Genomic DNA, 72,089 nt, shown 5'->3' with positions numbered 1-72,089 from the left:
AGAGCTTCCATAACAGCACCGAGATTAAAGTTTTCACAGACAAGTGAAACTGAGGAATCCTCGTGCTGCGCTTTAACCATCTGTTTACGGAAGTGATGTCAGCTCTTTTGTTCTTTGTGGGTTATACCCCTGCACAACAATGGATCCAGGTGTGTGTTAAAGTAGTAAGATTAAAAAGTTTAACTCTATAAAAAACGGTTTCACAATGTGTCTTCACATCACATGGAATATGGAGGAATGATCTTCCCCTCGACGGTCGATTTAAAGGGAACAATTGATCAGTGTTGTTCAGCACTGTTCAGCAGCTCGGTGAACTGTGTTTCCCCATGAACAGTTTAACATGTATGTACACTTTATAAGTCAAACTCAGTTTTGAAAATACGTTGAGAGATGAAAAAAAACACACAAAGGAACAATCTAATTTTCCTGCTAGAAAGGTTTTTTCAACTTATTTGGCTGCTCATGGTGATTTTAGAAATGCACAAGATTGCGGGATTGCTGTGGTAGGTCACATTTTTTGTCTTGCAGTTGACTCTCAATATGTGAGATTGGTTGGTGAGATGCGATTTAGGCTCAACTTGGGATGCCATTGCCAGCAAGGACGAAATGTGTGACACGGTGTGTCATGGCTGGTCCCCTCTTTGTGTCTTTGGGGGTTTTTCTACCAAATAAACAATTTAATTTGTTTGTGGTACTAAGGAACTTGAGCCAGATTTACACTGAATCAGCCAAAAACTCAAGAAGTCCAATTCATTTCCTTGGAGAGTCGAAAACTGCATGCAGAAAGCCCTGACACTCTCGGGTCTGGAATGCCTTGAAATTTGACAACCCTTGTGAAAGTTTTGGTTCCGATGCTGCTGCGCCTCAAGCCCAGCGGTGTGCCTTACAAGCTCATTAGGCTTCGATTCAGAGAGCGAGCGTGTGAATCTTTGACTCTCAAACTGAAAATAACTACTGAAGATTAAATTAATGTGGGCAAAAGGTCAAGGCATTTGGCATAATTCATATTGGATGTGACTGATTCACACTTGGCGGTATTCCTGTGAAAATTCCATTCACAACTCAAAGCCAAACCGACTCTTCTGACTCTCATTGGTCGTTCACATCCTCCCTCACTCACTATGCCTTACACAAACTGAATCAAATTAATGAAGTCAAAGAATTGAACAAATAATTTTACCGAGTCACTCTTCAACGAACTAATCCCACAAAAGAGTCAAACTTTTAATCACTAATTTGTACCTGGTGGAAAAGCGGCGCTTTTTCTTTCTTTGACCATTAGACATCTGCAGTGGTTTCTTGTGTCTATCTCTCCAGAGACCTTGTACACACTCACACACACTCTCCTCTTGACCCCACAAATCGATCAGTAGTTTGTCCTGGACAAGCTCAAATTTCCTCTCTTATTACGGAGGATTGATGTTAGCAGTGGAGTTAAAAGAGTGCACGCACACACACACACACACACACACACACACACACACACACACACATCAACACAAATACATTCACACTCACACATAAACACAAATACATTCACACTCAGCATACGCCCAAAACACACACCAAAAATGAAGATGTATCTCACAGCCATACTTAACACACCACTCAGGTGCTCACATTCTCATAGACATGCAGATGTACAACGCCCCCCACCCCCCGACACACACACACATACAGACACACAAGTTGATACACACATACACACACTGAATAAACTCAACAACGTAACACACACGTAAGTTACAAAACACACACCTACACGAAGATGACCAGGACATAACCAGCTCACCTTGACCTCAACTCAAGTAGACAGCCAGAGCTCTGGCCAATCATGATGGCCTGGTAATTGGTTGGATGTGCATGAAGGGGGTGTGCCCTCAATTAACAGCTAGGCCACTTGTTACACGAACACACACACAAGAACCCCAATGTTCAAAAAGCCTTTTGCAAAGGTGGATAATGAAGAGGGTTCATCCACCATGGAACACCGTTTAACCACTGGAGAGGTTAAGGGAGATAGATGGAGAGAGAGATTGGGGTAAGGTGGAGGTGGGGTTGCTTCTCGCCAGAGGTATGTAATTAATTATCAACTCTCACCTGCCCCAGCCAAGAGTGGATGTAACTGGTCAAAACTGTTCCTCAGCTTTCTTGTAAATTATATCCAAGGAAATTCTACTCATACATCGTACTCTGGTTTTCATGATGTGGTGCAATTAACTTCACCACTTTACATCTTTTCACTAACATCTGGCTGCTAGAGAGAACTCTAAGGACCTGTTTGAAGACATTCCAACAATATTTTATGCCAACCTATCCAACAAAAACTTTGACAGTAGTCAGCCAACATGATAACAATGGTTTATCTCTAGATTGTTGTCTGGACAACAAATCCAAAGCCTCCACCTGCTCCCTGGACCCTATGCCAACGGCATTGGCATAGGGTCCAGGGAGCTCTGCCCCTCCATCACAGACATAATCAACTCCTCCCTAGCATCTGGTACAGTTCCCCCCAGTCTCAAAATTGCCTCCATCACTCCCATCCTGAAGAAGCCTGGTCTGGACCCTGACGATCTTAACAACTACCGGCCGATCTTCAACCATCCATTCCTCAGTTAGGGCCTGGAAAGAGCAGTGGCTGCCCAGCTCCATCAACATCTGTCCAACCATGAGCTCTACGAACCCCTGCAGTCAGCCTACAGAACACACCACAGCACAGAGACCGCCCTAATCAAGATTACCCACAACCTCCTCCTCGCTGCAGGCACCAGTAACATCAGTATCCTCATCTTCCTCGACCTTTCCGCTGCTTTTGACATGCTTTCCCACACAATCCTCCTCAAACGCCTATCCGACCTCCTTGGCATCACTGGAACAGCTCTGTCATGGTTTCACTCATATCTATCAAATAGAACTCAGTTTGTCAAGATCAAGGCTTCTCCTCCCCCCATGCCCCAGTCAACCATGGCCTCCCTCAAGGCTCTGTGCTCGGTCCAACCTTCTTCACCATCTATCTGCTCCCCCTCAACTCCCACTGCTACGCTGACGATACACAGCTTTATCTCAGAACCTCACCATCCACTCTGCTCCCCCCACAGTCTCTGGTCAACTGCCTTCATGCCATAAAAACCTGGATGACAACAAACCTACTCCAACTCAACAGCAAAAAGTCAAAGCTCATGGTTGTGGCCCCAAAGCCGCTGCTCCGGAAGGTTGGAGATCTCCTTCTCCTCGTCGGCGGCTGTTCCATCAAAACATCTCCCGAGGTCTGCAACCTGGGTGTTATCCTGGACTCTACCCTCTCCTTTCAGTCACATATCAAATCCATCACCAACTCCGCCTTCTATCACCTCAAAAACATCTCCGTCTCTCCCTCTCAGACCCCGTGGCTGAAATCCTCATCCACGCTTTCATCACCTCCCGGTTGGACTACTGTATTGGAGTCCTGTCCGGGTTTTCCAAAAAAGCCCTGGAAAGGCTCCAGTATGTGCAGAACTCAGCTGCCAGGGTTGACACCCACACCAAGCCCTGGCAGCACATCACCTCCACCCTCATTCACCTTCACTGGCTCCCAGTCAAGTTCCGCATCTCCTACAAACTTCTCCTCCTCAGATGCCAATCCCTTCATGCACTCGGCCCCCAATACCTGTCCGACCTCCTCTACCAACACAATCCATCCCGGAACTTGCGTTCCTCAAACATGGGTCTGCTGTCCATCCCCCGTACCAGATTACAAACTTCCGGGGACAGAGCTTTCAGTGTGGCAGCACCCACCCTATGGAACTCTGTCCCTCCCGTAATCCCTAACGCCCCAACCCTGGACACTTTCAAAACAACCCTCAAGACCCGCCTTTTCACCATGGCCTTTCCCCATTAGTTAGTTGGTTTAGATATTCCTTTGTTTTGTTTTGGTTCCTCTATCCCTTAATCTGCCACCCCCCTTGTCCCTCTCCTGTAAAGCCATCTTGGGTTCTTTAAAAGGTGCTCTACAAATTTAAGTGAAGTTATTATTTTAGATGATCTTATCAGAATGCAGAAAAAGGCAGGTGTGTATGAATACAGTATGTCGATGAAAAGAGGGGCAAAGGACGAGGACGGCCTGTGGAGGGCCCAGGATGGACAGTTTGTGGCTCCTACAGTATTACTAGGAATTCTCATTACTGAGGCACATGGTTTTGATCATTGTGCAAGGGGGGAAGTGGTAAGGAGAAATGAAAAGCAAGGATTTTGGTCTCCATATGATGATATTGGTCTCACGTCTACAATGAATGGTAGACGTGCGTCTGGCTGAATGTGAAGTATGTGCCCAAAATAACATGCAAAAAGGCATCACTACCCCTTAAGACATATTCCAACACCAGAAGGACCTGGATTATGTGGATATGATAAAAAAGGTATGGTAATGGTCAAAGGTATATGCTAGTGATAGCGGACAGATTCATTAGATGGGTGGAAGCTGTTCCATCAGCAGAGTTGGGAGCAGGGACAGTAATAAAGTTCATGACTACCTAGATTTGGTTTTCCAACAGTGATCAGCTCAGATAATGGATAATCATTCTTACAGAAGGCAGTGAAACAAGTGATGCAGCACCTGAGAATAAGCAAAGGCATGTCACATGAATGCATGTCGCAAAGGAAAGGCCTCTGAAAAGCCAGAGGGGTGAGGGGCTCACTTTGAGTGACCTGTGACCTCCCTCAGAGGTAGAGAGGGCTCCTATGTAATTATCTCCATATGGTGGAAAACTTTGAAAAGGAAGAAAATTGGAGGAAGGAGGAGTTAATGCTTTGAAAAGAATATATCACTTTGTGAAGTTAAGGGTTTTCATCGTACTCTGCAGACCTCACTCAGACTGGTTCTCTCTTAATGAAAAGTATTATCCGTGTATCCAACTTACCTCAAGTGCTGCCTATTTGTTTAAAGAACCTAAGACTGGGGTTTTCTCTACTATATGCCATATGCCATATCCTGTTAGGGACAAATGTAACACCAATTAACATGCTGTAATTGTAGGTTACAATGAACCCTGATTTAGCCAAAGCCATGTTTGGCAGCATTTGGATCTGAACCGAGGCATCCGTAGAGACATGAGCCGAAATACAGTGCCTCATGCCTCAATGTGAAGCTGGTGATTCACCTGCATGGTGCTTCTAATGACAGAGGAGACAGGTCATTATTGAGTTGCTGTTTTTCATCATTGTTGATGTAATTTGATCATTTGAGTATGAAGTCTCCTTGGCAGAGCAAAGGTTTGGTCTAGGGTTACAAATTAGGTGCAATTTGTATGAGATTCAACAATTGTTGATGACATCTGAACATGTCACTTGAGTGGCTGATTTTCAAGGTTAGGAGCAGCAGTTGTATGTTCACTGACGAAGAGCTTGTTGGTCTGTGCGTGTGATTCACGCTTTGAGGTGGAGCGGTCCCAGGTTCAAATCACAGATGAGCTCTAAGAGTGAATTTGTATCCTTCCGGGGCATTGTTCATTGTCCAGATGGAATGCACAGAATTTGTTCATGGCCATATACCATATCCTGATAGAGACCAATTTACTTGCTCTTATGGTAGGTTACAATGAACCTTGATTTAACCAAAGCCATGTTTGGCAGCATTTGGATCCTAACCGAGGCATCCGTAGAGACTGGAGCAAAAATACAGTGTCTAATGCCACTCTATCTACATTTAAAGACTTCATATGACAAATGTGAAGCTGGTGCTTCCCTGCATGGTTCTTCTAATAACAGAGGAGACAGACAAGGCAACAGGTCATCATTTGTTACCTGCACTGGCTGCCTTCCTAATCAGCATTGTTAAACTAGGGGTCTAGTGCTTTGTTGGGCTAGACAAATGATTCTCATTTTGGGTGTGAGAGGGCCTGGTTCAAACCCTGGATAGACCCACAAGCTTTGAGAATCTTTGATCAGAGTTCTTCTGTACAGGTTTGTAATGTTTAAACAACCCCCAACAACAGTCACATTTCTCTTGGGAAATACAAGGATTGCCCAAAATACTGTAGCTATAATACTTAGAAAGAGAATTAATGCTATTTTAGTGCTGTTAGAGTACTTGGCAGAGCACAGGTCTGGTCTAGAATTACATAAATGTGGTGTTCAAACTCCACCTAAGTGGAATTGGACCACCACATTTTTGATGACAACTTCCAGTTTGAGAGACCAATATTCTAGGTTAGAGGAAGCTCTTGTACTTTAATCTAGAAGAGCCCAGTCAAGCTTGGCAGTGGTGGGATTTGAACCCACGCCCCCGAAGAGACTGGAGCCTTAATCCAGCGCCTTAGACCACTCGGCCACACTACCACATTTTTCTGTAACCTTTGGGCGGCCGACAAATACGACGTAGGCCTCATAAAAAACTGTCCCACGGTGCACATCAAACGCAAATCCTCTTTCTGCCCGTCACAAAAACATCCATTGCGACAGGAAGCAGTTGATCGCATCACCCCCGTCTTTGAGTCCTTCCTTGACGTGGGAATTATCAGCCCATGTGATGACTCCCCTATCCAAACACCTATATTCCCAGTCAAGAAAATGCGACCTCAAGGGCAGCCCACCGAGTGGCCCTTTGTCCAAGACCTGCAGGCCGTTAATGCGGCCATCGACTCCCCCACTCCGAATGTTCCTAACCCATACACTATCATGAGTTAAATCCCTTCGGGATCCACTTGGTTTTCTGTTATTGACCTCTCCAATGCTTTTTTCTCTGTCCCAGTCCACCCAGACTCCCAGTTTTGGTTCGCCTTCCACTTCGCTGGACCTCAAACCTGGACACGCCTCTACCAGGGCTTAACTTGCAATCCCACCCTCTTCTGTGAGGCTCTCGCCCGCAGCCTCGCCGCATTCGTCCTTTCTGAGGGAAGGGTCCTCCTGCAGTATGTGGACGACCTTCTCGAAGGCCCAGTGTGAACAGTACACCCTCACACTCCTGCGGCCCGTCATATGGTTTCTCTAAGCAAACTTCAGTTTGTGTACCAGAAAGTGGTCTTCCTTGGTCACGTCATCACCCCTCAGGGGAAGACTTTGTCCCCCGCCAGAATCCAGGCCATCATCGATGTCCCCAGACCATATAACAAAAAGCAAATGCTCTCTTTTCCCGGCATGTGTTCTTACTGCCGCCACTTCATCCCCAATTTTTCAGCCCTCGACCGCCCCCTCAGGGAAATTACCCTGTCCCGCAGCCTTACGGCCTCTTCTCCACTAACACGGACCGAGGACGCCTGCACCGCCTTCGAGGCCCTTAAAATGGCCCTCCCGACGTCTCCAACCTTGGCAATTCCAGATCCCCTTTGGCCTTTTGTCCAGTTCATAGATGAACGTCAGGGCAGCATGACCTCTGTCCTATTACCAAAACATGGCGACGCCCTCTGGCCTGTGGGTTTCTTCTCATGTTTATTAGATCCGGTGGCTTGTGGACTTCCTCCTTGCCTACGTGCTGTCACGGCCTGTGAACACGCGACTTTGTGGGTTTTGCGCCACTCAACCTTTTTGTTCCCCATTCCGTCTCCAACATCTTACAGGAACAAAAATCCTCCCATCTCTCGGCGGCACGTTGGCTCCGCTACCACACAGTGCTCCTTGGGCTTCCACATGTCACGGTGCTCGTCGCCCTGACCGAGGCGTGCAAATTAGCCAAAGGCCGTTCAGCGACAATCTACACCGACTCTCGTTACGCTTTTGGCGTCGTGCTTGACTTGGAGCCCTTTGGAAACACACGGTTTTTGAAGTCAGACGGCAAGGCGTTCCTGCACCATCATAAAGTGGCGGCCCTTTTGGAGGCCATCCTCCTCCCCCTCTCCATCGCTGTTTGTAAATGCGCCGCACACACTCCCAACACAGATCCCGTCTTCCTCGGCAACGCCCGCGCGACGCAGCCGCCAAGGCCGCGCCACGCAGCCCCCTCCCTTATTCCTCCTCCCTCTACTCATCCCCCCCTTCCCCCACACCCCCCTCCCTCACTGACCTCCTCTCCCTCTCTTCCCCAGATGAACGCAGACTTTGGTCCAGCTGTGGGGCCACCCTCCGCAACGGCGTTTGGATGAGCCCCGATGACAAACCCTGCCTGCCCAGGCGCCTGTTTCCTTGTTTCGTTAAGTTGTCACATGGTTTGGACCATGTGTCAAAAGGAAGGATGTGCACGGCAGTACAAACACATAGGTTCACAAAAGACTTTTCCACATTTGCAGCCACATATTGCAACAAGTGTGTAACACAACCCTAGCAGGCCAAAGGGCCTCACACACCCCGCAGCACACCCAACCCCAACGCGCCTGTTCCAACATGTTATGATAGACTTCGTCGAACTTACGCCGTGCAGAAACAAAAAATACTGTCTGGTCATGGTTGACATGTTTTCCAAATAGGTGGAAGCTTTCCCCGCCAAACATGCCACGGCGTCAACAGTGGCGAAAGCCGACAATGGCAGCCATTTTTAAACAACCTCCTCACACAGTTGTCGACGCATTTCCAATTTGATTTAAAAACACACTGCAGCTACCACCCATAATCCGGGGGTGCTGTAGAATGCGAAAACGGGTCGCTGAAAAACTAACTGGCTAAATGCTGCAGCAAAACAAACCTCAACTGGGTAGACGCGCTGCCCATCGTGCTGATGTATATGAGAATGCGAGTGCGCCCGCGAAATAACCTTTCCCCATTCAAGGTCCTTTTCGCAGCCCCTTCCAATGTGGGACTGGGACCTCCAGGCCCACTGATGGACACCAACCTCTGCGACGACACGCTGGTAAGATATTGCATTTCCTTAACCAAGTCTCTTTCTGAAATGATGAAAGGTAGGCTCTGCCTTGCCCCAAGCCGCCACTGGGCCCATTGCACAACATTCGACCTGGCGACTTCATGCTGATAAAGAATCACCGCCGGAAGTCCTGGAAACACCAGCGATGGCTGGGCCCATACCAGGTCTTCCTGACAACCCACACGACGATAAAAGTCCAGGAAAGGGCAACGTGGGTGCATGCCAGTCACTGCAAGACCATCAGCCTCCAATTACAGCCCGGAAACACCCAGCAAGGAGGGTCACACACAACCCCTCCCATCCCCTAAAAAACACTGTTACGAACACTGTTAGTTGCAAGGTGACGCGTGCTGGCAACCGTCCACCTTAGGTCATAGACAAACGCACCCATAGGTCATAGACGAACGACACTGACCACCACACACCACACTACATCAAGGAAGCAGAAGCAGACGACACCATGGAGCGCCGTCCACCCTGGCACCTGTTCCGACTCCCCGGCCTCTTCAGTGTGCGCGGCCCTGGGCGGGACGACAATATATATATGTTATACGTGGGTTTCTCACCCTGGAAATGTTCCCCGTCCAGGCAATTGGGGCCCCTGTACAAACTAAGCCCAGGCTGTGTGGAATACAGATCATATCCCCTGGGGTTATACCTTACCCCAAGACCAGTCTGACCTGATCAACCGACAAAAGCTCCAAAAGCTCTCTAATCTTAACGCTATGGTCATGATAACCATGTCCAGACTCCAAGTAAACAACTTTGGTTTCTTCGTCATATGCGCCTACCTTTCAGGCACCGATCCGTGCGGCTATTTTTGGTTGGTAGTTCGACCCCCGCCCGCCGCACCGTCGTCTCATCGCTATATTCGCCAGACATATATATTCCTCCCCTGACACCACCGCCTTTAAATCTGTCCATTATGTGAATCTCTGTCTTATGGAGTATGTCCACCCGTGTCCCCAGATAACAGATAACAAAGACCTAGGAATGAACCTCTGGTGGCGCCTACTGCGCTCCTGGATTGAGTCCGCAGAAGTTAATAACTCCTGCTACGCCTGCACCCTTTTTCTCCATACAGTGACGGGAGCCCTCCCCGTCCGCCCTGTTCCCCTCACCTCCGATGAATTGTATTGCACCTTCCTTTCACTCACCGATCCCGTAGTGGGCCCAAATAGGTGGTGGCTCTCTAGGCCTAATCTACCTTCCCTGTGTTCCCTGTACTCTAATCAGGCTTTACGTGCCCATAGCATTATCACCTTCCACTCCCGAGCTGGCGCGCTCCTTGAGCCGGTTGCTACCGTTCACCCCAACTTCCTTTTGGGTCTCTGTCACGCCCTCTGCGTTTCACAACATCGTACTTATGTATATCTTGGCAACACCACAGGCTGTGCGGTTACCTATGATAACAACTGCGGCCTTCCGCCCATCCATAATGTCTCGTCCTGTCTCTTGTTCGCCAACTCTTCCCACGGCGTCAACTCCTACCATCTCTTCCGTAACGTTTCCGGGAGTGAAAATCTCACCTCTACCATGTTGTTCTGGCCAAACGATTGCGGTGCTGGCAGGGGTCACGACGTCTTGTGGCTTTGCGGCCCTCTCCTACATCAGTTCCTTCCCCAGTCTTGGTTCCGCGTTTGCGCCCTCATTAAACAACGTCCCGCTGTTACCATACTGGATAGATTACTTCATACCACGCATTATTATCCCCATTATCCCGATCCCACCACCAACGGCCACAAAATTCACAGACGAGAACTCACGTCAGGCACCGCAAAATACTTATCCGGAGTCCTCCCTTGGTGGGGTGCAGTCAATAACGGCCACAACATCGACGCTTGACATGCGTTGAGAGAACCTCACTGCACTTGTCACTGACGGCTTCTCCACTCTCACTCCCTTTATGACAGCCACGCATAATATGTTACAACAACACCAAGCCGCCCTCGACATCATCCTAGCTTTCAGTGGCGGCCTCTGTCATGTTATCGCCGATTCGTGCTGCACCTACATTCCAGATGCAGCCGGCAATATCTCCATACGATTAGGCTGACGACGTCCCTCCCCCCTCGGAATGGGACTGGCGGTCCTGGCTCACAGACCTGTGGCTCCTTCGTGCCTGCGCCATCGTTGTGGTCGGCTTGGGCCTCCTTTTGGCTTTATCATGGTGTATTGTTGCCCACGCTCGTTCGGCCATCACTAAACTCGTTTCTTCGGCTTTCGTCCGTTACTCTGCCATTCCTCAGATGGACGCCCCCTGCCCCGACGATCCCTTTTCCCTATCCCTCCCCGACTTCGACACAGACGACGACTTCTCCACAGTTTGCTAGGGACCTCCGTCCCTCTTCCCTTTATGATGGGTTCTCTTAAACCTTGGGGTGTGAGTCCCTAGATGTCCTCGGGTTTGCCGACGGAGGTTTTCTATACCCCAACGGTCTCACACATCTCACCACATATATACACGCCTACTTCCTGTATCCGGCAGGACGGGTGAGCTCGACTACAGGCTGCGTCCTGCGATTCGCTCTCTGCCTCTCCTCTCATTGCAATGACTAACTCTTTTCCTCTAAAATAAATATACACGCAGCAAATTATTTGTTCACGATCCTTTATTACAGAAATAACCACGACAACAGGTTTGTAATGTTCAAACAACAACAGTAACATTTCTCTTGTAAAATACAAGGATCGCCCAATATAACTATAATTGGGTTAAAGGAAATTAAGAGGAGAGACAGGCAGAGCACAGGTTCAGTGTAGGAATTAAAATTAGGTGGAATTTGTATGAGACACAACCATGGTTGATCTTCAGAACTTGTAATTTCCAACCTTGGCAGTGGAGAAATTTGAACCCACGCCCCCGAAGAGACTAGGGCCTTAAGCCAGCGCCTTAGACCACTCGGCCACACTACCACAATTTGTTTGTTTTGGATCACAGATGAGGCATGGGATGGGAGAGCAGCGTTCAATATGTCATGCATAATTATATATCGTTCATTCCAATCTAAAAAGGCTTTAGCAAAATCTTTGTTGGCTCACAAGTACACATTTAAGGCTTCCACTGTTTGTTCGTCCAGCGGAATAATTCTTCCTTTGGGTGCGAGAGGTCCCGGGTCCAAATCCGGATGAGCCCAAAGACTAAAATTGTGAAGCTTGTGAAGCTGTTAATTAAATTCCATGATACTTCTAATAACAGAGGAGACATGTCATCATTGTTAGCTACACTTGCCTCTTAACAATCGCATGAATGATATTTGAGGCTTGTTGGTCTCTGCGTGTGATTCACGCTTTGCGCTGGAACGGTCCCAGGTTCAAATCACAGATGAGCTCGGAGAGTAAATTTGTAGCCTTCCTGGGCAGTGTTCATTGTCCAGATGGAAGTCACAGAATTTGTTCATGGCCATATACCATAACCTGATAGACACAAATCTAACACCAACTTTCCTGCGTTTATGGTAGGTTACAATGAACCTTGATTTAACAAAAGCCATCTTTGGTAGCATTCTGATCTTAACCGAGGCATCCATAGAGACTGGAGCAAAAATACAGCGCCTTATGCCACTCTACCTACATTAAAAGACTTAATATGACAAATGTGAAGCTGTTGCTTGCCTTGCATGGTTCTTTTAATAACAGAGGAGACAGACAAGGTGACAGGTCATGGTTTGTTACCTGCACTGGCTGGCTTGCTAATCAGCATTGTTGAACTAGGGGTTTAGGGCTTTGTTGGGCTAGACATATTATTCTCATTTTGGGTGTGAGAGGGCCTGGTTCAAACCCTGGATAGACCTACAAGCTTTGAAAAACTTTGATCAGAGTTCTTCTGGACCGGCTTGTAATGTTTAAACAACAACAGTAACGTTTCTCTTGTGAAATATATGGACTGCCAATATAGCTATAATTCTTAGAATGGAAATCAACACCACTTCATAGCTGTTTGAGTATGATGTCTCCTTGGCAGAGCACCATTAGAACTTAAGTGGAATTTGTATGAGACACCACCACTACTGCTGCTGCTGCTCTGACCTTGAGAAACCCCTATTCTAGGTTAGAAGCAGCAGTTGTATGTAAACTTACAAACAGCATTATCAACCTTTGCAGTGGTGGGATTCGAACCCATTCCACCAAAGAAACTGGAGCCTAAATCTAGCGCCTTGGCCCACTCGTCCACACTACCACATTTTGCTAACCTTGAACGACAGATGAGGAGTTAAAAATAAGCAAGATGACAAGTCAAAATTTGTAAACTGTCACTGGAGAGCAGAGTTCAATATAACATGTATAATTATAGATCCTTCATAAAAATCTAATGAGTTGTTGCACTTAACTTGGACGTCACTCTCACCCTACTGGTTCCCTGGACTAACCGCCACATTGTACTTTAGCGTTAGATGTTTTTACATGTCACAAAGTTGAATGACTGAAGTCATTGTCAGCAACAACTATAGTCCATTGTAACCTAGCATAACTTGAATTAGACTGAGGAGTCAAGAAGAGCAATGTAGGCATACTTGAGAACCTGCCGATTATTTGAAGTGTTTAAGAAATCCATCAGCAAGGACAAATTTTAGTCTTTGGGCTCATCCGGATTTGGACCCAGGACTTCTCGCACCCAAAGCAAGAATCATTCCGCTGGACGCACGAGCCGTGGAAGCCTTAAATGTGTGCTTGTGATTTCCGACTGAGCAAAGACAGATTTTGCAAACCTAATTAGATTGGTATGAAGTATATATATATATACATATATATACGTATATAACGATAACAATAAAGATATATTTATATCTTTATTGTTATTATAACGGTTTTTATAAGATGTTTGTTTCCCAGTCTAATTCTATTTGAGATATAATTTACATTTACATTTAGTCATTTAGCAGACGCTTTTATCCAAAGCGACTTACAAGGGAGAATAACATTCAAGCTACATTGCGACAGGGATAAGTGTAACAACAACATTAGTGTAACAATAAATACTGCAAGGTGGTGCTAAGTAATTGTAGGTTAGGACAGGAGGTACTCACTGAAGAGCTGGGTCTTCAAGTGCTTCTTAAAGACAGAGAGGGAGGTCCCCGCTCTGGTCATTTTTGGCAGCTCGTTCCACCAACGTGGAACAACAAATGAGAATAGCCTGGATTGCCGTGGCTGTATGGCCGGCAGAGCCAGGCGACGCTCATTTGACGAGCGCAGCATCACCGGGGCAACATGTGCTCTTACAAGAGCATTTAAGTAGGCGGGAGCATTCCCAGCAATCACTCTGTAGGCCAGCATAAGAGACTTGAACTTGATGCGGGCGGCTACAGGTAACCAGTGGAGCTCGATGAGCAGCGGAGTGTCATGTGCCCTCTTTGGCTGGTTGAACACCAGTCGCGCAGCCGCATTCTGTATCATCTGTAGTGGCTTCACCGCACAGGCCGGCAAGCCTGTTAAGAGGGCGTTGCAGTAGTCGAGACGGGACATCACCAAGGTTTGTACCAGCAGTTGAGTGGAATATTGGGTCAGGTACGGCCTGACTTTCGGATGTTGAGTAGTGCGAAGCAGCAGGACTGAGAGACGGCGGCAACATGGTCCGAGAATGTCAGTTGGTCATCAACAATGACACCAAGATTCCTTGCAGCCTTGGTAGGAACAAGAGATAGAGAGTCGATTTTAATATCAATGTTGTGATAAATACCTTGTTTGGCCGGGAAGACCAGCAGTTCCGTTTTCGCCAGATTTAGTTGAAGATGATAATCCTTCATCCATGTGGATATGTCAGCGAGACAATCCGAGATCCGCGTGGAGACAGTAGGGTCGTCGGGCGGGAAGGACAGATAGAGTTGAGTATCATCCGCATAGCAGTGATATGAAAAGCCATGTGAGCGGATGATCGGGCCCAGTGAGGTGGTGTATATGGCAAAGAGGAGGGGTCCTAGCACCGAGCCTCGGGGCACCCCTGTGGTGAGGTTGTGAGGCAAAGACAGCTGGCCTCGCCATGTCACACTGAACGAGCGCCCAGTAAGGTAAGATTCGAACCAGGAAAGTGCACTGCCTGTTATGCCCATACTTGAGAGTATGGACAGGAGTATGCTGTGATTGACAGTGTCAAAAGCAGCTGATAAGTCTAGCAGAATGAGAACCGAGGATTTGGCAGCAGCTCTAGCAGTTTTTAAGGCCTCTGTCACAGACAACATGGCTGTTTCGGTGGAGTGACCACTTTTGAAGCCAGATTGAAGTGTATCAAGAAGGTTGTTTCTTGACAGGTACTCTGTAACCTGTCTAGAGACCGCCCTCTCTAAGGTTTTGGAAAGGAATGGGAGGAGAGAGACCGGCCGATAGTTTTCTACTTGATTGGGATCGAGTGAGGGTTTTTTGAGCAGTGGTGCGACCCGAGCTGCTTTGAAAGCGGAAGGGAAAGTGCCGGAAGTTAGGGAAGAATTAATCATATGTGTGATTGCCGGGGTGATGGTCGGTGATATGGCTTGAAGGAGGTTGGATGGGATCGGATCTAGCGGACAGGTAGTGGGACGGCTACATGTTAGTAGTTTAGATACCTCACTTTCAGCGAGGGGGGTGAAACCAGGGAACGATGAGCCTAGGGCTGGAGAAGACAGGTTGTGAGTAAGTTGTTTAGTGAATTGGCTGCTGATGGCTGCCACTTTGTTATTAAAAAAGGAGGCAAGGCAGTCAGCAGTGAGGTTAGTAGCTGGGGGAGGTGGTGGAGGGTAAAGCAGAGACTTGAAGGTGGCGAATAACTTACGTGTGTCTGTGGCACCGTTGATCCTATCGTCTAAGAAGGCCTTCTTGGCAGCAGTGATGCTGGAAGAGAAGGAGGACAGCAGTGTCTGGTACCTTGCCATTTCCTCTCGGCTGCTCTGAGGTCAGTGCGCGTTGTCCGGAGGATGTCAGTCAGCCAAGGGTGCGACTGGGTTGATCGAGCAGGTCTGGTGGTTAGTGGACACAGGCTATCCAGACATGAGCTCAAGGTGGAGCAGAGGGAGTCAGTGGCATCATTAACCTGCAGAGAGGAGAAAGTGCCGTGGGGTGGAAGAGAAGAGGAGAGCACAGAGGAGAAGTGGGTGGGAGAGACAAGTTGAGATTGCTGCGGATAGTAACCATGGGTGAGGAGGTGGGGGGTTGTTTTGGTAGCTGGACATTGAAGTGGATGAAGAAGTGGTCAGAGAGATGAAGAGGAGTGACCCATAGGTTGTCCGTGGTGCAGCTCCGAGCAAGAATGAGATCAAGCTCTTTGCCAGCCTTGTGAGTCGGTGGAGTCGGGACCTGTCTTAGGTCGAACGAGCGAACCAAAGACAGGAAGTCAGCCGAGCTCGCACTGTCTAAGTGGATGTTCATGTCTCTGAGAACGAGCATGGGACACTCATGCTAAGGAATTGATGACAGCAGGGTGTCAAGCTCATGTAGGAGGTCACCTAGTTGTCCTGGTGGACGGTAGATGACGACCACATAGGCTTTCACCGGAGCAGTCACCAAGACGGCGTGATATTCAAAGGAGGCAAAGTTGTTTAAAGGCAGCAGTGGATTAAATTTCCATGTGTTGGAAATTATCAGGCCAGTCCCACCACCACGGCCAGATGGTCTGGATGTGTGGGAGAATGTGTAGTTAGTGGAGAGTGCAGCCGGGGTTGCGCTATCTTCCGGTTTAATCCATGTCTCAGTGAGAGCAAGGAGCTCCAAAGAGAGGTGGTTGGCATGACCAGAAATGAAGTCTGCCTTGTTAACTGCAGATCGACAATTGATGTCTAAATACTGAGGGGCATGTGTTTTGTTTGGTGATTACCTCAGGTCTTTATTGGGAAATCTCACATCACACAACTGGCACAACTGTTTTAATCCTTATCTGTGTTTTTTTAGCTCATAAAAGGACCATTTGTGTAAAAACTCAATTTATGCCTTCCCGGCACCACATGTGTTTCATGTTTCTTTGTTAAAACAGTCCTCAGGTGTAACAGAAGGCAACAGCAAATCAAATGGCTGGTCTCAAGATCAGTCTAACTTTTTCTCTGCAAAAAAAGCTAGCTTCTTCAAATCTACAACTACGATATTCACTGTTTTTAAAGTGCATCTGAATCTTTCGCTTTATTCTGCAGAATAAATATCTTTAATACCCTGAGTTTTGGTCCTGAAAGGAAAACAGGTTTACCTCACCGACCACGCATTGAGAATTCTCCCACACTAGCCAAAAAGCAGTACCATCATGCTGATAGGCAAAGGCACCAATGCTCTTTTCCAGCATTTGCATCAATGCAGTGACTTACTCTGATTTGTCTTTAATACGTATAAGCCTTTTGCTTTTTGTTAGAGACTTTCGTAGAGGGTAAAAACCTTTTTGGCAAAAACAAAAACACAGCTGCAAGATGGAGCAGGCTGGGGTGTCACAGTCGGTCCCCAGGGCCAGACTGACGGCGACGATTTAGTACCAGTGGAAGGGAGAGAAGAAGCTGACCACAACCTGGGAGCTCTTCGGAAGACGGCCCAACTGGGGTCCTTGAAACTGAAGGAAGATGGCATACTCTGCCTTCAGTCTAACAATTAAGAAAGGAGCTACGATGATCCAGAGCAGGAGGTGTGCAAAATATTGTGAACTTGTAGTACATATTTGTGTGGTTCATATAATTAAGTTATGTTTTAGTAAAATTGTAGATGGATCGGGATCATATACTTTGATTTTCCATCTGACCTTATCTGATTTGTTAAAAAACATCACACTGGATAGGAATAACTCAGTTCTGCAAGATAGAAATATTACTAATGAAATGTAAAATGAATCCACTTCAATTGGAACAATGAACACAGTGAAAATGTAAATTGTATTGTGAGTTATTTTTAAATTAAGTGGCAAAATACCTAAGGAAAAAGAATAGTAACTTATTGAAAAGAGGTAGAACTGCATTTTGTCTGCAATATTATCATTATTTTACAGTGTTTATTTTTCAGATATTATTGAAATAAATTTTGCAACAGAAAGACTAAAGCATGTTTGTATGACTTCCAGCGTAGGGCCAGTGTGGCCTCCTCTACGTCCGCTACGAAGCTTTAACACCAGGATGGCCGAGCAGTCTAAGGAGCTGCGTTAAGATCGCAGTCTCCGATGGAGGCGTGGGTTCAAAACTCACTTCTGACTAGCCCCTTGAGTAGATCATATCCTACATGTCTTCTTTGCACCAGCATTTACATGACAGTGGCATTTTCAACTGAGTAGTCATGCGGTTAACTTCACGTCACTCACCTTACTGACTCCCTGGCCTATCCGCCACAATGACCTTAGCGTTAGACTTTGTTACATGCACAAAGTTGAATGATTTCACAAAAAATTCACATCGCTGATACGCTATTGAACATGAAATACCGACGAGCACAACGTGGGATTGTGCAACCATTATCGGATCGACCACCTTTGTGTCACCTTTATAATGAATTCATATCTTTGAAGACTGTGTGGTGGCCCTTAAAAGAGCCGTTTATGTTGAAGTGCAGTGCGTGTGTCTAGACTCTACTCTCAACTGGTTTAGGAACAAGAATTAATCGCAGTGGTGGAGCTCAGATATATATATAGTCCCTTCTGCACTCGTGCTGTGTGCTGATTGGTCCATGGCGGTTGTCACGTGACCATGATTCATGAAATTTCCGCCAAAACATTTTGAATGGCTGATGTTTTTTATTAGTTCATGAAGTTATTTTCAATAAACACTGATGATATATTTATATGTTAAATATGTGTCATGGAGTAGAGAAAAATATATATTATAATATAATGTTATTTTAAAAATATATATATGAAGTGAAATCTTATACTATCACATCAACATAAATAACTGAAATGAATAATTAAATGAATGAACATTAAATTCTTATTTTAAAGTTTATAAATATATATTATATAAAAACGTTTTTTTATTTTATATATATATATATATAAGAATATAATTGATATTATTATTATGTATTAGCAGTGGAATATGTTTATTATGAGTAAAAACTGTCAAGTATTATTATATTATAATTATTTTGATGATTCTCTGTACAGGCTCCACGTCAGTGTTGAGCCAACAATGAGTGTTATTTTCTTTTGAATATGGATTTATTATTATTATTGTTTCTAAAATGCCAATTTTTCCATCGATAGTTCTCAAAGACGTGCTCTCTATGAGGGTGTGGAAGGCTCTGAAAAGAGCCTTTGTGGGTCCAACGGGATGGAATGAATTTATTTCTTCTTTGGAGCTGTCTTCTTGGCTGCTTTGGTCTTTGGGCTTTGGGCTTTGGGCTTTGGGCTGCTTTGGCTGCTTTGGGCTTAGCGGCCTTAGCAGTACACGGGATGGGATAAGGGGCCTGGCGGAGCAATTGGATAAAACTAGTTTGATGACGTGGCAAATTCGAATGCCATTGGATATGTTGCTGGCTAAAGATGGTGGTATTTGTAAGATGTTTGGCGACGTATGTTGTACTTTCATCCCAAACAACACTGCTCCTGAGGGCAGAGTGACCAAAGCATTTGTTGGACCGACAGCATTGTCCGAGGAGATGATGGAAAATGCAGGGATAGATAATCCATTCACCAAATGTCTAGAGAGCATGTTTGGTAAATGGAGTGGCATGTTACAATCAATCCTTATATCATTAGCAGTAATTATTGCAATTATAGCTACGTGTGGTTGTTGTTGTATTCCATGCATTGGAGGGTTGTCTCAAAGACTCATAGAGAACGCCATGACTAAAACTATGCTGTACACACAAGTTCCTAATGAGGCCAACAATGACAGGACAAATGCAAATTATGAATTTATGATGAAACCCAATCAGGAGGATTTTAATGATCTAACCCCTGTTCAGGATATGCTCAAGATTGCAGGTTCAGATGTCGACCTCAACTTTGCCGGAGTCTAATGGCCAAAAACGAAAGTTGACGCAAACCACACAAATGGAAATTATTACAATGACACAAAAGTTTATTTACATAACAGGTTTTGATGATGACGATGAAGTCCTCCGCTTCGTCTGACTATTGGACAGTTGAAATAGGATGCTAAAGGCAATGCACGGGCGGGGGCACGTCTTCAGCAGCTCTCCATTCCCATATTACCCATTCCATAATTAATGCAAGTGGGTAGAGAAAAAAGTGATTTTGTGTCAATCAGTTTCTGATGAAAAGTGCATTGATGTTCTGAATTGCAGGTTTTTGACCCCATTTTTGTGAAAGTAGCTATCCGGATTTAAGTCTGATTTGAAAGAGAAGCTGTATTTCCGTAGTTGGATTGTCTCTGATTATTTTACATATTATTTTCAGAGCTGGATTGCGTCTGACGGCTTCATTTCAGGTTTTTCAGAAATGTATTCAGGTATCAGGACTGTATCGGAAACTTATAATCAGGGTTAGGGTTAGGGGTAGCCATTTACCGCAGCTTGGGAGGCCAAAAACCAGCTAGACATGAGCATTGGTGCCTCAGTGGAAAAATTCTCACCTGCCACTCGTCAGGCCCGGTTAGATTCCTGTCCAATGCAGTGGTGTTTTAAAGACTGTGCCCATCGAAAAAGTGAAATCATTCAACTTTGTGCATGTAACAAAGTCTAACGCTAAAGTCATTGTGGCGGATAGGCCAGGGAGTCAGTAAGGTGAGTGACGTCCAAGATAACCGCATGACTACTCAGTTGAAAATGCCACTGTCATGAAAATGCTGGTGCAAAGAAGACATTTAGGATAAGATCTACTCAAAGGGCTTGTCAGAAGTGAGTTTTGAACCCACGCCTCCATCGGAGACTGCGACCTTAACGCAGCTCCTTAGACTGCTCGGCCATCCTGACGGCGCCAACGGTGTAACATAGGTGACAGACAAATCTGAATCGATTAATTCAAGTTCTTTTAACACTAGAACGGCCACACCCAGACTTTTCTCAAAATTGTGTATTGTAGCATCCCCTATTGTTAAAAACAGTAAGGATAGAACCAGATTTAAAATATGGGCAATGGGCATGGCCAGCAGGTAAAATTTACCCGCTATAGAATATAGCCATTTTTGAGCAGTTAATTTTGCATGTTTAAAGTCAATATGGTCAAAAGAAAGAGATTCATGAATGCCACACAAGAATCATTAGAAATGATTACTGCCATGAATGACAAAAAGTCTGACGGTGGGGAGGTGTCAGGACTGAGCGACGTGTCATGGGTTGTCTCATCTGACATGTCATCTGACAGCGATTAACCCCAGAGAAAAGTGAGGGTGAAAAAAGAGCATGTACTTATTGTCGATTACAGGGGACCGGGGAGGGGATCGGCGCATGGGCTCGTAAGCAGCCCAGCAGTGGAACGCCATTCCTCCTACGCCCAAGAGAATCATTATTATCCAGTATTATTATAATAATCCTCAGTGATATATATAATTGTGGCCTGCGTACCGCATATTGAAATGAACAATAATTCTTTGGCCATGTCGGCACACCACGGCCAGAAAGACTCCATCTCCCTCCCTAAACCCTTACCTGTGGGCAGAGACCCAGGAGGGGCAGGGCGCCGAGTAAAAGGCTCCCTGGAGTCTTTCCGTGGTCTGCAGCTTGACCATGCCCCTTTATCCGCGACATTTATATTTTGAATTTTATTTTCAAAATTGTAATTTCTCTGACCTGCTTTACTTTAAAATAACACAGAATAATTATTTATAACTTGTTAATTGTGATGAAAAATGTTATCTCAAAATTGTCTGCGAGCCATATATGTCATCGAAAAAGCCATAATTCGCTTGCGAGCCATAGGTTCCCGACCCTTCCCCAATAGAATACCTCTCATACAAATGAAAGGAGATGATACAGAATTGACAGAAACAATTGTTGATTATATGAGTAAAATGTTGAAAAACAAACATATTACGGCTAGATTGACTCCCCCGACAGAACCAGTGACACAAGGTGAGATCCCGGTGAAACCAAGCGATTGGGTATTCATCAGGGTCCTGAAGATGAAGTGTTGGTCTACACCCCGGTGGGAAGGGCCATTCCAGGTCCTGCTGTCCACCCCCACTGCATTCCGCATCGCTGAGAGAAAAACCTGGGTCCACCTCACACACTGCAAAAAGACTTGCATCACACCAACGGATTCCGATAGGTAGACACCATGGCTGAAAGACCGTGGTACCGCTTTTGAAGGACGGGATGTGGGTTTAGGGGAACCATCTGTAAATTGACGTCAATATCACTGCTGATAGTGGTACCCATACTATGGTACGAGACACAGGAGTCTAGGGGACAACCCACTGATGCCAGATAACTGCAGCACCAGAGGCGTCTGTCGATAGGACCGAGCGCTATCGAGTAAAAAGAACTGCACACCCCCAATCTGATGAAAACATACACCGACCCAAAAGGGCAGTGAGCCCATATCTAAGGATTTCAACCCTGGGATTGCTTGGAACTTTACGGAAGGACAAACAACTAGTGTCCAATTTGACCTATGTTCGGTAATTCACTGTGGGAACCAGCAGTCGGGACATGTGTGGAGCACGAAGTACGTTTGCGAGGTACCCCATTCCTGACAATTTCAAGGTATACCTATTTCCACTAACCCCTAAAAGGAATGTTAAGTTAGCTCTGGCTCTGGCACAGGCCATGTAGACTACATGGCCTGTGCCACCAACTTAGGGATGGTACCATTCCCCTTAAATCCTTATAATAATTCACAAGGTTTTAAGTGCTTATTACAATTATATGCCTCTACCGCCATCCCTGAAAATTGTATTGCTCACCTGTTTCCCCCATGTCCCCTAAGGTTAGACCCCCATGGTTCACGCCGTATGATGGTAACTTTACCTGTCTGCAGAGAGGCGGATCAGGACCGCACGTGGGAACACTGACGTCCTGCAACACAACCTTAAAAGTATCTGCGGGTGATGAAGGGGTGATCGATACTTGGGTGGCAAACCAGGCCACAGCAAGAGCGGACATCTGGTGGTTCTGTGGAGGGAAGACCCTCCACCCGCTACTACCCGCAGGTTGGCGTGGGACCTGTGCTCCAATACAGCAGATAATGCCCTTTTATGTCCTTCCAGTAAGTGGCAGTAGTAACCATGTTCTGCCAACTACAACTGATCCTAAACGACACAGGAGAAGTTCCCCTGGAGAACGTTTGATAATCGAGGATATATTTACGCTATCAGAGTACCACGAGGGGTCCCCGCAGAGTTCAAAGCTCGCGATGAGATAGCTGCACGACTGGAATCTGTGCTTTTCTGGTGGTCAACCATTAATAAAAATGTTGATCGGATAAATTATATATACTAAAACCAGCAAAGATTCATTAACTGTACTCGGGATGGGATAAGGGGCCTGGCAGAGCAATTGGATAAAACTAGTTTGATGACGTGGCAAATTCGAATGGCATTGGATATGTTGCTGACTAAAGATGGTGGCATTTGTAAGATGTTTGGCGACATATGTTGTACTTTCATCCCAAACAACACCGCTTGTGACGGCAGGGTGACCAAAGCATTGGTTGGACTGACAGCATTGTCCGAGGAGATGACGGAAAACACAGGGATATATAATCCATTCACCAAATGGCTGGGGACCATGTATAGTAAATGGAGTGGCATGTTACAATCATTCCTTATCAGTTGCAGTAATGATTGCAATTATAGCTACGTGTGGTTGTTGTTGTATTCCGTGCATTAGAGGGTTGTCTCAAAGGCTCATAGAGAACTAAAACTATGCTGCATACACAAGTTCCGAATGATGACAACAATGACAGTACAAATGCAAATTTTCAATTTCTGATCAAACCCAATCAGGAGGATTTTAATGATCTAACTCCTGTTCAGGATATGCTCAAGATTGCAGGTTCAGATGTCGATCTCAACATCTGATGGCCGAAAACAAAAGTTGACACAAACCACACCAATGGAAATTCTTACAATAATACAAAAGTTTAATTAGATAAGAATTTTTAGGCATTATGAAGAGTTTATAGAAAATCTCCAAAAGATTTTATAAGTCTCTGATGGCACAATGTATGCAGCCAATTAAGATTGTTTATCTCAACTTTGAACATACATGTTATCCGGGAAGAAGGTTGATGTTTTATATTTGGTTTATCGCGCAAGGGCAAGTCTTACCTAGCCAGGGAAAGGTCCATCTGTAGGATCCGATAGGACGACCAGTCAGTGTTCGACACCTTTTGAATATTTATTTTGGACCTTCCTCCCTCTTATTACACAGAGATTAAGAAATGTATTATTAATGTTCTAAAAGAGTTGTTTCAATTTTACACTGATGACTGTTTTTTGTATACCCCATTAGGATATGGAGTACCGCTGGGTGGTCGCCTAGGCAGAGGGACCATGAGAGAATTTCCCTGTCAGAATGGATACTGAGTTAAGGAAATCGTATCATTGTACTGCCCGGCAGGCTTTATGCTCTCACACCCCATATAAAATGTTATTCTTGGAATAAGCATAAACCGGGGGGAATGTGATAAGAATTGCATATGTCTATGTTTTGCTGTACTTTTCACATGAACTTTTGAACAAGGTTTTCTTCTAAAGGCTAACTGGAGTTCATGTCTTAAAAAAGACATGAACTAGTCACTTTCTGTGCCTTAATGTAAAGAGGAGAAAGGCAACATGTCTCAACCATCAGTTAAGGGAACTTCAACAGATGATCTGAGAGAGAAAGTGAGAAAGTTTTAACCCAGGCCACCATCGGAGACTGCAACCATAACGCAGTGCCTTAGACCGCAAAGCGCTAAACGAAGGCACAATCCATCCACAACAATATCAAGGGGAAGTGACATCCTACACTACAAATTTTAATTAACCGGACAGATACCAAAGAAAATGTTGAAATCCCCATAGTGTTTGGCCTCCTTTCAAATTCGTCTTCCTTGATTTCTGGCTCTTTCCGCGACTGCCAATACTTCCAGGACAGACAAGATCCACAAAAGGAAATGTCTTCTTGCATTCACTTTTGATTTGTGAATACTACAACCAAAAGGGGCATGATGTACAAAAAGATTGCTGCTTTGGGTTAAGGTTATGGTTAGATTAGGGTTAGGGTTAGTAAAAGTTATCTTGATTACATCCTCCACATCGTCTGACGACTGGGCAGTTGAAATCAGATGCCAAAGACAATGCAGGGGTCGGCGCACACCTTCAGCAGCTCTCCATTCCCATATTACCCACTCCATTATTCATGTAAAGTGTAGAGATAAAATAGATTTTGTCTCTGATTATATTACAAATTATTTTTACAGCTGGATCTCGTCTGATGGCTTTAGTTCAGGTTTTTTAGAAATTTATTCAGGTATCAGGACTGTATCCGAACCTTTAAATCAGGGTAAGGGATAGGGTTAGCCGTTTACCGTAGCTTGGGAGGCCAAAAACCAGCTAGACATGAGCATCGGTGGTTCAGTGGAAGAACGCTTGCCTGCCACGCGACAGGCCCGGTTTGACTCTCAGCCAATGCAGTGGTGTTTTAAAGACTCTGCCCATTAAAAAAGAGAAGTCATTCCACTTTGTGACAGGTAAAAACGTCTAATGCTAAAGTACGATGTGGCGGTAAGTCCAGGGAGCCAGTAAGGTGAGTGACGTCAAAGTTAACTGCATGACTGCTTCGTTGAAAATGCCACTGTCATGCAAATGCTGGTGCAAAGCAGACATTTAGGATAACATCTACTTAAAGAGCTTTTCAGAAGTGGGATTTGACCCGAGGTCTCCATGCGACCTGAACGCAGCTCCTTAGATCGCTCGACCATCCTGATGGCGAAGCACTCAAATAAGGTGCAATCCATCCACAACAAAAAAATCCCTTCTTGCGCGGAGCTTGATGAAAGCATTTGAAATCAATAAGCCATCAAAGAAAACTTGCCCATAAAAATGCCTTTGGCACAAAGCTTAATGCTATTCCTTCAGAACCGGCCTGAGTTTATTTTCCCTCCCTGTTTTCCTTCATTCTAACTTGCATCCGAAGTAGGTATTTGTGAAACAGGATGGAATTGTTCGTTTTACAGCAACAGTGAGCCTGTCACAATATACTTAATTGAATCAATGCCATCTCATGGGAAAAAAAGCTATACGAGCTTGGATCAAGGTAATGAACCACTGACATGTGACTCTCATGAGATTTTGCCTACAACCAACCAAAATTAAGGCTGCTGTTCAGGATTTTGAGGCGACTTCAGACATGCTTAGTTCGTTGTTCTATTGGCATGATTCTCGCTTTGGGTACGAAAGGTCCCGAATGAGCCCAGGAGACAAGTTAAAGCTATGTGTTTAATATTAACGTCCATTTGTCTCAAATACATCATGTTTAAATAAATTCAAATTGCAAGCCGTTCAAATCTTGGTGGCATTTGAAATCGATAAGCCATCAAAGAAAACTTGCCCATAAAAATGCCTTTGGCACAAAGCTGTATGCTTCAGAACCGGCCTGAGTTAATTTTCCCTCCCTGTTTTCCTTCATTCTAACTTGCATCCGAAGTAGGTAATTTTGAAACAGGAAGGAATTGTTTGTTTTACACTAACTTTGATCCTGTCACAATAAACTTGATTGAATCAATGCCATCTCATGGGGAAAAACCTCTACTTGCTTGGATGAAGGTAATGAACCACTGACAGCTGACTCTCATGAGATTTTGCCGACAACCAACCAAATTAAGTTTGCCATCGGGATTTGAGAAAATCCCAGGCATGCTTGGCTCGTTGGTCTAGTGGCATGATTCTCGCTTTGGGTGCGAGAGGTCCCGGGTTCAACTCCCGGACGAGCCCAGAGACAAGTTTGACCTACGAGTAACCGATTTTCACGCTCATTTGTCTCAAATAGGTCATGTCTAAATGAATCAAATTGCAAGCTCTACATTATGCAGCATACTGTAGGTTCCCTGATGAAATGGTTTAGGCTTTGCATTCAGTGATCCTAGTTCAAATCTTGGTGGACCCTGCTTCAGTTTAGTTCGTCCCTTTGCACTCTGAAAGTCTTCTGACACATCTGTCAATGAATTCGGGTCACACATTCGAAGTGCTTCAGGAAGCACTTTTCTGATATTCCTACGTTGTTTGACAACCTCACATGTTATTTGATGCTCTGCGTCATCAAGTTGACTGTGTATTACAGAAACAGGGCTCTTGTTTGAATGCAAGAAATCCCTTCTTGCGCAGAGCTTGATGAAAGTGCCACTCCCAGACGAGCCCAGAAAGAAGTTCCAGCTATGTGTTTGATATTAAGTCCATTTGTCTAAAATACATCATCTTTACATAACTTGCACGGCGAACATTGTGCAACATAGGTTCTAAGTGTAATGGTTTGGACTTTGCATTCAGTGATCCTCGTTCAAATCTTGGTGGACCCTGCTTCAGTTTAGTTTGTCCCTTTGCACTCTGAAAGTCTTCTGACACATCTGTCAATGAATTCGGGTCACACATTCGAAGTGCTTCAGGAAGCACTTTTCTGATATTCCTACGTTGTTTGACAACCTCACATGTTATTTGATGCTCTGCGTCATCAAGTTGACTGTGTATTACAGAAACAGGGCTCTTGTTTGAATGCAAGAAATCCCTTCTTGCGCAGAGCTTGATGAAAGTGCCACTGCCAGACGAGCCCAGAAAGAAGTTCCAGCTATGTGTTTGATATTAACGTCCATTTGCCTAAAATACATCATCTTTACATTACTTGCAAGGCGAACATTGTGCAACATAGGTTCCATGGTGTAATGGTTTGGACTTTGCATTCAGTGATCCTCGTTCAAATCTTGGTGGACCCTGCTTCAGTTTAGTTTGTCCCTTTGCACTCTGAAAGTCTTCTGACACATCTGTCAATGAATTCGGGTCACACATTCGAAGTGCTTCAGGAAGCACTTTTATGATATTCCTACGTTGTTTGACAACCTCACATGTTATTTGATGCTCTGCGTCATCAAGTTGACTGTGTATTACAGAAACAGGACCCTGCTTCAGTTTAGTTCGTCCCTTGGCACTTAGAGTGCAAAGTCTTCTGACACATCTCTCTATGAATTCAGGTCACACATTCTAAGTGCTTCAGGTAGCACTGTTTTTATTTAACTATGTTGTTTAAAAACCTCACATGTCATTTGATGCTCCGCATCAACAAGTTTACTGTGTATTACAGAAACTGGGCTCTTATTTGAATGCAAGAAATCCCTTCTTGCGCAGAGCTTGAAATCAATAAGCAATCAAAAAAAACTTGCCTATAAAAATGCCTAGGGCACAAAGCTGTTTGCTATTCCATCAGAACCAGCCTCCCAGTTTACCTTTATTCTAACCTGCATCCTAAGTAGGTCATTGTGAAACAGGATGGAATTGTTCTTTTTACAGTCACAGTGAGCCTGTCACAATGAACTTGATGGAATCAATGCCGTCTCATGCGGAAAAAGCTATACTAGCTTGGATCAAGGTAATGAACCACTGACAGCTTCTAACATATCTGTCTATGAATTTGGGTCACACATTCTACTTCCCAAACTGGAGAATATACTCAGCACTTCACTCTGGTCAGTATTTTCCCCTGCCATGTTAAAAAGCACAGTCCATGCATTCCTCTTTCACCGGTGCTGACCTGTCTTGTAAGGAGGGGTCTTTTTTTTTCTTGCCACCTCAAGGGGATCCTGCCGCAGAAGGGCAAGCCCGAGGGCCCCCTTCCGGAAGCAAACATTCACCTTCCCCGGGAAGATTACACTTGTCTTTTGCAACATGTTGAACACTTCTGTACAAACAACAACAACAACAACAACAACAACAACAACAACAAAAACAACACATGCTGGTATAGTTGTGGAAATTATTTTACCTGAGGTGTCATAATCATTACTTTAGTACAAATTACAAGATGGTAAAGTAAGAGGAACACACTAGTTTTAATGGAATAATTATAATTCTTAAGTAATTCATAAATAAATTATTTGGAAGGCTGAATGTATTGTTATCGTGCATTTCCTGGTGAATAGATAGTGTAGATAATAACACAATATACCATAAGGGATACAACTATTTCAAAATTAGATTAATGTAATAGTCAATCTTACATTTTCTGGCTGGTATCCAACACTAGTTTTATTGTATTCATGATTGTCTGATCATCATGGTGTTCTAAATTGGCTATTTATACAGGCGATGGTACACTTAACCGTATTAATCTTGCTACCTGTATCAAAGGACGACCCATAGGTCCAAGGTAATTATGGTATTACCATAGTGGTGTAACCTAAACAGCATGAATTGTTGTTTTTCCCTTTAACCGGTATATGAAGTTTTCAACCATCAACCAGCGATCGACGTGTTAAAAAGCAGTGATCACTGGTGTAACCTGAGGTTGATTGAAATGCCATTTAAAACGTGATTATTACCTGAACGTCGCTCTTGTGTTTAAAGTCTTAAAATCCGCGAAAGTGCTGGGATCGCAACTTGCTCCCCCCTCTTTGACACCCACTTTGTGGCCAAAAAAATATTACACCCATCTGTACCATAGAGAATGCATTGAAATCGTTTAGAGAGTTTTCGCAAAACAATCCCCGCCAGCCGCGCGACAGGCCCGGTTTTGATTCCCAGCCAATGCAGTGGTGATTAAACGACTGTGCCAATTGAAAAAGAGAAGCCATTCAACTTGGTGACATGTTATGATTTCTAACGCAAAACCCGGGTGTGGTAGTTAGAACAGGGGCCCGTTAGGTCCACGTTAACTGCATGACTGGTTGGTTGAAAATGCCACTGTCGTTCAAAGCAGATATTTAGGATAACATCTACTCAAAGAGTTTGTGAGAAGTGGGATTTGAACCCACTGCAAACTGAATGCAGTGCCTTAGACCACCCGGCCATGCTGACTGCAAAGTGCTAAGGGAAGGCACAATCCGCTACTACACATTCTAATCAACTGGATGGATACCTCAGAAAAAGTGGAAATCCCCTTGAGTTTGGCCTTCTTTTAAATTTGTCTGTTTCTCGATGTCTAGCTCTTTTCTTGATCGCAACTGCCAAGATCCACCAAAGTAAATGTCTTCTTGTTCATGGCGTCTTCATGTATTCACTTTTGATTTGTGCATACTACAACCAAAAGCGGCATAATGTACAAAAAGAGTGATACTTTTACATGTGGATCAGACAAAACCCAAAAAGCATTGCTTAAAATAAATAATACTCCCCACGAGACGGCTGCTCCATCCGTGGCAGCACCTGGGGAGGTGCTCCCCGCGATGGTCCAGCCTAGAGCTGCTCCAACTGCGTTAGGGTCTCCTGTGGCAGCTGTCCCTGTGGCTGTCCCTCCTCCTGTGGCGGCTCCACCTGTGGCGGCTCCACCTGTGGCGGCTCCACCTGTGGCGGCTCCTCCAGCGGCCGCTTTCTTGGCTGTGGCTTTTCGGGCAGTGGCTCCCCCAGTGGCATCTCCATCAGCAGATTCCTCAGGGTCAGGGACCCTGGCAGTGTCCCAGAGGAAGAGGAGGGATCACTGCCAGTCGGGCAAGGAGGCCCCCAAGAAGCTGAGAGAAGTGTCAGGGGGGTTTTACGGGGGGTGCGGCCCTGAAGCAGGGAGTAGGGATGGAGGTCAGGGGGCAGACCCCCTCCTTGGGGGAATGTCTCTCCTCTTTGTGGAATGATGGGCAAGGGGGCGCCATGGAGTTCCCCCGATTCCCCCAACAACATGCCCTATTCCTGGGCTGGCCTCATGGACGAGAGCTTGGAGGACATGGTGTTGGGGTTGTATGACTGATGTTGGGTTTGTTCTGTGTTTAGTTGTGTGTAGTTTTGTGTTTTCATAGCATGTTTTTTTTTTCACATTTTGTTTTAAATGATTTGTTTGGGGGTCATCACAATTTATTCACGGGGAATGAGGGACTCAGTGAAGAGAAGGTTTTTTTTTCTATTTTGTTGGGGCTTTGGGTTGTATAATTTGTTTTATATATATTATATATTTGTATTATATATTTTCGAGGGACTGGGACAAGGGGAGGGGTCAGTCTGGAGTGTGGGGGGGTACACGCTTCAGGGATGGGTATTCTTTTTGGCAGAGGTGGTGTAAGGGTGGAGGGTTTTTTGTTGTGGTGCAGGGGAGGGTGCTGGGGGTGGATATTGTTTATGGGGGCATTCCTTTGAGGGTTTTTGTGCGGGGGGAGGCTTTTTTAAAGCGTGTCACCCGGCGGGTGCCACCTGACTTGGCAGAGGCTATGGAGACCCCCCTCACTCTGGAGGAGCTTGAGGGTGCCATCTGAAGGATGGGAAAGCGAAAGGTCCCGGGTATCTTCGGAGTTTTACCTCAAGTTTTAGGGGTTGCTTGGTCCGGGGGTGCTGGAGGGGCTGACCAAGGTCCTCCGCGCAGGGGCTCTTGGAGTGTTGATGGCTATGGGGGTGATTTCCCTATTTTCAAGAAGGGAGATGTCTCTGACGTTAATAACTGATGGCCATTGACCATGCTGTATGTGACAACAAGCTTCTGGCTAAGGTCCTAAGGTTCCTATCCTACCAGAAGAGGAGGGTGATGGGGGCTTTGGGCAACTTGGGGCCTCGGTCAGAGCAGGTGCCATGTCACTATGGCCATGCAGCGAAGTGGCTTCAGGCTCACCCTGAGGCCTTGGACAGGGGTTTGGGGCTGGACCAGAGGAGGCTCCATGCCCAGACAAGGCGGGGGGTGACCGTGCTGGCTGTTTTGGGCATCCTCGAGGCTGTCTGGCTGGCATTCAAGCCACCAAGCCTGGATAATGGCCGTAAACTGGTCCTGCCTCCAGAAATCACTGCCGGTGTGTACCACCTTGTACCGGCGACGCTTGGCAACATCCCCTGGTACCCCCGAGCCACGTGGCCAGAGGGGTGTGGGTAGAAGGGGGAACAGGAGGGAAGGCTTCCTGCTCTGGCTGCTCATAAGCCTATTCAAAAAGGGATTGCGGGTGGCCAGGCAGGACCTCATAAGGCTCAGGAGGGATTGCAGAGTCAGGGCAGACGTGGGGAAATGGGGACAGCACGGTGCCCTAGAGAGGTGGAAGGGGTATTTGGTTTGGTGTATGTTTTTAGGGGAGAATATAAATCTTTGTTTTTTTTCATGGTTCGTTGTATGTATTATGTTGAATATCATGTGTAACCGTTTGACTGTTGTTTTTCTCTGTTTGTTCCATTCATGGTTTGTCCGACAATGGTTTGGGGGATTGTATGATTTGTTGGTGATGTGTGGGATATAAAAAACATATCAAAACAAAAGACTTCCGTGGAGAGGAACAACCAAGAGTTTCACCTCATTTAAACGTTGGCAATTTTTCTAACAGCATTGTTCATGTCAATCACGGAGTATTTAACACTAAAATATCTGCCTTGCTAGCAGCAGAAGCGCGAACCAGTGAGCTTTTGTTTTATTCATTGACTATTTGATATATTGATTATTTATTTAAACATGTAACAATACCTTAAAACAAATCAAGAATAGCAATAAAAATTAACATTAAACATATAGAGGAAGACGTATACACTCATGTAGTCCTCTGCCTTCTCCATAACTTGAATAAGTAACTAAATATTTATCACATATGCAACTTAGAAACAACTATCCCAATGCTATTATGTACAACCCAGATATCTACCCAGTGTCAATCAGATATAACTTAAACAAATACCTCAACATTCATCCTACCAACCTTTCCTCTTCCCTATACCTCTGAAAAAATATTTTTATTGTAAATCTTCTTGAATTGAGTTATATGAGGACTTTGCTTGAGTCCAATATCTGCACCATTCCAGGAATCCCCCTGACAATGTGATATACACATAGGTGCTGATGGTAGTCAAAATGGTATGAACACAGTGTTTTTATGAATTAAAATTTGCTCCTTAACAAGAAACCTCATCTCTATCAAAGAACATTTTTGCATGTTCCCAAAAAGAAAATAATTTCTTGCTTAATTTGTGCAGTAATAAATTCTACCAGATCCATGAACTTCATGTCATGTGACTTTAAATACAGCGTGTGAGTATGTTCACAATATCCTACATTGTTAACTCTCCTTCTGGCTCTTTTTTGTAGTATGCATAATGAATGTAATGTGCTTTTTTACATGTACATGTTACCCCACACCTCCACGCAGCAATTCAGATACAGGTATATGAGTGAACCATACAGAGTGTGAATTTCCTTTCATTTAAAAGTGAATGGTTAAAGCAATGGTCTAGAAATCTGAACAGGTGTCCCTGAGCAGGCTCAAATCCTTCCAACTATGCTTTGTACGGTTGTCCAATCTCTGAACCTATCTTAATTCTATGTGCCATCTTCTTCTCAAAATATGTCCGAAAATCAAGTGAATTACGTTTTGCTGCGACTTCCTCAATTAATCGGAATTTCCATGTATTTTCAGATCACAAAATATGTGGTCGTGGTTGAGTGTTTAAGGTTTATAGGTATATCTCCAAAATTCAAGTGTGTGTTTCCAGCTTCTTCCTCATTTCAATGTAGTTTCCCTGTCTTTTAAAATCACAAAATATATAGTCGTCGCCATTTCCTTGTGCAGGTTCAAATCCTGCAGACTACAATTTATAAGGTTGTCCAAACTTTAAATGTCTTTTACTGAACCTGAACTTCTTGCGCTAGTGTCTCCTTAAAATATCTCCGAAAGTCAATTACGTTTTGCAGGGTCTTCCTCAATTGATCAGAATTTCCTCCCATTTTCAAGCCCCAAACATTGTAGTCATGGCTGAGTGGTTCAGGTGATGGACTTGATATCCATTGGGGTTACCATGTGCAGGTGGAAATCCTCTATACTGCAATTGTCACAGATGACCCTGCTTTTATGTCATTTGAATTCCTTGTGCTAGAGTCTCCTGGAAATCTCTCCAAAATTCAAGTACGTGTTTGCAGCTTCTTCCTCATTTGAACGAAGTTTCCTTGTGTTTTAACATCCCAAAGTATATTGTCGTGGCCTTGTCCCTGTGCAGGTTCTGTAGTGGAAAAAAACGCATCTAACAATTAAACTGAAGAAGAGAAGTTCGAGAGAGTCGAGGTCTGAAGATATAAGACTTTATTATCACTTGCAAGAAGTGACAACAGAATCTGAGTTGGTTTGGCAAAGAACTCCCGAGCCGCTCACGGACTCCTTCTTTTTACCTCTTTCTGTTGGTCGAGAATGTACATCTGTTTCCTCAATTAGGATCCCTTCCTTCCTCCTATACGGTCAGTAGTGCAAAGAAGCCATTTGTCTTCATTCTTTGACGTCAGTTACAATAACAAACCTCCCGACACTAGTCCAGGCCATATTTTATGCGGGGGATGTTTGCATTCACACACCTTCCCATGTCATATGGCCCACAGTCAACAAAGCACTTATTCATGTCTTTGCTGACCCTTGTTTCACACACACTTACTTCATTCATATAGCATATGGGCAAGATAACGAATGTTCTTTCTTATTTAATGGTAGAATATAATTAACATATTTCTTTTAAATGTACTAGTAAATTTCTCCCATAGTTCAAATCCCGCAGACTACAATTTTTAAGGTTGTCCTACTTCTAAATGTCTTTTAATTCTGTGTGTCAGTTTCTGCTGAAAATATATCCAAAAGTCAAGTATGTTTTTGCAGTTTTTGATGATGTTTGAATTCATTACGCTCGTGTCTCTTCAAAAAATCTCCAGATGACAAATACATTTTTGGAGCCTCTTCCTCATTTGAACGGAAGTTCTTTGCATTTTAAATGAAATATCTATGTAGTGGCATCCGAGTGGTGAAGGCAATGGACTCTAAATCCATTGGGGTGTCCTGTCACAGGTCAAAATCCTGAAAACTACAATTCACAAATAGTTCCCTGCTTTCATGATGTTTTGACTTATTGCACTGGTATCTCCTAAAAAAAAGCTCCAATACTCAATTATCTTGTTGAATCTTGCCACCGGAGGTGCACAAGCCAGTGTATCATCAGTGCCGGTGCCAAGGCCAGATGAATTGTGAGGGTTGCGTCAGGAAGGGCATCCGGCGTAAAAACCATGCCAAACCAAACATGCAGACAACAAATCTGATTTCCATACCGGATTGGTCGTGGTCCGTGTTAACAACGACCACCACTGGTGCCGTCAGCCAACAGGGTGCCAGTGGAAATCGTGCTACTGTCGGCCGAAGAAGAAGAGGGGGAAGTTTGTCCGGAGACAGTAGGAGAGGAAGAAGGGTAGGAGAGTCGGGTTGAGAGTAGGAACATTGAACGTTGGCAATATAAAGGGTAACGAGAGTGAGCTGGCTGACATGATGGAGAGAAGGAAGGTAAGGAGTAAGAACAGGAGTATCGGAGCCGGGTACAAACTGTTCTTCCATGGAGTGGAAGGCAGGAGAAATGTGGTAGGGATAGTCTGAAAGGAAAAATATGTCAAGAATGTTTTGGAGGTGACGAGAGTGTCGGACAGAGTGATGAGCATGAAGCTGGAAATTGATGGGGTGATAATGAATGTGGTCAGTGCATATGCTCCCCAAGTTGGGTGTGAGATGGAAGAGAAAGAAGAATTCTTTAGTGAGTTGGATGTAGTGGTGGAGAGCGTCCCCATGGGAGAGAGAGTGGTCGTTGGAGCACATCTCAATGGGCATGTTGGCGAAGGGATCAGAGACATAGATGACAAGAAGGTGATGGTTAGGGATGGTGTCCAGGAGAGGAATGTGGAAGGACATATGGTGATGGAGTTCGCCAAAAGGATTCAATTGGCTGTTGTGAATACGTATTTCAAGAAGAGGGAGGAACACAGCGTGACATACAAGACTGGAAGAAGGTGCACACGGTGGACTACATCTTATGCAGGAGGTGCTGAAAGATTAGCAAATGCAAAGTGCTGGTAGGTGAGTTTGTTGGTAGGCAGCATCGGATGGTGGTCTGTAAGGATTACTCTGGAGGCCAAGCGGAGGAAAAGAGTGAAAGAAGAGCCAAAGATAAAATGGTGGATGTTGAAAAAGGAGGAGTATTGCATGCATTTTAGGGAAGAGGTAAGGCAGGCAATAGGTGGGAATGAACGGTTACCAGATGACTGGGAAACAACTGCAGAAGTGGTGAGAGAGACGGCCAAGAAGGTACTTGGTGTATCATGTGGGAAGAGGAAGGAAGACAAGGCCTCTTGGTGGTGGAATGAGTATGTACAGGAGAGCATAGAGTAGAAGAGGTTGGCAAAGAAGAAATGGGATAGTCAGAAAGTGAAAGTGAAAAGCTGAGAATACAAGGAGTGGAGGTGGAGAAGGTGGATGAGTTCAAGTACTTGGGGTGGACCATTCAAGGCAGCGGAGAGTTCGGGAGAGAGGTGAAGAAGAGAGTACAGGCAGGGTGGAGTGGGTGGAGAAGAGTGTCCGAAGTGATCTGTGACAAAAGGGTTCCAGCAAGAGTGAAGTGGAACGTCTACACGGCATGAGTGAGACCAGCTATGTTGTATGGTTTAGAGGTGGTGGCGGTGACAAAAAGGCAGGTGGCAGAGTTGAGGATGTTGAGATTTTTATTGGAAGTGACAAGGATGGACAGGATTAAGAATGAGTACATTAGAGGGACAACTCAGGTTGGACAGTTTGGTGGAAAAGGGAGAAAGGCCAGATTGAGAGGGTTTGGACATGTGTGGAGGAGAGATGAGAGTTACATTGGGAGAAGGATGGTGTGGATGGAGCTGCCAAGCAAGTCTGGTATAATTGATGCCATAGAAATCCTCAGCATAGCACGCACATGTTTTCCTAGTAGATGTAGGTGGATCCACACAGGACCGACCTACTTTGGGCCAGTTGTCTTGTGTTTGGATACTTTGCCTCACTCAAAGAGGTGTATAAATCAGGCAGCGTGGATGTCTCAAACTTGTCTCTGACCGTAGAGTCGCAGAAATGGAGATACTTTATATTTCCTAACGTTTTGACACAGCAGTCGCCATTGGAAACAACTAATGTCATGAGCAAACTACATGACTTTTAAAGTTGTCAGATGGCTGTAGTGTTTACACTTCACAACTTGCTGTATGTATTCAGTAATCTTGCACTCTTGTGGTTCGCAAACTACATGACTGATTGGCAACAGGGCGTCACACATTACAAGATCTTTCGCTAGGAGGAATCCCTGTCAGGTCTCCAAACTACATTTTGTCACGAAAACACACACAAGAAGTGACACCGGAAATGACGCGATACCTTGCGCCGGACTGGTTTATTTATTTTTTATTATATTCTTGATTCCTGTAAAAAAATGAATAAAAGCAGAATTTAAATACAAAATATATTAAGAACCTAGAGAAGAAAAGTGAAATAGGTATGTTGTGTTTGTGGCAGCTGCTCCGCTGCACTCCCATTTCTCAGTCTCTCCTTCTCGACTCCTCTATCCGTCTCACTCCATGTCTGTTCTCATTGGATCACTCCCCACTCGATTCCAACACGACCTGATATTAAAACTGCTTGATATCTCGCCGGCGTCTGCGAGCAATCGGCCAACGCTGGGCGAGCAGTCAGATCGCATTGTGAGCAGTCCATACCACACTCCCGTCATTCACGAGAGAATGCTAGGATTTTACTCCAATCTGTAGCTTTGCTTGGCAATCTCGAAAAACCTTTCGGCAAGTGGAAAATCAGGCCAGAATAACATTGTCTGAACTCAGGCCTAAAGACACGCAGGAAAGCGTATTGGTACCAGCAGGGGGCATCTGCCTCTCCTCCTGCTGCGTCGTGGCCCATTATACAGACAATGGTTGGAAAATGGCTGGAGAAACTGATAATCCTGAGAAAAATAATACTTAATTTTAATCATTTTGATGATGAGATAATAATAATAATAATATGGAATACATTGGGTTTGTGATATAGCAATATATAATATAATCTGATAATCAGTTGAAGCTCTGGATGGCACGTTGAGGTGCAGAGGAGGGATTAGGCTAATCAGGGAATTAGAGAAAGATTTAGTTTTACTTAGTTTCCTGATTTTCTTGGATTGAAAATTCAAGGTTCAAGATGTTTATTTATCACATATTTATACATATGGGCATACATATATGTAGCAGTGACGTGCAGTGAGGTTCGTGGCTGGTGAGGCTCTGACTTTTTCAGAGTCAGATTTACAAATATATGAACCCATTAGAGTAGCTTAAATTCACCATTCAGTTGGCAGCTTGCACATTGGCTACTGGTTGTGTTTCATATCTCATATCAGCATTCTTTACACACATAGTTAAGTTTCATATTTGGCCAAGAAAGAACGTTCATTTTATAGCGGCTCACGAAAGAGCGCATTTGCTCTTCATCCTCCGTGTGTTCTTAATTTGCCATCGCAACTCCTCAATTACTATTAGTATTTAATTGATTACATACTCATTCAATACAAATAAAAGGATATACTGCAGTGTACGCATGGTCTTACCTTTACTTGTAAATTAAGTCCATGCTCCTATCATTCTGGACAAATATCTCCGTGAGCTTGTTGTAAAAGTCCTCCTTATCTTCCTATAGTTTTAAAAGTCTCTCGGTCTCAAAGGAGATTATTGATGCACACGCCCCCTTAAGTGAGGCAGAGGTACTGGCTGCCTCACCTCATGCTTTTTCACTGCGGTTTTATGTCAGATTAGCAAGACTAAATATGTTATACACATACATTTATGGAAAGTGAGGACATACAATAAACGTGTCTACAAACATTACCTTGGTGACAAACAGTGAGAAGCAAAAGGCGCATGCGCTCAACCCAGTTCGTGAGGGATTGTGCAATCTGAGATGAGGCTCCGCCCCTCGCTGCCTCACCTTGCGCGTCTACCTTCTAATTGAACAGGAAATACGCAAATGCAGCGATTTTGAGAATAAAAATGATTGAAATTATTGGAATCGTGCATAAATTACATTTATAGCGCAGCTCAGAAGAGAGATATTAATATTTGTTTTATTTTATCCTCATTGTTTTTTTCTTTTCACGATGACAGCCTCCCCTGACCGCACGTCCCTGATGTGATAGTGTGTTCATACATATTTAAACATGGTGAGTGCTGTTTGAGGGAGGAGGTGAGATTAGGAGCGTGGGCTATGTGCACATTTTATAGTCATTAAGCTTTACATTCGGCGACACATTTTGTTTTTAACATTTTGATTCAGTATTTACATTTAGATGTAATATTTCACATTTATTTTTGACATATGAACATATTGTTCACAATGACATATTTCACGTTGTTTTACATCTATTTCTGTCTCAAATGTGAGGAAATTGACCTAAATATTCAAAATATAGATCCTAGAAAAATTAAACCAAAGTGTACTTTATTTTTACGGCAACCCATAATATACTGCCAATCAAGCATTAATATAAACCATAAACTATTCAAAATACTCAAAAAAATCAAAACAACCATTTTCAATATTAATAGTGAAAATAAATGATTTGAGGTCATTTGATGAAGAAGAAAAAGTTTTATTTACTTTTAATTCACTAAAAACACTTTTTTGCCCCTCGCTTTCCTGTGGGTGATGGACATAGACAGACATAGAAAGAGAGAGAAAATTAGACACTTCTGACAATGAACCAGAAACAACATTTTTGGAGGAATTATTCTGGTTTTTGCACATAGACCTGGCAACCCTGGTGGAGTCTTCTTGTCAGAAGTGTCTCTTTTTCTCTCTCTCACTATGTCTCTGTCTATGTCTGTCGATCGCCCCAGGAAAGCGAGGGGCAAAATAACTTGAAGTGTGTTAAAAATCTGCCAAAAACTGGTTTAAATGTTTCCAACCGAATCCAAATGTGCCATACATGATCTCAAATAATTTATTTTCAATATTTATATTAAAACTTGCTTATGTTTCAAATTTTTGGATTGAATAACATTTTGAATTAGTCAATGTTTATTAATTAAACAAAAAATATTGTAGTTTACCTTTCACGTGAGTGACACAGACTGTTGTGAAAAAACAGCTGTATGATGACTCAGTGTAAAGAATACACATTTGTTTTCATTCTTACAATTGTATTTTGATGTGTGGTTCATATATGTCAGAAGCTCTCCAGGTGCTTTTAACTGGCAGCATTCAAAAGCTCACTTGGGAATCAAACCTTCAAATGTACAAACCAGAGACTCTCACCCAGTGACTTACCTCTTCACGCCACTGAGTCTTAACAACATGACGTCATTCCTCGAGGCATCCGCTTTGAATTTGCTGGTTCTTGGCGCGTCCAGCCTATCACACCACACGTGAAAATCTCCCACATTAATAACGTTTGGCACAAAGAACGGTTCCAGGCTCTTAAAGAAGCCTGTCGACGCCTCCCTAGCCAACCAACTGAACTCCTTTTATGCACGGTTCGAGTCTGGCAACAGCACCGCTAGCTTGCCGGCTAATTGGAGTTACACCGCTGGGGATGAGCGCGCACTCTCAGTGTCTGTGCACGAGGTCAGGAGGGCTTTGATGCGGGTGAACACCAGGAAAGCTGCGGGCCCAGACGGCATATCTGGGCGAGTTATGAAGACCTGTGCTAACCAGCTAGCTCCGGTGTTCACCACAATATTCAACATCTCCCTGGCTGAATCAGTGGTCCCGTCCTGCTTCAAGAGGTCCACAGTCGTTCCTGTCCCGAAGATCGCCTCTCCAACCTGCCTGAATGACTACCGTCCGGTGGCCCTCACCTCGGTGGTCATGAAGTGTTTCGAGAGGCTGATTAAGGATTACATCTGCGCCTCCCTCCCCCGCACCTTGGACCCGTTGCAGTTCACGTTCCGGCAAAACAGATCCACGGATGACTCGGCCTCCCAGGTACTGCACACCACCCTCACGCACCTGGATGGCCAGAAGGGGGCCTATGTGAGATTGCTGTTCATCGATTATAGTTCAGCTTTCAATACCATAGTCCCCACCAGACTGGCTGTCAAGCTGATGGAGCTTGGACTGAATGCTCCGCTGTGCGCCTGGATCCTGGACTTCCTCACAGCCCGCCCCCAGGTGGTCAGGGTGGGGAAGTACATGTCAAGCTCCCTCACCCTGAATACAGGATCCCCCCAGGGCTGCGTCCTCAGCCCCCTACTGTACTCCCTGTACACACATGACTCTGTGGCCAGGTCCAGCTCCAACACCATCATCAAGTTTGCTGACGACACCGTGGCCGTGGGCCTGATCACCGACTGCGATGAGAAGGCCTACCGCGAGGAGGTGGCTGACCTGTCACTCTGGTGCCAGGACAACAGCCTACACCTGAACGTCAGCAAAACCAAGGAGCTGATTGTGGACTTTAGGCGTGGATCACAATCGAGGACGCACGCGCCCTTGTGGATTAATGGGACTTCTGTCGACAGGGTGAGCAGCTTCAGATATCTGGGAGTCCACATCACAGAGGACTTAACATGGACTGTACACACAGACACTCTGGTGAGAAAGGCGAGGCAGCGTCTTTACCACCTCAGGCAGCTGAGGAAATTCCGGGTCTCGTGAGGATCCTCAAGTCCTTCTACTCTGGAGCAGTGGAGAGCATCCTGACAGGCAACATCACTGCCTGGTTTGGGAACTGTACTGCCCAGGACAGGCGGGCCCTGCAGAGGGTGGTGCGTTCAGCTGAACGTACCACTGGAACTACCCTCCCCCCTTGCAGGAGCTATACACCAGGAGGTGTAGTAGCAGAGCCCGCAGGATCATGAAGGATCCTCATCACCCCTACAACAGAGTGTTCCAGCTGCTGCGGTCAGGCAAGCGCCTCCGCAGTCACACAGCGAGAACAGAGAGACTGAGACGGAGTTTTTTCCCTCAAGCCATTAGAACTGTCAATGCTGACCTCACCAGGGGTCCTCACTGAGCCATACACATAGGCTCCACTACCTACTGTACTGTATGTAGCATACTGTAGGGTTGTTCGTGATGCCGTATTGCTGCGCCGTACTGTTGTATACTATGCTGTATTATCCCAAATACTACCTCACTTTATTCACATTCACATGCCACTTTAATTCACATGCCACTTTAATGCACATATCTGTATATACATAAGCATATTCCCTCTATCTATTCCATTTTATTTCATTTTATTTTTATTGTATTTTATTTTATTCTATATATTTTTATTTTATTCTATTAGTATTCAACTTACTGTATTACGTTTTAGGAGTCAATTAGTCGGTCTGTTAGAAAGATTTTTTTTTTTTTTTCCTAGGACATATTGTGTGTTATCACCGGGTGTGTTGCATTACATTTCACTGCATATATGTATGAAAGTATGTATATGTATGTGACAAAAAAAAATCTTGAATCTTGAATCTCTTGAATCTTAAATTATATATTTAGTGAAATTAAATGCATCTGTGGAATAATGCCTTATATTTTATATTGTGAAGTTGTCTTATACATTTGTGTGGTTCATATAATTAAGTCATGTCTTAGTAAAATTGTAGATGGATCGGGATCATATACTTTGGTTTTCCATCTGACCTTTTCTTATTTGTTAAAAAATCATCACACTGGAAACAAATAACTCAGTTCTGCAAGATTGAACTTTCAAACCTAATAAAACTAACTAAATAATGTGAGTAAGTATTGTGAGTTATTTTAAATGAAGATGCAAAATACCTAAGGAAAAGGAATAGTAACTTATTGAAAAGAGGTAGACCTGCATTTTGTCTGTAATATTATCATAATAATTTTACATTGTTTATTTTTCAGATATTATTGAATTAAATTTTCCAGCAGAAAGACTAAAGCATGTTTGTATGACTTGTAGCGTAGGGCCAGTGTGGCCTCCTCTACGTCCACTGTGAAGCTTTAACACCACGGGCTGAAGCACAGGGAGTCATTACAGCTTGTTCGGCGTTTGAAGTGTATCTCAGGTCTGATCTACGAGGAGACCCGCGGTGTTCTCAAGGTGTTCCTGGAGAACGTAATCCGTGATGCCGTCACCAACACCGAGCACGCCAAGAGAAAGATCGTCACCGCCATGGATGTGGTCTATGCTCTGAAGAGGCAGGGACGCACCCTGTACAGTGTCGGCGGTTAAACTGCAACAGCTCCACTTAACAAAGGCCCTTTTCAGGGCCCCACCTCCACTGTGAAGAGCCTCCTTCTTTAAGCTTTGTGTGGGACGAGGCACATACTCAACACAAATACGACATGCTAAACGACCAGAACAACATACCACCATCTGCTGTATGGCAATTAATTACACTTTACTATAAATACACTATCGTTTTATAACGTCGTCTGATCACAATACTTTAATTGATTGGCGGTAGAATCTGCAAGTGACACTGGGCATGCTCCAGTTGCTTTCGAGGACTAGAACACAGAGACTGAGGTTTGAAAATAAGAATCTGTAAATTTACCTTTATCTGATTATTAAAAAGACTTATATTGTGCCTAATGCAGTGAATGGTTATAATATGAGAGCAATTTGAATAACATGCTCCTTTTTGATTGAAAAAGAGAATGAGAAACAAGATTTAGGATTCAAGAGGTAAGATGGGACATTATAAAAGATCTTTTTTTTTTATGTCTTACTACTTAACTACAAAAAAGAATTGTCCTTTATACTAGTACGGGGATCATGTCGCCCACCTGGTCACAATGCATAGGTCACAGTTCAGCACTTGTCCGACGTAAATCTACACAATTCTTCCTCTAGCCAGGCTGGAGGCATCAACACATTTTCTCTCCCATAGGGCCTCTGAATAGACACGTTATTTTTGTTCTCCGTATGACATGGAAGCAATAAATTAAAAGTAACATACGTTAGTAATTATACCATACAATCACTATAGAATGGGCTCTGATTCTTGAGAACCCAGGGCCCTCATTCAGACACCTCATGATCCCCCCTTCGAGACTATACAAAGTCTCGACAGAGAGAAGAGTAATTGAACTTATGATGTTAATTGGCTTAATATAAATCACTTAATAACAAACAAAATTGATTATAAAATACCCTTCTGACCATGCTTAGTCGCAGCAATACAGAAAATTTGTGGAGTGTGAGAGCGAAAAACCCATCAGGCAGCTTCCTTTCTTAGTGCATCCAGCAAATAATCAAGACAGGAAAATGCTCTCACGGTCCCTCTGCCCTAAGCAACCACCTAAGGTACTCCAAATCAATTAACAGAAAAAGCCGAAGGGTTTAGAAAACTGTATAGGATGTTACATATTAGTGCGTACATTTAGAACCTCAGAAAAAAATCAAAAATTTGTCATTCATTTTCCTCCTCCATTTTGGAGTGCCCATGTTTGAGTGTTCAAATCCATCAGGCTGTTAGGATCTCTGGACACAGCCATCCTCTGACTGGTCCTTAAAGAAAGAATCACCAGCCAGTATCTTGCACAAACATCAAATACTGTATAATAAGTTCCCTTTTGCATTATACTTTAACATTAATCCAATATATGATTAACCAATTCAGATCTGTGTGTTGACAAATTTTAACAATGCGATTTTTTCAGCACACCATTCATTTTTTCACAAATAACTTGACTTTCTGGATGATAAACAGCTCCTAAATGTTGTTTAATTCCCATTTTTCTGAATTAATTTTACTGTTCTATCCACAAACTCTTTCCCATTATCTGAGGATATGCGATCTGGAAGTCCCCACCTGCTAATGACCTTACGACACAAGATCTTGGCTTGGCAACTGACTGAGCATCTTTACGCTTGGTTGGACATGCCTCAGGCCACCATGAAAATCTATCCACGACGAATAACATGTATCTTTTACCTCCTATTGATCTTATTCATGTCAACAAAATCCACAACCAACTCACGCATAGGACCTGTCTGAGTTGGAATGTGACCAGGTGGACTCATCACACCCCTCCGAACATTGTTTTTAAGGCAGATTGTACATCTGCCTTTGACATAATGAATTTGCTCAAGTAAATACGGTGCCCAAAAACCATACACTTTTGGGATTTTTCTCCTTACCTCTCCCCTTGCAACATGGGATAACCCATGTGCTTCCTGAATCATCAGACCTAGTAGGTTGGGGGGTGCTACCATCAGTCCTTCATGATTCCTCCACAGACCAGCAGAATCTTGTGTGGCCCCTCGGTCCAACCATAATTGTTTATCTATGGCTGACGCCTCTTCTTGCATCGCAATCACATCTCTGAGCGTGATTTTATCTTCCAGGTCCACTTCATGGGTGACCCCAAGAACCTTGCCTACTTTATTTGCTCCTGTTACTGCTTTTGCAGTCTCATCAGCCGCTTTGTTATCTTGTGTGACCCTTGACGTGTCCATTTTGTGTGCTGCACACATAGCTTCAGCTATTTCCTTTGGTTTCATCATTGCATGCAACAATTTCCTTATCTGGGCATGCTGATGTATCGGAGAACCATCGTTTTTTTTAAATCCTCAATTTTTCCACACTGATACGAATAAATGACACACATTAATTGCATATGCACACTCTGTATATATTTTCACTCGCTTGCCTTCGGCCAATAGAGAAGCTACAGTCAGGCCCACAAGCTCAGCAAGCTGTGCAGAAGCAGGTTGTGGTATTACTTCTGCTTTCTCAACAACAAATTCAGTTCCCTGGGCTTTGACTACTGCATAACCAGCACTCAATGTGTCTCCTATTCGATAGCAGGACCTATCAGTCCAATACTCCACATCTGACACATGCAGTGGGAAAGCTTGCAAGTCTGATCTGAGCTTTGCATATCTCTCTACTTCCTGAACACAATCATGTGGCTCTCCATCCTCTGGTGTTGGTAAATTCTCAGCTGGATTTACCATGACACACCATACTAAGGTGACATCTTCCTGCTCTAAGAGCCTGTGATAGTCTCTTAGCCTAGACATAGTCAATGTACATTTACCGAAACTCAAAAGATTTCTGAGACTTTGATGGGTAAGAATTGTCATTGGGTAACCCATAGTTACTGAGGATGCTTTATCATGCATTAGATAAACTCCCACCATTGCTCTGTAGCACCGTGGTAGCCCCAATTATACTTCTGAATAGGCAGTAGAATAATACGAAACAGGTTGAGGGCTTGTCCCTGTACTTGTGGGCTGACAAAGAACTGCACATGCATATTTTCCCCCAGTGGACGTAGCCACATACAGCAAAAAGTTTGGAGAGTCGTCTGGCCGCGCTAGCACTAGAGCTTCTTGTAGCCTTTGTTTCATCGTTTCAAATGCCATAAGACCTTCCTGCGTCCAGGTGAGGTTGCAATGGAGTTGAGCATTCCTTGTCTCTTTTATCATGGCTCTCAAAGGCCTTGTTAAGCAGGCATAATCTTCTACTGTCAGTCTACTAGCTGAAGAACATTCTGCAATAAAAAAGAAACGTCATCATCTCTCTGACTGTTCTAGGCTTTGGTGTCTTTCGAAAGGCTTCCAAGTGACTCTCAGAGATTCGTCTGTGTCCAGGGGTTATTGTTTGACCCAAATAAATTACTTTTTCTTGATAATACTGTAGCTTCTTCTGAGAAGCCTTGTGTCCTTTGTCTGCCAATAGCTGTAACAGTTTGATTGAGTCCTCATTGCACGTTTCCTTATCTGGTGAACAGATGACGACGTCGTCCACATACTGACAGTACTTTTCAAGATCTGATCAATCCCAGCCAAGTCATCCTGCAACACTTTATTGAGGGGGGAGGGGCTCAACACAGCCCCTCTTGTCAAGAGGAGTTAACTAAGTTCCATTCTCTATGAAGCACCACCCCTTGCTCCGCCTCTTAAATTTAGCAAAGGCTTCCAGTATGGACTGGTTGTCAGCGAGTGAACATCCTGTTTTGGCTCCCGTAGGAACAGCCAAGCTCACTGCCTCATAAATCATAGCTGTTTTTCTCACCCAGCAGCTGAAACACAAAAGCTCTTTTCTTGCATCAAAAACCAGCATCTCCCTTCACCCCAACAAGACTATGTGCTCTTTGAACCAGACAGGACTCACAGAAATCATCGCCCCACATCCCAAACATAAAAAGAAAAAACAAAAAAAAAACACACACTAATCAAACAATTCACAAATCCTACTTCCAATTCAGAGCAGGAGATTTTCTTTTCTTTTCTGGATGTGTACATGCATGTGTCGGCAGACTGTGTCTCTAGTCCTTCAGAAGGCTCATTTTGTTATCAAATATATAAAGTCCTGTAAAGGTTCATAGCCTTTATCAAATGTACAACCGTCCTTGGAAAAATGGCTCATATATATTTATCAAACGTCCTTAAAGAAAAAGGCTCATATATATTCATAAAACGTCCTTAAAGAAAGGCCCATAATCTTTATTATCAACTTTTCAAAGTCCGTAAACAGGCTCATATATGTTTATCACTCGAGGTGCAAGAAATTTTTCTCTTTATGTATTATTGAACTGCTCACCACATATGTATGCCTATTTAATAACACATATATTATATATATATCACTTACACATACACAAAACATTACACAAAGCTTCACACATCTCCAGATGTGGCACTTTCACACTCACACACACAAAAAGAAAAAAAGAAAAGATATGTCTGTCCAACAACACATCTGATCCTCCAAAGACTTCAACAGCGCTTAGCTTTATGTTTTGACTTCGGCCAACTTCCACGCAGCATTTACACATGTACACATGTCTTTCTGTTTAAGGAGATACGGGCCGTCTTCGTTAATCTTGCATGGTTATTCAAAGAACTTTTGGCTACTAGTTCTGCCATTCTACAATTACTTTTTACTTCAACTTTCTCCACATCTTTTAAGCCTTTAACGTTTACTTTTAACTTCAACTTTTATTTCTCTCGTCTCTATTCTCTATTTCAACTTAATTCTCTTTTTCTTCGTTTATTATTCTCTTATCCCCCTTATTTACATCTTTTACAACTTAATAAACCCCAATTTAGACGGAAACTCCCTTCGCACATCAATACATTATCTCTCATCTCCGCACAATCTGCTCTGCTCTTAGTGCAGCCTATCTGCACTAAACATAACCGCTTCCGACCACATACTGTAACAGCTCGTATTGTAAGTAAAAACTCACCCTTGAGACATTAAGTGGTATTTTCTGAAGCGGAGCGGCAGTGGCAGATGAGGCCCAACACATCCTGGTTCTTGACGCCACTTTGTAGTTTCTGGATGATTTTGATGTGTTGATGAAGAAGGAGTGACCACTGATGCTGACTTGATTCAAATAATAGTTTTATTACACAAATCAGCATCAAACCAGACTTGCCTAGGACGTCCAGGAGAGAACAAAGCCGGAAGTATTCTCTCGGGGAAGAAGTAAAAGACTTGTCCTTTATACTAGTACGGGGATCATGTAGCCCATCTGCTCACAATGCATAAGTCACAGTTCAGCACTGGTCCGACGTAAATCGGACACTCCACTTGATTGATCAAAAATAAACCTAACCCACCCACACATACACACACACACACACACACACAGGCACACACACTTCGGACTTTTACCCCTGAAAGATAGTGGACTTTCAAAATGCTTTATCAAAAAGCATGTCCTATACTTCTGTCTTGAAAGAATTAAAGATGATATACCTAAAATCTTTTCCTTGCGATATTGGTTTCTTCTAACTCTGAAGGTCATTCGAAGGTCTTCAGATGTTGGTTTTAATTGTACAAGGGTCGGATCAGAGAGGTGCTAAGGAGCAGCTCTCTGAGTGGATATATATATATACAGTGGGGCAAAAAAGTATTTAGTCAGCCACCAATTGTGCAAGTTCTCTCACTTAAAAAGATGAGAGAGGCCTGTTATTTTCATCAGAGGTATACCTCAACTATGAGAGACAAAATGAGAAAAAAAATCCAGAAAATCACATTGTCTGATTTTTTTAAAGAATTTAGTTGCAAATTATGGTGGAAAATAAGTATTTGGTGAATAACAAAAGTTCATCTCAATACTTTGTTATATACCCTTTGTTTGCAATGACAGAGGTCAAACGTTTTCTGTAAGTCTTCACAAGGTTTTCATACACTGTTGCTGGTATTTTGGCCCATTCCTCCATGCAGATCTCCTCTAGAGCGGTGATGTTTTGGGGCTGGGCAACACAGACTTTCAACTCCCTCCAAGGCTTTTCTATGGGTTTGAGATCTGGAGACTGCTAGGCCACTCCAGGACCTTGAAATGCTTCTTACGAAGCCACTCCTTCGTTGCCCAGGCGGTGTGTTTGGGATCATTGTCATGCTGAAAGACCCAGCCACGTTTCATCTTCAATGCCCTTGCTGATGGAAGGAGGTAATCTCACAATACATGGCCCCATTCATTCTTTCCTTCACACGGATCAGTCGTCCTGGTCCCTTTGCAGAAAAACCGCCCCAAAGCATGATGTTTCCACCCCTATGCTTCACAGTAGGTATGGTGTTCTTTGGATGCAACTCAGCTTTCTTTATCCTCCAAACACGAGAAGTTGAGTTTTTACCAAAAAGTTCTATTTTGGTTTCATCTGACCATATGACATTCTCCCAATCCTCCTCTGGATCATCCAAATGCTCTCTAGCAAACTTCAGACGGGCCCGGACATGTACTGGCTTAAGCAGGGGGACACGTCTGGCACTGCAGGATTTGAGTCCCTGGCGGCGTAGTGTGTTACTGATGGTAGCCTTTGTTACTTTGGTCCCAGCGCTCTGCAGGTCATTCACTAGGTCCCCCCGTGTGGTTCTGGGATGTTTGCTCACCATTCTTGTGATCATTTTGACCCCACGGGGTGAGATCTTGCGTGGAGCCCCTGATCGAGGGAGATTATCAGTGGTCTTGTATGTCTTCCATTTTCTAATAATTGCTCCCACAGTTGATTTCTTCACAACAAGCTGCTTACCTATGCAGATTCAGTTTTCCCAGCCTGGTGCAGGTCTACAATTTTGTTTCTGGTGTCCTTTGACAGCTCTTTGGTCTTGGCCATAGCTACATTCACAAAAATGGGGTCAAAAACCTTCAAGTCAGAACATCAATGCACTTTTCATCAGAAACTGATTGACACAAAATCAATTTTTTCTCTACCCATTGCATTAATAACGGAGTGGGTAATATGGGAATGGAGAGCTGCTGAAGACGTGCCCCGGCCCGTGCATTGCCTTTAGCATCCTATTTCAACTGTCCAGTCGTCAGACGAAGCGGAGGACGTCATCGTCATCATCAAAACCTGTTATGTAATTAAACTTTTGTGTCATTACAAGAATTTCCATTGGTGTGGTTTGCGTCAACTTTCGTTTTTGGCCATCAGACTCCAGCAAAGTTGAGGTCGACATCTGAACCTGCAATCTTGAGCATATCCTGAACAGGGGTTAGATCATTAAAATCCTCCTGATTGGGTTTCATCATAAATTCATAATTTGCATTTGTACTGTCATTGTTTGTTTTCATCATTCAATTGTTGTCATCATTAAGAACTTGTGTGTACAGCATAGTTTTAGTCATGGCGTTCTCTATGAGTCTTTGAGACAACCCTCCAATGCATGGAATACAACAACAACCACACGTAGCTATAATTGCAATAATTACTGCTAATGATATAAGGATTGATTGTAACATGCCACTCCATTTACCAAACATGCTCTCTAGACATTTGGTGAATAGATTATCTATCCCTGCATTTTCGGTCATCTCCTCAGACAAGGCTGTCAGTCCAACAAATGCTTTGGTCACTCTGCCGTCAGGAGCAGTGTTGTTTGGGATGAAAGTACAACATACGTCGCCAAACATCTTACAAATACCACCATCTTAAGCGAGCAACATATCCAATGGCATTCGATTTTGCTACGTCATCAAACTACTTTTATCCAATTGCTCTGCCAGACCCCTTATCCCATCCCGTGTACTGCTGAGGCAGCTAATCCCAAAGCAGCCCAAAGCAGCCCAAAGCCCAAAGTCCAAAGCCCAAAGCCCAAAGCAGCAAGGAAGACAGCTCCAAAGAAGAAATAAATTCATTCCGTCCCGTTGGACCCACAAAGGCTCTTTTCAGAGCCTTCCACACCCTCATAGAGAGCACGTCTTCGACAACTATCGATGGAAAAATTGGCATTTTAGAAACAATAATAATAATAAATCCATATTCAAAAGAAAATAACACTCATTGGTGGCTCAACACTGACGTGGAGCCTGTAGAGAGAATCATCAAAATAATTATAATATAATAATACTTGACAGTTTTTACTCATAATAAACATATTCCACTGCTAATACATAATAATAATATCAATTATGTTCTTATATATATAGATATATATATAATAAAAAAACGTTTTTATATAATATATATTTATAAACTTTAAAATAAAAATTAAATGTTCATTCATTTAATTATTCATTTCAGTTATTTATGTTGATGTGATAGTATAAGATTTCACTTCATATATATATTTTTAAAATTACATTATATTATAATACATATTTTTCTCTACTCCATGACACATATTTAGCATATAAATATATCATCAGTGTTTATTGAAAATAACTCCATGAACTAATAAAAAACGTCAACCATTCAAAATGTTTTGGCGGAACTTTCATGAATCATGGTCACGTGACAACCGCCATGGACCAATCAGCACACAGCACGAGCGCAGAAGGGACTATATATGTATCTGAGCTCCACCGCTGCGATTCATTCTTGTTCCTAAACCAGTTGAGAGTAGCCTGAGCGATGGCCAGAACCAAGCGGACCGCCCGTAAATCCACCGGGGGGGAAGGCTCCCAGGAAGCAACTTGCAACCAAAGCTGCCCGTAATAGCGCCAAGCGAGTCAAGAAGCCTCACCGTTACAGGCCCAGTACCGTGGCTCTCAGAGAGATCCGTCGTTATCAGAAATCCACCGAGCTGCTCATCCGCAAGCTGCCCTTCCAGCGCCTGGTCAGAGAGATCGCTCAGGACTTCAAGACCGACCTGCGCTTCCAGAGCTCCGCTGTCATGGCTCTTCAGGAGGCCAGCGAGGCTTACCTGGTCGGCCTATTCGAGGACACCAGCCTGTGCGCCATCCACGCCAAGAGTCACTCGTGCCCAAGGACATCCAGCTGGCCCGCCGCATCCGGGGAGAGTGCGCCTAGACACACGCGCCGCACTTCAACACAAACGCCTCTTTTAAGGGCCACCACACAGTCTTCAAAGATATGAATTCATTATAAAGGTGACACAAAGGTGGTCGATCCGATAATGGTTGCACATTGTTTGCACAATCCCACGTTGTGCTTGTCGGTATGTCATGTTCAATAGCGTAAAACGATGTGAATTTTTTGAATAAAAAATATTAATACAATTTAGTGATATTGTGTTTATATAAACTCTTAATTTACCAAAATTTGTTTTCAAACCTCAAACACCGTGTTCTTGTCCTCGGCATTCCCGGTGTCACTTGCAAACTCTACCCAATCACTTTGAGGGGTCACAGAGCCTCATTTACATCAGGATTCTATAAAGGAAACAGCACCACTAGAAACTGGTCATTAGTGCCTTGTCTCCTTGTACCTTCATAATGCCAGAACCCGCCAAGTCAGCGCCCAAGAAGGGCTCCAAGAAAGCCCTATCCAAGACCGCCAGCAAGTACGGCAAGAAGCGCAGAAAGACCAGGAAGGAGAGCTACGTCATCTATGTGTACAAGGTCCTGAAGCAGGTCCATCCGGATACTATGTTCTTTAAGCGCATCGCCGGTGAGGCCTGTCGCCTGGCCCACTACAACAAGCGCTCCAGCATCACTTTCAGGGAGATCCAGACCGCCGTCCACCTGCTGCTCCCCTTAGAGCTGGCCAAGCACGCCGTGTCTGAGGGCACCAAGGCTGTTACCAAGTACACCAGCTCCAAGTAATCCGAGTGCTCACCCTGAAACCAAAGGTCCTTTTCAGGACCACCCACGCTTTCTCACAAAGGCTTTTCAATTTCTCAAAAGTCACATGATACAAGTGCATTATTCATTCTTGTATGTTTATAAATATATTATGAACACACCAGTAAAGATTACATTTCATACAATGATTACTCTAGATTTTGTTATATTAATTCATAAATATTAATTATCAGCTATTAAATATAAGTTTATACCTGTATTGTTCAACCAACATGGATTCCTATATATCTATAGGAATATATATATATTTAGTGGCACGGTGGCGCAGTGCATTGCACTGCTGCCTCACAGCAAGAAGCTCCTGGGTTCAATTCCCGCCTGGGGCGCTGTTGGCCTTGTGCTCTGGTGGGTTATCTCCCAAATGGGAGCTTTTCTGTGTGGAGTTTGCATGTTCTCCCCGTGCTCACATGGGGTTTCCTCCACCTCACGTCAGTAAGGACCCAAAAACATGCACCCATCATTGTCTGACCAGCAATGGACATTTATCACCTGGTCCCCGGGCGCGTCCACATATGCTGCCCACTGCTCCTGGCTGTGCCCCCAGAGGAAGGACAAGCCAGGATGGGTCAAAAGCAGAGAATCCATTTCACCGGCCAGCATGTGTGTGTTGCGTGATAAATAAAGACTGTTTCTTCTTAATCTCTGCATATGTTTATTTGGTTTTCAATTTATGGGAAACATAAACAAAACAAATACGGCGCATATACAAGAAATACTCCACTTATCTATATCCATGTTTGACATTGAATAGAATCGATTCATAGGAAGCAAAGCATAAATATAAAGCTGCAGCTTCATCTAATACGGAATTCATAAGTCATCCATGTTTGACATTAAATAATAGAATACTAAATCAATTCAGAGCATAGCTCTGAGCTCGGTGCGGGTGACGGCATCACGGATCACGTTCTCCAAGAACACCTTGAGAACACCGCGGGTCTCCTCGTAGATCAGACCTGAGATACGCTTCACACCGCCACGGCGAGCCAGACGGCGGATAGCGGGCTTGGTGATTCCCTGGATGTTATCGCGGAGAACTTTGCGGTGGCGCTTGGCGCCTCCTTCCCCGAGTCCCTTGCCTCCTTTGCCACGACCGCTCATGTTCGCAGGACGAGTAGAACAAGCTGTAATGACTCCCTGTGCTTCAGTCCTGGTGTTAAAGCTTCGCAGCGGACGTAGAGGAGGCCACACTGGCCCTACGCTGCAAGTCATACAAACATGCTTTAGTCTTTCTGTTGGAAAATTTATTTCAATAATATCTCAAAAATAAACAGTGTATAAAAATGATAATATTGCAGACAAAATGCAGTTCTACCTCTTTTCAATAAGTTACTATTCTTTTTCCTAAGGTATTTTGCCACTTCATTTAAAAATTACTCACAATACAATTTGCATCTTCACTGTGTTCTTTGTTCCAATTGAAGTGGATTCATTTTACATTTCATCAGCACCATTTCTATCTTGCAGAACTGAGTTATTCCTATCCAGTGTGATGTTTTTTAACAAATCAGATAAGGTCAGATGGAAAATCAAAGTAACTGATCCTGATCCATCTACAATTTTACTAAAACATAACTTAGTTATATGAACCATACAAATGTTTACTACAAGTTCACAATATTTCGCACACCTCCTGCTCTGGATCATCGTAGCTCCTTTCTTAATTGTTAGACTGAAGGCAGAGTATGCCCTCCTTCAGTTTCAGGGACCCCAGTTGGGCCGTCTTCCGAGGAGCTCCCAGGTGGTGGTCAGCTTCTTCTCTCCCTTCCACTGGTACTAGATCGTCGCCGTCTGTCTGGCCCTGGGGACCGACTGTGACACCCCGGCCTGCGTTAGTACGGGACGATTCATCAAATGTAGTACGATAATGAATGTAGCTGACTGACCGCTGAGTCTCGAGTCCTAAGGGGACTTGTAATAGGATAAGAATGCTTGTGTCGACTCGTCGTAAGAAAATTAAAACATACTGCCTCCCAGGTGCAATATTCAATGAGATCAATCACAAAAAAAACGCAATTATATCGGCAAATCCGACAGCAACTCAAGTCACTGCGCATGTAGTTTCTTTGATATTCACAGAGAACAATCACAACTGCTAAAGAAGGATTCCACTGAACTCTTAGACGCACTAGACAAATTAGAAATTAAATCATTCATCCGTGGACTTAATTGCAATTTGTATTTAACTGACAAATACACTTACAAATACAATTTCTTAATGGGCAAAATTGGAATTATTGTGAGATGAAATGCATGCAAGCATATTAATGAAAAAAACATTGATTGAAGTTAGCTCTGTACCTTATATTGAGCCCCATCATTACAATTATTGTCAGATATTATAGAGTGCCCTATATAACCAGAATCATTTTGATTAGCTCTTATTTAAATGTGACTAGTTGCCTAGTTGTTGAAGAAATGCTCAGAAGTTGAGTTAATGATTATTGTGATATCACCTAGAGACATTGCTATCAGAGAACCCTGGAGTGTTTTCTTTATGATACTGCCTGTTTGCAATATCTGCAGCAAGCACATTAAGTGCCCCAGGACTTTACCATGGCTACAAAGCCAGCTACAAAAGCATTGTTCACAAAAAGCCTTGTTTGACAACCTCACATGTCATTTGATGCTCTACATCAACAAGTTGAAGGTGTATTACAGAAAGTGGGCTTTTATTTGAATGCAAGAAAATAAAAATATATACTAGCTTCGATCAAGGCCATGGACAGCTGACTGAGATTTTGCCTACAACCAATCAAACTAAAGCTGCCGTTCTGTTTTTTGAGGCAACATCAGATGTGCTTGGCTCATTGGTCTAGGTGGTGGGTGTGAGAGGTTCCATGGTGTAATGGTTAGCACTTTGGAATCCAGTGATCCGAGTTCAAATCTCGGTGGAACCTACTTCAGTTGAGTTCTACTCTTTGCTCTCCTAAAGTCCACTGACACACCTCTATGAATTCAGGTCACACATTCTAAGCACTTCAACAAGCATTGTCCTTGTTTGACAACTCATGTGTCATTCCATGCCCTGCTTTAACAAGTTGATTGTGTATTACAGAAAGTGAGCTTTTATTTGAATGCAAGAACTCCTTAATTGTGCAGAGCTTGATAAAAGTATTTGAAATCAATAAGCAATCAATGAAAACTTGCCCATTAAAATGCCTTTGGCACAAAGCTGTATGCTATTTCTTCAGAACCGGCCTGAGTTAATTTTGCATCCCTATTTTCCTTCATTCTAACCTGCATCCGAAGTAGGTCATTGTGAACCAAGACGAAATTGTTTGTTTTACAGTAACAGTTTGCCTGTCAAAATAAACTTGATTGAATCAGTGCCATCTCATGGGAAAAAAGCTATACAAGCTTGGATTATAGATATAAACCACTGACACCTGACTCTCCTGAGATTTTTCCTACAACAACCAAAGGCTGCCATTAAGGTTTTTGAGGCATGTTGGTCTAGTGGCATGATTCACGCTTTGGGTTAAAGATACGAAGATTTTGTCTTATCATGTCAACAAAATCCACAACCAACTCACGCATAGGACCTGTCGGAGTTGGAATGTGACCGGGTGGACTCATCACACCCTCCAAACATTGTTTTTAAGACAGATTGTACATCTGCTTTTGACATAATCAATTTGCTCAAGCAAATACGGTTCCCAAAAACCATACACTTTTGTGATTTTTCTCCTTACCTCCCCCCTTGCAACATGGGATAACCCATGTGCATCCTTAATCATCAGACCTAGTAGGTCGGGGGGTGCTGCCATCAGTCCTTCATGATTTCTCAAACAGACCAGCAGAATCTTGTGTGGCCCCTCGGTCCAACCATAATTGTTTAACTATGGCTGACGCCTCTTCTTGCATCGCAATCAATTCTCTGAGCGTGATTTTATCTTCCAGGTCCGCTTCATGGGTGACCAGAAGAACCTTGCCTGCTTTGTTTGCTCCTGTAACTGCTTTTGCAGACTCATCAGCCGCTTTGTTATCTTGTGTGACCCTTGACGTGTCCATTTTGTGTGCTGCACACTTAGCTACAGCTATTTCCTTTGGTTTCATCATTGCATGCAACAATTTCCTAATCTGGGCATGATGATGTATCGGAGAACCATCGGTTTTCTTAAATCCTTGATTTTTCCACACTGATCCAAATAAATGACACACATTATGTGCATATGCAGAATCTGTATATATTGTCACTCGCTTGCCTTCGGCCAATAGACAAGCTACAGTCAGGACCAAAAGCTCAGCAAGCTTTGCAGAAGCAGGTTGTGGTATTACTTCTGCTTTCTCAACAACAAATTAAGTTCCCTGGGCTTCGACTGCTGCGTAAACAGCACTACATGTTTCTCCTATACGAGAGCAGGACCCATCAGTCCAATACTCCACATCTGACACATGCAGTGGGAAAGCTTGCAAGTCTGATCTGAGCTTTGCATATCTCTCTACTTCCTGAACACAGTCATGTGGCTCTCCATCCTCTGGTGTTGGTAAATTCTCAGCTAGATTTACCATGACACACCATACTAAGGTGACATCTTCCTGCTCTAAGAGCCTATAATAGCCTCTTTGCCTAGACATAGTCAATGTACATTTACCGAAGTTCAAAAGATTTCAGAGACTTTGATGGGTAAGAATTGTCACTGGGTAACCCATAGTTACTGATGATGCTTTATCATACAGTAGATAAACTCCCACCATTGCTCTGTAGCACTGTTGTACCCCCAATTATACTTCTGAATAGGCAGTAGAATAATCCGAAACAGGTTGAGGGCTTGTCTCTGTACCTGTGGGCTGACAAAGAACTGCACATGCATATTTGCCTGCAGTGGACGTAGCCACATACAGCAAAAAGTTTTGAGAGTAGTCTGGCAGCGCTAACGCTAGAGCTTCTTGTAGCCTCTATCTGATCGTTTCAAATGCCATAAGACCTTCCTGCGTCCAGGTGAGGTTGCAATGGAGTTGAGCATTCCCAGTCTCTTTTATCATGGCTCTGAAAGGCCTTGTTAGGCAGGCATAATCTTCTGCCCAAGCTGAAGAATATCCTGCAATACCATTAAACATCATCTTCTCTCTGACTGTTCTAGGCTTTGGTGTCTTTCGAATAGCTTCCAAATGACTGTCAGAGATTCGTCTGTGTCCATGGGTTATTGTTTGACCGAAATAAATTACTTTTTCTTGATAATACTGTAGCTTCTTCTGAGAAGCCTTGTGTCCTTTGTCTGCCAATAGCTGTAACAGTTTGATTGAGTCCTCATGGCACGTTTCCATATCTGGTGAACAGATGACGATGTCGTCCACATACTGACAGTACTTTTCAAGATCTCATCAATCCCAGCCAAGTCATCCAGCAACACATTATTGAAAATGTGCGGGCTATGTTCTAAACCTTGGGGGAGCCTCTTGTACTTGAAGGTTTGTCCTTTGTATGTCAATCCAAACAACCCTTGACTTTCTTCGCTTAATGGAACACAGAAAAATGCTCCACACAAATCCAGCACTGTGAAGTGTGTAGCCTCTGGAGAAATTCGGGCTAGCAAGGCATGTGGATTTGATCTGGATTCTTTCAAGGCAATATAGGTGTATTGCTCTGAGGATCCAAACATATTTCCACTACACCTGCTTTTCACAGTCCTTCAATTTTTGGTTCAATCCCTTTGATTCTTTCCTCCTTTAGTGGGTATTGGTTCATCCAAGGAGGTTTGGTTCCTGGTCTCAGTTCAACTCTCACCGGTTGGGCTGACTTCACTAGTTCGATGTCAGTACTATGTGACAACAAACATTCTGGAATTTGTTGCAGCGTCTCCTTTCTCACACTGTCTGAGTCCAATTTAGCGCTGAACATTGACTCATGTGTCATCTGTATCATTTGTGGTTGTCCTTGTCCTTGAGCTGAAATCATGATTTTCATGAACTTCTGATCTTCACTTATCCAGATAGCAAGATTCTACTTTTTTGGTGAAAAAATGGCTTCCTCAGCTTCTGCCATGGTTTCTCCAATATGCTTCTGCTCAAATCCTTCAGCCACCATTAAAGTCACATGTGGCACACTTTTCTCAATGTCGTACTCTTTACCTCTACCTCTCCATGTATGTGGTTGGTCAAAAACTGGCTGTGGAAAGGAGAAAGTGAGGACCACAGGTGGTAGAACCTGAATCTGTCCTTGCTGTGGTTGAGGTGGTAATTGATTTCGTTGTGACTGGCTCTGCATAACCACAAGTTGTTTCTTTTTCTTGTTATTATTATCCACCAACTGTATTTGGTTGAGTTTTCTCAGAGTCTCCTGTTCTTGTTCCTCTTCTTTGTACTGTGGGAGCTTAGGTACAACTATATGGTTGTTAAGCCTTGCCCATCTCTATTATTTGTTCATCCTCATCTTTGAAGAGAAAGCTGCCCTCCTGTGTAATCACTGGGAGCTTGGGATAAACATCAGTGCACTTCACCTCCTTCTCATAAGGTGGGGGCTTCTGTACAGATGCTGTATGTGAGAAGGGTGTGGAATCTTCTCCATCAATTTTTCGGTTTCCTTTTCATTTTTCTTTATTTCTTGTCTACTTTGTTCTCTGGCTGGTGGCACGGTGGCGCAGTGCATTGCATTGCTGCCTCACGGCAAGAAGGTCCTGGGTTCGATTCCCGCCTGGGGAGCTGTTGGCACCGTGCTCCGGCGGGTTATCTCCCAAATAGGAGCTTTTCTGTGTGGAGTTTGCATGTTCTCCCCGTTTCCTCCACCTCACGTCAGTAAGGACCCCCACCAAAAACATACACCCATCATCGTCTGACCAGCGATGGACATTTATCCCGTCCACATATGCTGCCCACTGCTCCTGGCTGTGCCCTCGGAGGAAGGACAACCCAGGATGGGTCAAAAGCAGGGAATCCATTTCACCGGCCACCATCAAAGCGTGTGTGTGCAGCTTCGAACCATGTCTGTCCCTCCAATACGAACAGCTGCACAATGCCAAGTTCTGTGCGTCTCTTTCCTTTCTTGCCCTTCTTTTGATTTACTTTATATGTGGACACAAGCACCTGCATTGTTTTAATCACATCCGGGTTAAGAGTTCCTTCAACTGGCCATGGTTGTTCAATGTCCGCCCAACGCTTACTCCATTTTCCTGATATTTTGGAATATCTTTAATAAGGGGAATATTCATTCGCTCTACATCAATAGGAGTGATTACTTGTGTAATTTTAGTATCCATTTTTGACATCCTAATGACCCTCTTATTTTTCTTTTATTGTAAATCGAATTGACTTATTTTAAAATTTGTTTATAAAGCACCGTGTAATCACACTCAACCAAAAACAGCTGAATTTGCAAACCACAAAGGAGACTAAATCGCTTCCCACTTGTGAAAGCCAATTCACTTGTTCACCATCTGATGCATCTGATCACACTCATTTATGTTAAATTATCAAAATTATATCAATGTTCTCTCCTAAAAAAGCCAAGAAAAACCATACTCAGATAATGAAACCAATATTCACAGCACTCGACAGTATTTAAATCAATCAGCTTTTCCACATGTGATCAATCAATCAATAATACTCCATTAATTAGGCAAATGCCTTAATTAGTCAGTCCGTTGCCAAGTCTCTCACTTAATAATTGCAAATGCCATGTATGAAAAATAACTACTACAAACCTATAGGTGAAAACAAGCTAAACACGTATATTATAACTAAATGTATAGACATATAGGTAAACGCAGGTGAGGTCTGTTGAAAGAGTTTGTGGATAAAACCGTACTGGCCTTTAACTGGTTCAACTGGATTCAGGATTCTAAAACGTTGTCATCCGCAAGCCTCAGTGTCTGTGAAGATCTGCCAGATGTCTTGTCATCTGCCCTTTGGATGATTCACTTCGGACTCATTCCATCTTCTCTGTCTTTCCCCCACCTTTCACTCAGCATAGAAAAAGAGAGGAAGAAAGAAAAAAGAAAAAGAACAACAGAAGAATTCAGTGTCTTAGGCTCACTCTAAATTCTTATACACACTGTAATACAATTCAGTGTGACATACATTATCAACTCTATTATTTCCCGTGCACTTGAAATAAAACAATGGTTACCTTTAATCATGCAATGTATTTAAAGTCCAATGAGTATATTAGTCAATCTGATATCACCTTTAATTAGTTATTTTTATTCTATTTATCTATTTAATTTTATGTTATCTTATTATTTTTTCTTCTAATTACTAAGAGAAAGGAGTAGGGGGTGGGGGCTAAACACAGCCCCTCTTGTCAAGAGGAGTTAACTAAGTTCCATTCTGTATGAAGCACCACACCTTGCTCCGCCTCTTAAATTTAGCAAAGGCTTCCAGTATGAACTGGTCGTCAGCGAGTGAACGTCCTGTTTTGGCTCCGGTAGGAACAGCCCAGCTCACTCCATCATAAATCATAGCTGTTTTTCTCACCCAGAAGCCGAAACACGAAACCTCTCTTCTTGCATCAACAACCAGCGTCTCCCTTCACCCCAACAAGGCTATGTGCTCTTTTAAGCCGACAGGACTCACAGAAATCACCGCCACACACACCCCAAGCATAAAACGAAAAAGAAAAAACCCACACACTAATCAAACAATTCCCAAATCCTACTTCCAATTCAGAGCAGGAGATTCTCTTTTCTTTTCTGGATGTGTACATGCATGTGTAGGCAGACTGTGGCTCTAGTCCTTCAGATGGTTCATTTTGTTATTAAATATATAAAGTCCTGTAAAGGTTCATAGCCTTTATCAAATGTACAACCGTCCTTGGAAAAATGGCTCATATATATTTATCAAACGTCCTTAAAGAAAAAGGCTCATATATATTCATCAAACATCCTTAAAGAAAGGCCCATAATCTTTATTGTCAACTTTACAAAGTCCGTAAACAGGCTCATATATGTTTATCACTCGAGGGGAAAGAAATGTTTCTCTTTATGTATTATTCAACTGCTCACCACATATGTATGCCTATTTAATAACACATATATTATATATATATCACTTACACATACACAAAACTTTACACAAAGCTCTTCACACATCTGTAGCTGTGGCACTTTCACACTCACACACACAAAAAGAAAAAAAGAAAAAGATATGTCTGTCCAACAACACATCTGATCCTCCAAAGACTTCAACAGCGCTTAGCTTTATGTTTTGACGTCGACTCATTTATACTTTTCTAATTTCATCAAAATTTTCAGGTAGGTTCAGCCCTGTCCCCACTTTTCTCAAACTTTATTTTTCATCTTTTAAGCCTTTAACTTGTAATTCTTTTTACTTCACTTTTCATCTTTTTCATTTCACTTTAGGCTTTTAACTGTTATCTCTTTTTCACTTTACTTTCATCTTTTTCATCTTCATTCATATAATATTATATTTAGTCAATTCCCCTGGTCAGGGTTATTTCCTCTTTGTTTTTCCCACCTAGATTTGACTATATTATATTTTCATTCGGCCAACTTTCACGCAGCATTTAATGTACACGTCTTTCTGTTTAAGGCCGTCTTCGTTAATCTTGCATGGTTATTTAAAGAACTTTTACTTTTATTTTTTACTTCAACTTTCTCCACATCTTTTAACCCTTTAATGTTTACCTTTAACTTCATCTTTATTTCTCTCGTCTCAATTCTCTATTTCAACTTAATTCTCTTTTTCTTGATTTATTATTCTCTTATCCCCCTTATTTACATCTTTTACAACTTAATAAACCCTAATTTAGGCGGAAACTCACTTTGCACATCAACACATCATCTCTCATCTATGCACAATCTGCTCTGCTCTTAGTGCTCCTATCTGCACAAAACGCACACAAAACCGCTTCAGACCACATACTGTAACAGCTCGTATTGTAAGTAAAAACTTCCCGTTGAGGCATTAAGTGGTATCTTCTGAAGCGGGGCGGCAGTGGCAGATGAGGCCCAACACATCCTGGTTCTTGACGCCACTTTGTAGTTTCTGGATGATTTTGATGTGTTGATGAAGAAGGAGTGACCACTGATGCTGACTTGATTCAAATAATAGTTTTATTACACAGCAACAAACCAGACTTGCCTAGGACGTCCAGGAGAGAACAAAGCCGGAAGTATTCTCTCGGGGAAGAAGTAAAGGACTTGTCCTTTATACTAGTACGGGGATCATGTAGCCCATCTGCTCACAATGCATAAGTCACAGTTCAGCACTGGTCCGACGTAAATATACACATTTCCTCCTCTGGCCAGGCTGGAGGCATCAACACATTTCACTCTCCCATAGGGCCTCTGAAAAGACACGTTGTTATTTTTGTTCTCCGTATGACATGGATGCAATAAATTAAAAGTAACATACGTTAGTAATTATACCATACAATCACTATACAATGGGCTCTGATTCTTGAGAACCCAGGGCCCTCATTCAGACACCTTAATGTTTACAAAAACAACCAGTGAAATAGGTGCATTGCAATGTAAATATTCAACTTATGAATGCGATATTTTGGAAGCTTTTAGCAAAGTTACACAACATTGCAAAGATAAAATCTCCAAATTCTCAGTAATGACGCACCGCGCTGTGACTTGATTGGTCCAGCGCCGGGCAGCTGCTGTTATTCGAACATGCCGCCAAAAGTAACGGACAATAAAACAATGGCATTGAATCTTAATTATTTTGTAACTCTGCTTAAACAGACACTTAATATATGAATTACGTCAATATTACAATACTATTCAACAGAATGGCTGTAATTGGTGTCAGGGAATTTTAATATTGAGTTTACAAGCGAGCTAGATTATGTGATGTTGATGTGGTGTATGACAATAACCGTAACTTGATTTATAGGAAAGTTAAGTAGGTTCACAAGATTTACTCTCTACAAAGATGTGGGTGGCTCTTAAAATAACATTTGTGTTGTATTTTGGAAGTGATCGAGCAGGTTTACTTTGACTTGGCAGCCTTCTCGGTCTTCTTTGGGAGCAGAACAGCCTGGATGTTGGGCAGGACGGCGCCCTGAAAGATGGTCACTCCACCCAGCAGCTTGTTGGGCTCCTCGTCGGCCAGCTGCAGGTGACGGGGCATGATGCGGTCTTCTTGTTGCCACGGGCAGCATTTCCAGCCAACTCTAATATCTCAGCGGTCGGGTACTCTAGCACGGCTGCCAGGTAGACCGAGCGCCGGCACCGACGCGCCGGGCATAGTTGCCTTTGCGCAGCAGCCTGTGAACGCGGCTGATGGGGAACTGGAGACCGGCACGGGAAGAGCGAGTCTTTGCCTTTGCTCTGGCTTTGCTGCCATGTTTGCTTCTTCCAGACATGATCACAATGGCTTCTAACGAGTAGAAGGTGATCGGATCGTTCTACAGCGCTGGAATAAAGCCTTGCAGGAACGATCTGATTGGTCAGCGTTGACCCGAGTTTTTCGTCAAATCAGAATCAAGTTTCAGTTCCGCCACACTGCAAATCCAAAGCAGTAGTTTGTGTCCGTAAGCTAGTGATTTTTTTATGTATTTTGTCTCAGAAATCAAATTATTTATATCCACATTGTGCTTTTTTTATTCATTGATTATAGTATTTATAAATACACAGCTTGGTGTTCTAGGTGTACAAACTGCTTTAAACAATGCTAATTATGAATCACATTATATATTTCATTAAAATCTTTAAGGTTTCTTTTTTGATTTTAATTATTTTCTGCACCACAGTTGTGAGTTGATATTCACAATTTGAAACAAGATTATCTTGTCGCAAAATTCTGTGTGGCCCACTGAGCTCTCTCCCTCTCGGTAGCGCCTATCTTATAACGAAATAATGAATAGTTGAATGAAATTCAATTTAGGGCCAATTTGAAACTTGCATGAAGAAAATCACAATATTTATTTTAGAAAAGCAATCGTTCTTGAAAAGGAAACGCAAAATGGGCTGAGGATGGTGGGAATTTGTTCGTGGAACTTTGCCTCAGCCTCTGTCGAAAGGCTGTCTATATAGGAGCTTCCAAGATGCCACTGATCAGTCATCCACTCTGTCTTTTTGCTTTTTGGTGGCGCTTTTCCACACAGTGTTTCTGCACCCCACTTAATGTGTCCCACCCAATGATCAAAAAGAAACCTAACCCACCCACACAGACATACACACACACACAGGCACACACACTTCAGACTTTTACCGCTGAAAGATAGTGGACATTCAAAATGCTTTATCAAAAAGCATGTCCTATACTTCTGTCTTGAAAGAATTAAAGATGATATACTTAAAATCTTTACCTTGCGATATTGGTTTCTTCAAACTCTGAAGGTCATCTGAAGGTCTTCAGACGTTGGTTTTAATTGTACAAGGGTCGGATCAAAGAGGTGCTAAGGAGCAGCTCTCTGAGTAGATATATATACATATATTTCTGAGCAAACCAGAAAAAAAAAAACATTAACGCAACAAATTCACGAAGATTCAATGGAGTCCGTCATGTGTGGTTTTAAACTCGGGTGTCATGTGAGGAGGTGGTGTCTTAATTGTCGTCAAGGCCTGCATAAGCGGGAGACCAAGATTCCAGAGGGGGCTCAGGGTCGTCAAAAGGGATGGCAAGAAAGGCCTTAACGATTTGGGTGGTCAAGCGGTGTAGTAATGGTATTATACAAACCAAACAAGTCCATAGAAAAACAAGGACGGCGACTAAAGCGGTGGCACTAAGAGTGAGCCAGTGGCGCCAATTCATGAGAGACCACCCAAACCCACTCTGAGTGTCGTTGACCTCCTCGTTAAGAGTGACGTCGCACAATTGGATAAGCTTAGTAGACGAATGCCATTAAGGCCGGGAGCTGAGTCAGTGCTATGTGTTGTACTGCTGGGAACATATATTTTATTAACTGTGATTGGGGCAGTTATATTCTCAGGACGGTAAAGTATGTGAAGTAAAGTATGATCATGGACAATGTATATGGGGACAACAACAATTATAGCAATGGTGGTAAGGAAACAAACAGTGCCGCGTAGGCAACAAAACCCTGTAAGGTGAAAAGAGTGCCATGGCCCCAGTTGTGGTTGATGTGGTTCCATTGCAGTTGCAGGGTGAGCAGCGTTCGGTGTACGCTTACGTTGTCTTCTCAACAAGTAGCTCGAGGGGAAGAGGACCTTCCTTACTGTGGGAGGCGTGAACCCAGGAGGCACGGCCTTTGACCTTGAGGGCGGTGTTGGTGACAAACAGGACTTGGAACAGTCGCAGGACACAGGGATTGTGCCCAGATGACGGTCGTAGGTTCTTTACGAGGACCCAGTCCCCAAGTTGGAACTGATGAAGGGGTTTGTACTCAGGCGGATGTTGAGCTTCTTTCTCCTTTTCAAGGGATGTCGGGTAGCGGGCGAGACGGTTCTGGTGGTTTAGTTGGGGTCAGGTGGGTTCAGTCAGGTTCAGTCAGTTGTAAGTTTGTCATGGTCATATGTGGGTATTAGTTAATAATCAGCGCTATTATCTTATGCTAAATGTGTGTAGCTTGGAGTGGGTGGAACTACTACGATTTAATTATGATGTCGCTGTGTCGTGACAAAGCAGTGGATCCTGGGTGGGGTTAGCCACACACACACACATTAACATGTCATCAGCAAAGCGCATGCAGTTGGAATCTCTTCCAGAAATTTCCCTCAGTATGCTCCAACCCTCTAGCAGCTCACTTCCTCCTACCTCCATCCGTGACTTTTAACACACAGATTCTGTTCTCTGCACAGGAATATTGCCACTGTATCTGCATTTTTTCTGTATGTTTGGCTGGTACTGAAAAGCCGGGGGCTTTTGGTTCTGTGACAGTTCCACTGCTGGGAGACTGTTGATTAAACAAACCCTGTGAATGGTGCCAGTGAGCAACAGTTGGCTCTGCACTCTTGTTTGGAAGGAGAAATATAGATTAGACGATACTGATTACAGAATTGTTTTGCGCTAAATAAAAAATTAATAAAAGAACAAAGAATAAACCATGGCCTGTACTCACTATATTCTAAGAATTGTATCACTATAGCTAGAGAGCTATGATATCGTCTTGTGTTCCTCTGACCTGGATACATGCTACCAAGACTCAAACTTATTTGACTCTTTTGGCACAATGAGGGCATAGTTAAAAGACCACTGACTGTGGACCTGAGAGTTCTTGCTGGTTTGTGTAGAATTAGCAGTTATTTTATAAACTGAGGTGCACGGCCATTTATTGCTTTATTTACAAGTAGCAGAATTTTTTTAATCTCTCCTGGTTTTAACAGGTAGCCAATGTAGAGATAAAGAACAGGTGTGATGTGTTCAAATTTGTATTTCCTGTGATGTCAGTGGGGGCGAGAAGTGTGGCTTGATTGAGTGGGGAACAGCATTGGATTTTTATGTTTGGCATGTCAAGCAGATGCACATGATAACGCAAAAATCTTTGTGGTGTCATTTGTGTTGGTTTATCAGTTTGTAGGATCGGTTCTAATTTATAAGAGAAATATGCCACCGGGCGGAATCTTCCCCCATGAGGATGACACAGCACCGATAGCATATATTCACCCTTTTGATCCACAAACCAAGTAAACGGGAGTCCATCGTCAGCGACGGTATGGGAATGTTTCAGATCAGTGAAAAATTAAATTCTCGAAAATAGCTATGTTCTATATTGCCCATATTTAAAATCTGGTTTTATCCTTACTGTTTTTAGCAATAGGGGATGCTACAAAACACAATTTTAGGAAAGGCTGGGTGTGGCGGTTCTACTTTTAAAAGAACTTGAATTCATCGATTCAGATTTGCCTGTCACCTATGTAACACCATTGGCACTAATGATAGAGTAACAGTCGTATAGTGAGAAGAAAAATGGCAATTTATAATTACTCAAAAAAACAACAAAAATAAATATATTTTGGAGTATATAATAAAACCTTACACATTAACCTCTATCAATAATTCCCGATCAATCAAAAATAGGAAGACAATTGAAAACTGGAAAGAACATCACAGATCTCTGTTTAAAAATATATTTATTCAATTTATTTCAGTCAGGGAAGTTGTTGCATTTAGTGTTCTATTTTAAATTGTTGTGATCACCTTCCTATATAGTCAACAACTCTCACGCCCAAACTACACCAGGCACGTTGGTGCACCGTACAGGCGTTGTGCGGAGCGTGAGTTTTTACCTTTGTGGGGGAACGTCACCGTACAAACTGGATACTCATATTTGCATTGAAATTTGAGGCCTTTGAAGAACCGTTTAAGCACGACTATATATATATATCTATATATATAGATATATATATATCATTAATCCCTTCATCATCTGCTATTATAAGTGTCTATTTCCAACCATGCTGGATTCAATTTCAATTGATTACATTTCGCTGGCAGAATCCATGTCCGAAAAGTGATTCTGAAAATTATGTCGTAACCCTGTTAATGCAGAGTTAGCCTGAATGGAAGATATTTGATATATCAGTCATTTTTGGAAATGTTTTGATCACATGCATGTTGTCATGCAATTTTAGATCTTTTTACTCAGACAAAGTTTTAAAATAAATGCTTTGGTTAATTTCAACAGCAACCTTTTTTATTCTGCATTTTTGGAGGCAAAAACATAGTTTCTGTCATTATTTAGGGTAATATAGACTAGTGAGAAATGATTGCCTGTGCAGAGCTTTAATTTGTGAATTAATCAAAATAATGTATTTAGCATTTTGGTAGGCATAATGCACATTGCACCATGAAATGCAATACAACTGCCTTTGAGGGATTTACAGATACATTATCTTAAATAAGTGGTGTTTCACATTTGATACACACATTTTCACAACACAGTCTTAAAAATAATAAGCTATGGGATGTTAATCAATTATAAGTTGCCCCAAACCAGAAGATATTCATCTTGAAATATAAGTCACAATATAATTTTTATTGTGGCGATAAAATTTTCGAAAATAGCAAAGCCTTCCTTGCAAAACAAATCGTTAAATAAAGTCAAGAAATATTGGTTTCAGAATTGAAAGCCCCTCTACTGTCTCTGTATTGCACGGATGATCCATTAGAGCACAGAAGACATGTCTGTGATCTGGATTTTTCAAGATCGTTGCATCACAACTGGGATATTATGAAAGTACAGTACTTACATAAGAAACAGTACTTACATTTCTGAGGACAAAATATACACACCCCAAGGAACATGCAATTGAAGGCCTCTTCAGAATCATATTTGCCTGACACATGACGTGGTCCACTTCCGTAGTTGGAGACAATCCAACTACGGAAATACAGCCTCTCTTTCAAATCAGACTTAAAATCCGGATAGCTACATTCACAAAAATGGGGTCAAAAACCTTCAAGTCAGAATATCAATGCCCTATTCATCGGAAACTGATGGACACAAAATGTAATTTATCTCTACCCTTAACATGAATAACGGAGTGGGTAATATGGGAATGGAGAGCTGCTGAAGACATGCCCCGGCACGTGCATTGCCTTAAGCATCCGATTTTAATTGTCCAGTCGTCGTGCGAACCGAACACATTTACTTTTGTGGATCTTGGCTGTCCTGGAAGTATTGGCAGTCGCTGAAAGAGATTGAAATCAGAAACACAAATTTGAAAGGAGGCCAAACACTGAGGGGATTTCCCTTTCTCCTAGGTATTCATCCAGTCAATTAGAATGAGTTTTGTAGAATGCGACTTCAGACTTTTGTTTGGATTGCACCCCATTCACTGATGTGCCGTCAGGATGGCCGAGCGGTCTAAGGCGCTGCGTTCAGGTCGCAGTCTCCGATGGAGGCGTGGGTTCAAATCCCACTTCTGACAAGCCATTTAAGTATATGTCCTCCTGAATGTCATGCTTTGCATGACAGTGGCATTCTCAACAAGCTCTTAACTTCGACGTCACTCACCTTACGGGCTCCCTGGGCTAACCCCCACAATGACTATAGCGTTAGATGTTGTTACATGCCACAAAGTTGATTGACACCATGCTTTCAATGGGCACAGTCTTTAAAGCAGCACTCTTTTTGTACATTACGCCTCTTCTGGTTGTAGTTGTAGTGGAAAAAAACACATCTAACACTTAAACTGAAGAAGAGAGGTTTGAGAGTGTCGAGGTCTGAAGATATAAGACTTTATTATCACTTGCAAGAAGTGACAACAGAATCTGAGTTGGTTTGGCAAAGAACTGCCGAGCCGCTCACGGACTCCTTCTTTTAACCTCTTTCTGTTGGTCCAGAATGTACATCTGTTTTTCTCAATAAGAATCCCTTCCTTACTCCTACACTGTAAGTAGTGCAAAGAACCCAGTTGTCTGCAGTCTTTGACGTCAGTTACACTAACAAACCTTCCGACGCCAATCCAGGCCATATTTTAGAGGGAATGTTTGCATTAACAAACCTTCCCCTGTCATATGGCTCACGGCCAACAAAGCACTTATTCCTGTCTGCTACTTTTGTTTAGACTGAAACACCATGTCTTTGCTGACCCCTGTTTCACGCACACTTACTTCATTCATATAGCATATGGGCAAGATAGTGAATGTTCTTTGTTATTTAATGGTAGAATATAATTAACATATTTATTTTAAATGCACTGGTAAATTTCTCCCATATATCCCCTCTTTGGGACTTATTAAGTCCCAATGTCAATTACCATTATCTTTAATAACCCAAATTTACAGATGACTACTTGCCAGACTGCTAGATAAACAAACAGTATTCACATTTGATTACCTGGAAAAAACATCTTGCTTTCTTATCATCACAGGAATTTCAACCTGTTCCAGGGTTTTCAACCTGAACCTTTTACTTAAGCAAGTTAAAAAAGGTTACCAAATGTGCGATACCCTATAAGTGTTTCAATCCTCTGAGTTCAGTTATAAATGTCATGTAAGCGGCAGCCTGTTATTTAAGTAGAGCCTTGCATGTGTTGTTTCCTCTATAAATCGTGAAAAACATCTAAATCATTATCTCTCCACAAACCATGACCTAGACAAACATCATATAAGTTCTTCAACGAATGCATAACACAAAATTTAACAATCTTTCAGCATGCATTGAAAGTCATCCTTACAGGAAGCATATGACAGAATAAGAAATAAAACTCAAATTCTTTCAACATGCATTGTGGTGGATGATCAGGTGATCTTCATGTATTGGTGTGCTGTATGTTTGTGGGGGGTTTTGGGCATTATTGTAGTCGTTGCTTCAGCTTTCATCAGCATCTTCATGTCCGGGTATTTTATGAGTTCAGTGCTCATCCTGCTTACCAAGGGTGTGACCCACATGGAGAGGTTACTAGCACGATCACATGTGAGCCTCCTCAAGGCCAGGTCAAACCTTGGATTTCTCCCCTTCCATGTCGTCATCATCATCCTGGCTGGGCTGGGTCTGGTCTTGGGGTGGTGGGTCAGTATCGGGTGCGTCTGCATCCAACACCTCCCCACTCTCTTGCCTCGTCCTGGGCTGCGCAGCTTTCGTGCAGTGGTTGAGGTGGTACCAGGTGGAACTCCCTTCCACCTGGATGGCAGTTGGGGTTGCATTGGTGACTTTGTATGGTCCTTCTCTCCTGGGCTCGTTCCACTTTCTCCGGAACACCCTTAGGTACACCTGGTCGCCTGGTTCCACCCCCCTTGGTGGGTCGTCTTCTGGTTCTGGTACTCGGTTCTTCTCCTGTTGGAATATATGCTTATGTATGCCAGTTAGTTGCTTGATATATTCTCTAATTTCTAATTGCAATTGTTCCAGTGGAGGACCATTATGGGGTCCTCTGAGGTTAGGTGCAGGCATGGGTCGACCAGTGAGCATTTTATGTGGGGTTAAATGTGTCATTCTGTTATTTTGCATGCGATAACTCATTAGTGCTAATGGGAGTGCATCTACCCAGTTCAATTTAGCACTTGCACAATTTTTGTTAAATTTTGTCTTGATTGTTCCATTCACTCTTTCTACCATTCTTTGTGATTGAGGGTGATACACACCACCCAATCTTTGCTTCACATGCAATTGCTGTATTACTTGTTTTACAGTTTTTTGGATAAACGCAGAGCCCTTGTCTGAGCTTATTTCTATTGGAATTCCAAACCTTGGCATGTCCTCTCTGGTCAAAAATTTGATTCCTATGGCCACACTCTGATCTTTTGATGGGACTGCCTCCACCCATCTGCTAAATCTGTCAATGACTACAAGCATATATCTTTTCCCATTTACTTTTTTGATCATGTCCACATAGTCTAAGACTAGATGTCTAAATGGTCCCTCTGGTGTTGGAATGTGTCCCAATGGGGTGGTGATTGTTTTTCTTACATTATTTTTCGCACATACTTCACATTCATTGAGCTGATTTTCAACCATTGTTTGCAAGTATGGTGACCAAAAACCTTGTTTTCTGATTCTCCTTACTACTTCCCCCCTTGCGCAATGGTCAAAACCATGCGCATTAGTGATAAGCAATCCTAACAACGCGGTCGGTGCCACTAACGTGCGCACCGCACCCCTCTTCAGCCACATGTTTTGCTCATAGACACCAGCCTTCTCTTGCATGCGGACAACATCATCTTCAGTAGGTGAAGCCACAGGCATAGTCAACACTGCCTGAATCAAAACACAACTGTTAGAGGCTCTCTTGGCCGCCTCATCTGCAGCACTGTTTCCTTTTGTGACATAGTCATTTCCTTTCTTGTGTGCCTGACATTTGATAATCGCCACTTGCTTAGGTAGCAAAA

At 43.2% G+C, this 72,089-nt stretch overlaps 1 protein-coding gene and 1 pseudogene across 2 annotated transcripts; both read left to right on the top strand.

Moving 5' to 3' along the window:
- Nucleotides 1–41,310: 41,310 nt before the first annotated feature.
- Nucleotides 41,311–51,648, top strand: LOC307247624 (histone H3.2-like; annotated as a pseudogene). The gene is made up of 3 exons: nucleotides 41,311–41,362; nucleotides 42,494–42,641; nucleotides 51,370–51,648. The product of its transcript is annotated as a histone H3.2-like (transcript).
- A 425-nt stretch (nucleotides 51,649–52,073) lies between these two features.
- Nucleotides 52,074–52,403, top strand: LOC307247623 (histone H2B 1/2-like; the record flags this gene model as incomplete). The annotated part of the gene is made up of 1 exon (XM_080024665.1): nucleotides 52,074–52,403. The coding sequence occupies one exon, from the start codon at nucleotides 52,074–52,076 to the stop codon at nucleotides 52,401–52,403; it is 330 nt and encodes a 109-aa protein (XP_079880791.1).
- Nucleotides 52,404–72,089: the final 19,686 nt, after the last annotated feature.

Source organism: Zeus faber, assembly GCF_960531495.2.
Source record: "Zeus faber genome assembly, contig: SCAFFOLD_36, whole genome shotgun sequence".
Lineage (NCBI taxonomy): Eukaryota > Metazoa > Chordata > Actinopteri > Zeiformes > Zeidae > Zeus > Zeus faber.
Note: the sequence above shows the minus strand (reverse complement) of the source record. Positions and strands in the feature narration are given on the sequence as shown.